The 57005-nt window shown below is 38.1% G+C and overlaps 5 protein-coding genes across 5 annotated transcripts; 1 reads left to right on the top strand and 4 right to left on the bottom strand.

Annotated features, from left to right (window-relative positions):
- Positions 1–15026: 15026 nt before the first annotated feature.
- On the bottom strand, positions 15027–16564 carry LOC5577609 (cuticle protein CP14.6). The gene is made up of 3 exons (XM_001656553.2): positions 16333–16564; positions 15311–15484; positions 15027–15231 (listed from the first exon to the last, which is right to left on the bottom strand). The coding sequence occupies exons 1-3, from the start codon at positions 16464–16466 to the stop codon at positions 15162–15164; spliced, it is 378 nt and encodes a 125-aa protein (XP_001656603.1). The 5' UTR covers positions 16467–16564; the 3' UTR covers positions 15027–15161.
- Positions 16565–24015: 7451 nt separating this feature from the next.
- Positions 24016–25093, top strand: LOC5577608 (endocuticle structural glycoprotein SgAbd-3). Its single transcript, XM_001656552.2, has 3 exons — positions 24016–24602; positions 24671–24770; positions 24834–25093. Exons 1-3 carry the CDS (start codon positions 24463–24465, stop codon positions 24999–25001), a joined length of 408 nt encoding a protein of 135 aa, XP_001656602.1. The 5' UTR covers positions 24016–24462; the 3' UTR covers positions 25002–25093.
- Positions 25094–26215: 1122 nt separating this feature from the next.
- On the bottom strand, positions 26216–26866 carry LOC5577607 (cuticle protein CP14.6). Its single transcript, XM_001656551.2, has 3 exons — positions 26651–26866; positions 26422–26592; positions 26216–26357 (listed from the first exon to the last, which is right to left on the bottom strand). Exons 1-3 carry the CDS (start codon positions 26785–26787, stop codon positions 26291–26293), a joined length of 375 nt encoding a protein of 124 aa, XP_001656601.2. The 5' UTR covers positions 26788–26866; the 3' UTR covers positions 26216–26290.
- Positions 26867–36707: 9841 nt separating this feature from the next.
- LOC5577606 (endocuticle structural glycoprotein ABD-4) lies at positions 36708–44583 on the bottom strand. Its single transcript, XM_001656550.2, has 3 exons — positions 44437–44583; positions 38401–38522; positions 36708–37343 (listed from the first exon to the last, which is right to left on the bottom strand). The coding sequence occupies exons 1-3, from the start codon at positions 44443–44445 to the stop codon at positions 37073–37075; spliced, it is 402 nt and encodes a 133-aa protein (XP_001656600.1). The 5' UTR covers positions 44446–44583; the 3' UTR covers positions 36708–37072.
- A 5512-nt stretch (positions 44584–50095) lies between these two features.
- Positions 50096–50750, bottom strand: LOC5577605 (cuticle protein CP14.6). The gene is made up of 3 exons (XM_001656549.2): positions 50532–50750; positions 50305–50475; positions 50096–50240 (listed from the first exon to the last, which is right to left on the bottom strand). The coding sequence occupies exons 1-3, from the start codon at positions 50666–50668 to the stop codon at positions 50174–50176; spliced, it is 375 nt and encodes a 124-aa protein (XP_001656599.2). The 5' UTR covers positions 50669–50750; the 3' UTR covers positions 50096–50173.
- Positions 50751–57005: the final 6255 nt, after the last annotated feature.

The following is a 57005-nucleotide window of genomic DNA, read 5'->3' as shown; positions in this document are numbered from 1 at the left end:
AAACGGAAGTGTTAGCCTGAAATCTTCACAAAGCTTTGCACATCTCTCATCGTCGCTCTTATCAGTCTCGTGAGCTACCCGAAAGCGCTATTATCGTCCATGATTTTCCATGATACTATCGTATGCCGCCTTGAAATCTATGAAAAGGTGATGCGTTGGGACCTGGCATTCACGAGCATTTGCCGTACAGTAAAGATTAGATCCGTTGTTGATCGGCCGTCAACGAAGCCGGTTTGATAACTCCCCACGAACTCGTTTACTACAGTTGACAGACGACGGAAGATGATCTGTGATAATACTTTGTAGGCCGCATTCGGAATGTTGATCGCTCGAAAGTTCTCACAATCTAACCTGTCGCCTTTCTTGTAGATGGGGCATATTACCCCTTCCTTCCACTCCTCCGGTAGCTGTTCTGTTTCCCAGATTGTGCCTATCAGCCGGTGCAGACAAATGGCCAGCTTCTCCGTGCCCTTTATGAGTTTAGCTCCGATACAATCCTTACCAGCAGCTTTATTGTTCTTGAGCTGGTGAATTGCATCCTTATCCTCCATCATAGTGGGGGCTGGTTGGTTTCCATCTCTCAGCTGCATTGTTGACGGCTGCCTTTACTGTTTTCCGTGATATGTTGGCTTTTCAGTCTTGACAAAATTAAAAACTGTTATTTTATTTTGTCCAACGTTTCGGTCCGTTTGGGACCTTCCTCAGGGACTCAATTGTTATAGTTCGTTCGTCCAGTGTGGTTCGGTAGAAAATAATATAACAGTTTTTAATTTTGTCAAGACTGAAAAGCCAATATATCACCAACAATGAACTATCAACGATTTACTGTTTTCCAGCAGTCTTCAAGAGGGGTTTCATCCAGCTCACCCTTTTCCGGTAATGCAGCCTCGAGGTGCTGCGCGTATGCCGCTGCGACATCCGGTTGCCTGAGCCGCTCTAGGTCATACCGGGGCGGCCGTCGGTACCGTACGTTGTTGACGATGGAGAGGTTTTGGCGCAGTTTAACCATCACCAGATAGTGGTCAGAGTCGATATTAGCACCACGCCTGACGTCGATATTATCGAAGAAGTGCCGTCCATCAATCAGAACGTGGTCGATTTGTGATTCTGTCTGATGTGTATCGGTATGGAAGGCTGTGCTGGAAGTAGGTGCTACAACGGCCATATTCTTGCAGGCGACGAAATCAATTAGTTGTAAGCCGTTTTCGTTCGTCGGATCGAGGTTAGTGTCATAACCCGTTTGATGAAGATGGTTGGAACATTTATCTTCCTAGCGGTGGGGTGGAAAGAGTGGTAATTCAAGAGTCGTTCTGACGATATGGGCTTTGAGTACCACCGAGTTGATATAGTTATGATCAATGTTGCGGATGAGTAGCATATCCAGACACGGGAGAGTACCATTTTGCTCTTGTTCAACAGTATATTGAAAACTGCCAACGTTTACTCAATTTGGTCTAAGGATAGTAGCAGAACGAGATCATCCACGTATTTTTGTGAACTGGGACTGGGAATTTCAGTCTCTTAGTGACAGTCCTCAGGAGTATCTCCATGACCAGCTCCGCCAGGATTGGTGAGAGTGGATTGCCCATAGCTGTACCAAATGTTTGTTCATAGTATTCGCCTTGAAACCGAACTTGTATGGCAATTTATTTGCTTACTTGTATGACAATTTATTTGCTTAATTTGTCACAAAATTCAAACTTCATGTGTCAAACTATACTTTTCAACAAAGTTCATAATTCTTCCGCTGGTAAAATGTTATTTTCTGGTAGTTCTGAAAAGTATTGTTTTATACCATATAAGAGAAACGAAGAATTTTATATGGAGACTGCAAGCATGTTGAAAAAATCGATTTCAACTGAATTTAATGGTAAAATTTGCAATCATATTATATATAAATGGAAAGTTCAAGTCCTATTTTGCATGATTGGTGGATTAAATCACAAAACAGATTGATAAATTATACTTTAAATTTCATGTTAACATTAATAAAATCTGTGTTTCATATAACTTTGGCGACCTGTAGCCAAAAATTGTGACGCGCTGGAACATTCTGAGAACGGCTTCAAATTCAGCAACCCCAAATCTACTAACACATAATTTGATCCTTGAGACACGCAAAAATGTAATTTTTGTTACGGTGTGTTATCATAAAGGATTTAATTCTCAAAAAGGCATACAACCTCTTTATCTTATCTAAAATCATAATGAAAAATATATTATATACTAAAGGCTCAAACGGCATTGAACCATAGCAGAGCCAAAATCTTCAATGAGAACCAGGAATCAGAATCTACTTGAAATCGTATAAGACGGGATGGACCTGGGAAAATTTTTCTTCAGACCAATCCTGAAACAAAAAAGAAAGAGAAAAATCGTATCATTCATAATATGAAGCATCATTTAAAAATCTATAAAGTGATTTCAAAGATGGAAGAAATCTACTACCTAAAATTTTTCGTACAGATGAAGGAAAATTATAATTATTTTCTTTAAGGTTAAGATACACCGAGGCCAAACCTCAAAGTTTCAAGAGCACAAATCTAGAGCACCAGACAGCGATTTGAGCTGAAAACTTAATCGAAAGTGTGTCACCAATCGATTAAGTTTTCAGCTTGAACGGCAGTTTAGTACTCTAGATTTGTGCTTTTGAAAATTTGAGCTTTGGCTTCGATGCATCTTCACCATAAATCGCTAATAAATTTATTTTTTGGGATAATATACCGAGTGCAATAGAAAACTATATGATCAATATCTTCATCAGTTTTACCACAATAACATAAATTAGAATCATTTACATTTACCCCTCTACCGGCAGCTTCATTTGCGAAGACAATAAACAAAGTTCTGAAATCGCTCAATTTTTAACGTATTTTTAACACATGAAAAATACACTCAATCATGCATAGCCCTACTATGCATATCATACAGGAACGCCTGTAATGTTTATGTTTTCACATTCTTGAGATCATAATTGATCCATGAAAAGGTAAAGGAATGACAATCAAGGCATTTTATTTTTCGATTTATGGCCTATGGGCGGTACCACTGTGCATAGTAGGGCTATGAATGATTGAGTGTATTTTTCATGTGTTAAAAATACGTTAATAATAAGGCGATTTCGATATTGTCTTCGCAAACCAGAATCAAACGATTTTTCAGTCAGTATAGATTACATAACATTAGTACAGATGTATATTTATCACTTCCGATACATTTTAGAGTGTTATTTGAGATCTAGGTGTCAGTATTGATGTGAGTGATGAGGATAGAAATATGCTCACTTCGTAACTACATCACTTCATTTGAAGTACGTTTTTAAATATGTTCTTAATCATATTTAATCAAACTTCTGCCATCAAATGATCATGTTTGAGTAGGAAAATTAACCGGTGAAGTTTCTAGCTGCAAATATTTGCTAATAAGTTAGCAGCGTGCCTTCAAAGTTGTTGGTTTTACTAATGAAGGCAATAGTAAAAATATTCATGGAATTTATTACACACCAGTATATTTGTAGCTTACTGGAATGAACATACGAAATAATTAAATTTTCGCAACTCATACTTCAATCCGATATGAATGCACTTGCAACATTGTATATTGATTTAATTAGAAGTTTTAGTAAGGGCGCTTAGACAATAAAATCCTATTAAATTTGCATTGGTACAAAAGCCATTCTAATATATACGACATGACTTCCTAAAGTGTGGGAGGAACGACATGAAATTGTTCATGTATTTAGTTTGAGCATCAAAACAAGATATTCAACAACATTTGGGCAACACGTGGGTTGCCAGGACAAAGACCTCGGCAAGCTTGGTTAAGCAACGGCCTGCCTTTTGAGGTTGGGTGGGTCAAGGACCTCTTTTCTTGGCTAGCGCGATCTGGAGCACCTCTCTGGTCTCAAGGTCGGCTGGAGTACTATATTAGGCTAATCAGACCTCGGATATTGGGATGGGTGTAAATGAAAGCTTTGGTGATTTATAATGTAGCCTGTATATTGCCCTCAATGTACATATCTGTGTGGGTGGGTGTGCAGTGTAGTGTCGTTATATCTAATTACCTAACCGGCTGGTATATTCAGGGATCTCTGCAGGGATGGTGGCACGGTATACTACGGAGCAGGTTCGACGGAGCTGACAGCGTGGAAAAGCTGAACGGGGTGCTGGGAATGGACGCTCGTTGGCTTCGGCTCCTAAGAACGACCTGTCCTGGAGGTTAGCGTCCTTCAAAACCGGGTCGTCGGCCACGGAGTTCTGCGTTCTCAGTCAAATGGTCTTGGAGCAGGCTTCGTTCTGCTACCAATCTGGGTTCAAATGCCCTAGTGGGCTCTGAGGGACTCAATCCGGAAGAAGTTTCCAGGATTAAACTCCACGGGTCCTAAATTCACGAATATAACCTTTTAGGATCTAACAATTTTTCTGCAGTCACAGGCATACCTGATTCACTTCTTCGTTCCTCACTTCTATTTCTTAACTCTCTTAACTTCCACTTTCTTAACTCTTTTAACTTGGGGACGGACCTGTTGTAGTGGTTAGAACACTCGCCTCTCACGCCGAGGACCTGGGATCGAATCCCATCCCCGACATAGTCACTTATGACGTAAAAATTTATAGTGACGACTTCCTTCGGAAGGGAAGTAAAGCCGTTGGTCCCGAGATGAACTAGCCCAGGGCTAAAAATCTCGTTAATAAAGTCAAACCAAACCAACTTCTTGTTAATTTTCTTTTAAATTTCAACGTCCACTTCGAATTGGATCCTTATAGGAAATAGGCCGAATCTATCCTTCTCCGATGCCTAAACCCTCTATCGTTGGGTAGTCTTTTTCTTTACTTTTCCTCCACTGAACTCTAACTGTTATAATTTTATTTATGGCTAATTTTATTGTAGTGTAGTGTACTTAACTATTATATCAGGTGTAGGGGTGTTTTATGGCATGCAATAGAATTTAAATTTAAATTTCACGGAGACATATAAATAATAATTATAGAAAAAACAAAAACTTACCAACTAACAGCCTTATTGTTACAAACGGTAACACATTCCAGTAGCTATTCCGCTACCGGTGGATATACCGCTAAAAATATAAAACTGTGAGAAAAAAATATTAAGAAGCAACAATATATAAATAAATAATTTATTAGTTATTACTTAGATGTAAGTATTTAAAACGTTTGGTGAATTATATTAAGTGACATGTTCGTTATTTGGTTTTGGTAGAGATTTGATGTGAAATTGGCATTATCAATTAATAAGTATTTCAAGTATTTATTTGGTTTGTACGTTTTCGGCACTTAGAAAAGTGTTTACTTGCTTTTTAGATCCACCTATCAAAATTAGGCTTATGTGCATGTGAAGCAACTCTGTGCGGGGAATCTTCTCAAGTTGGACCATTATAATCCTCATATATATATATATATATATATATATATATATATATATATATATATATATATATATATATATATATATATATATATATATATATATATATATATATATATATATATATATATATATATATATATATATATATATATATATATATATATATATATATATATATATATATATATATATATATATATATATATAATATATATATATATATATATATATATATATATATATATATATATATATATATATATATATATATATATATATATATATATATATATATATATATATATATATATATATATATATATATATATATATATATATATATATATATATATATATATATATATATATATATATATATATATTGCTTTCAATGTATAGATTTCATTATACTTATCAATAAAATATTAAATACTATTGTTGATCTTGGACACGGAAGGAGAGATAATTGCAAAGTCGGTTTTATGCACATATAATAATTCAAATTACAGAGCATTCGCAATAAGAACTCCGCATCCTAATAATAATTTTTGAAGTGATATCAATAACGACATCAACCTCGATGGAGTTTTAACGGTCAAATATAGTTAATTTGAAGGCGATGGCTACGTCAGCACAGCGGACATTGGAAACCAACCAGCATCCACGATGGGGTAAGTTAAGGATGCCATTTTACAGCTCAAGAACAACAAGGTCGCTGGCAAGGATGGTATAGATAGCCGTGTAGTGTCGGTAGTGGTTGTCTCAACTGGCTAAGAATAACACTACGGATTGCCTGATCCTGTAGTAAAAATCTACTAATCAGGTAACCCCAATCCCAAGGTGTGATGCGACCCGTGCTGATGGATGAATGGTTGAGGGGGTTTAAAATATGCTCAATCGCTAACGGAGCCTGGAGAGCACCAGGGCGAACTCTCCAGTATGTAGCTCTTACTGCATTAGGGCGGGGCAATGATGCAGCGGACCGTCTTTCCCCAGCGACTCGTGGGACCAAAAAATGAGTGCAAATAATCAAACCAAAATAAAAGGTGTCGACTGCCTCCCTCAGTTCGAAAAAGGTGACGACTGCCTCTCCCAGTCGGACGAAACGGAAACAGAGAATGCTTTTGGTAAGCTTGGACTGACCGAAGATGAGCTTCTCAGTAGTTCGCATGAAAACATGGAAACCGACCTCCCTCTGACACTCCCGAACGACCCAGGACTCCATCCTTCGGTTGAACCAATGGACGACGAAGAGGATGGAATTACAGTCACAATAAACTTGTCAGGATCGCAGCCATCAATCACAGGATCGAACGTCACCTCGGGTCCTATTGATGGGAAGACCGATCAACATCCAACAGATGACGCGAACAAACAAAAACCTACTGGCACCAAAAAGATCACTCGGAGCCAAAGGAAGCAGCTAAAAGCACTCCGACAAAGTGGCTTAAGCCGCCCTGAGGCCCTATCCAGAATCACGGGGGGTGAGACTATGGTGTCAACTCCTTCGAAACGCACTCGGCAGGACCTTGACAAGTCTACAAATGCTGAAGAAGAACATAAGCAGAAACGGATGAAACAACACCTGAATCCGAGAAAGCGCGTTGGGCAACAGGAAACCAACAGCTCAACAGCCTCGACGATCAACAAACCCCCACCAGAAGATAAAAAACAGACTAGTCTAAGTTACGGTGAAATTACCAGTCGCAGGAGAGTCGGAATAATCCCAAAAGACTTCCCCACGACCCAACTTTCAACGACTCAGCTGGACGTTCTCCAGGAGGCACTGCTGCTTCGGGTTGAACAACAACGGAACGCGACAATGAAGCCCAAGTTCTCTAACCTTATCTACAAGTCTGGCCATATGGTTCTTATTTGTAAGGATCAGGAGACTGCGGAATGGGTAAAGGAGATAACACCTGCATTAAATCCCCTGGAAGGCGTTGAGGTGGTTGCAATGGATGAGGATAAGATTCAACGTCCAGAACTGATTCGAGCCTTCTTCCCTCAAAGCGCACAATACACCGATGATCGTATCAAAGCTCTCATCGAGAGTCAGAACGATCTGATAACCAACAACTGGCGTGTCATGCAACGGCTCACTCCTAACAACAAGCATGTGGTGTGGGTCTTTAATGTAGATGGACCGTCCATGGAAAAACTCATTCAATCCAAGTTCATCCTCAACTTCCGCTTTGGAGAAATACAGTTGAGGAAAGTAAAGAGCACAACCCCAAACTCCAATGACAATCCAACTGGACAGCCGACCCAAGAGAAATCTGAGGAGGCCTCTAGTAGCATCCCACAACCAACTCCCACCATACAGGCTAGCTTGTCTTCCTCTGATGGAAAAGATGCATATTTGACCTCACTTCCTGGCCCAAGCGGTGTCACCTCAATGGCTCCCAATAAGGGCAGTGGAAATGTCAAAAGTGTAAAATTGACCACAGGGGATAAGCCAGCAGGCCTAGGTAAGGGAAAGGACAAAAACCAAAATCTAAGACATCCCCCAAAATCAAAAGTTGATGATCCGCAACATCCAAAGAAGGACGGCAAACGTCCGGAAAATGCGGAACGCCTCAGCAATGATTAAAATCCTCCAAGTGAATCTCCATCATGCTCAGTGCGCAACAGATGTGCTTTGCAGGAGATTCACAAAAGAACACCTTTCCGTGGCACTGATTCAAGAGCCATGGGTCAACAAAACTCGAATACAAGGTATTCAACTAAACTCGTGTAGGTTGGTATATGATGACAGCCAGCTCTCTCCCAGAGCAGCTATTCTAATACGTAATGATACTAAATGTTTTCCAATTACAGAATTCATCAAAAGGGACATCGTAGCGGTCAGGATGGAGGTTTCTACTGCTAGGGGCAGTACTGAGATCATTATGGTTTCGGCGTATTTCCCTGGCGACGCAGAAGACATTCCTCCTCCAGAGATGGCTGCTCTTGTCTCTTACAGTCAAAAACACAACATCCCCTTCGTCATCGGTTGTGACGCCAATGCTCATCACCTTGTATGGGGAAGTACAAACACAAATATCAGAGGTGAGCATCTTTTGCAGTTTCTTTCCTCCAAAAATATTGACATATGCAATGTCGGTGATAAGCCTACATTTGAAAACATCTTACGACAAGAAGTCCTTGATCTGACTTTATGCAGTCAATCCATCTCGGATAAAATAAAAAACTGGCATGTTTCTAATGAAATATCTATGTCAGACCATAAACATATAGTCTTCGAGTGGGAAGGGGGTCTAATGATTCAAAAGTCGTTTAAAGATCCCAAGAAAACTGATTGGGAAACCTACTCAGCTATTCTCCGTTCTGAAGACTATATAATAGAGCCGAATATTCAGACTATTATACAGTTAGAAGCAGCTTCGGATTCTATTAAAAACAAAATTCTAAATGCTTATCAAGAGAGCTGTCCGATCAAAACAGTTAGTTCGAACAGAGATGTTCCATGGTGGAACTTCAACCTTGATAAACTCAGGAAAACTGCTCGGAAGGAATTCAACCGAGCCAAACGCACTTCTGATTGGAGTCTATACCGAAAGGCTCTGACAGAGTATAACAAAGAAATGAGACGAGCAAAACGGAAATCATGGGTTCTCATGTGTGAAAGCATTGAGAAAACTCCCGTAGCTGCTCGACTTCATAAAACTCTTTCGAAGGATCACTCCAATGGTTTGGGAAGTCTTCAAAGGACTGACGGTTCACTCACTGTGGAACCTCGTGAAACACTGAGTGAAATGCTAAGAGTTCACTTTCCTGATTCAATCCCACAAACGAGTCTAAATGCTGAAGGTGCCAGACTTGACGTCTCAGTTCCACACGGGTTCCTATCAGGGGACTCAGGAGCAAAAAGGGACGCAATAAAGGTTGCCAAAGAAGCTTTTACTCGCGATAGGGTTGTTAGGGCAGTGAGATCTTTCGAGCCATTCAAATCTGCTGGCATGGATGGAATCTTCCCAGCGCTTATCCAAAAAGAGGAAGAGACACTGATTCCACACAAGGTAGAGATTTTTAAGGCAAGTTTAGTTCTGGGACACATTCCAAATGATTGGCGTCAAGTTCGAGTTGTCTTTATTCCAAAAGCAGGAAAAAAGGACAAAACCAACCCTAAAGCATTCCGACCGATAAGCCTATCCTCGGTAATGCTTAAAATCATGGAGAAGGTATTATGCGAGTATATAGATTCTAAATTTATGAAAACTATGCCTCTTTCTAAATCCCAATTTGCTTATCAAAGCGGAAAATCAACGGTCTCAGCACTGCACACGCTAGTGAACAAGATCGAGAAAACTTTTAATGCAAAAGAAATCGCTCTTATAGCATTTCTTGATATTGAGGGCGCGTTCGATAACGCTTCTTATTCGTCTATAGGTTCGGCAATGTTGAGGAGAAACTTCGACCCATGCATTGCAACCTGGGTACATGCTATGCTAGCAAATCGACAGATCTCATCTGAGCTGAGTGATTCGCGCATTACTGTAATGGCTACAAGGGGATGCCCTCAAGGGGGAGTACTATCTCCCTTATTGTGGTCATTAGTGGTGGACGAACTGCTAGATAGCTTAGAAAGAAGGGGTTTTGAAGTTGTTGGATACGCAGATGACGTAGTCATTATTGTACGAGGCAAATTTGACAGCGTTATTTCATCAAGGATGCAAATTGCTCTCAATCACACACTCTCCTGGTGTCAAAAAGAGAAACTAGGAATAAACCCTTCAAAAACAACAATTGTACCGTTCACAAAAAGACGAAAGGTACAACTCCACCCTCTTTTCTTGAACCAAATACAATTAGTTTACTCAAATGAGGTCAAGTATCTTGGCATCACACTTGACGCAAAACTAAATTGGAACACCCATCTTCAAACAATCATAAATAAAGGTCTCAATTCACTCTGGGTTTGCTCAAAGACCTGTGGTAAAACATGGGGTCTAAAACCCAGTATGATCATGTGGATCTATAAAACAATCGTTCGGCCTAGAATAACCTATGCGTCCCTTGTTTGGTGGCCTAAGACAAAGGAAGCTACGGCTAGAGCTAAGCTGAACAAAATTCAACGTACTGCCTGTATTGCCATAACCGGTGCAGTTCGTAGTACCCCCTCGTTTGCCCTAGATGCTATACTCAATCTGCCCCGGCTGGATCAATTCATAAAGCTGGATGCTGAGAAAAGTGCTCTTCGGCTAAAACGATCAACAGTCCTACTGTCAGGGGACTTAACAGGTCACCTCAGTATATTAAACGAATTTTCGATAAATCCTATTGTTGAAAAATGTAGTGACTGGATGGAAAAAGTGGTAAACTATGACTCGCCATTCACGGTGGTCTTTCCTTCTCGTGAGGAATGGGAAGGAGGTGGACCCACCATTTCACCGGGATCTATTAAATTCTACACAGATGGTTCAAAAATGAATAATTTGACAGGGTCTGGAGTATACGGACCGAAAACCAAAATCTCTGTCTCTCTTGGACAGTGGCCTACAGTATTTCAAGCAGAAGTCTATGCAATCAAGGAATGTGCGCAGCTGTGTCTGAAAAGAAATTACAGACATGCCACCATATGTATTTTCTCTGATAGTCAAGCAGCGCTTCAATCTTTGAAGGCTTTCACTTGCAACTCAAAACTTGTGTGGGAATGCATTCTTGCACTGAAATCCCTAGCTGAACGCAATCGAGTTAAACTATATTGGATCCCAGGACATACGGGTCTAGAGGGTAACGAAATTGCCGATCAGCTAGCAAGGAATGGATCAACCAATATGTTCATTGGTCCAGAGCCATTCCTTGGCATTTCAAACTCTGCACTAAACACGGAATTGAACAACTGGTTGTTCGGTCAAATTCAATCAAATTGGAATACAGTTTCCAATGCGAATCAGTCCAAAAGGTTCGTAACAATAAACACGACACAAACACAAAAACTTATAGGTCTCAACAAAAGGGATCTCAGAACATACATCGGTCTAATAACTGGTCACTGCCCAAGCAGATACCACTTATACAAGATCGGTGTCGTCCAAAACACAAATTGCCGTTTCTGTGACGAGACGGACGAAACCTCACAACACCTTCTCTGCTCTTGCAGTGCACACATCCATCGTAGGTTCAAAATATTTGGCAAGCACTACTTACAGCCAGCTGATATTTGGAACGCATCCCCCAGGGAGGTGGTTAGCTTTATTAGGCTGATCACGCCAGATTGGGGGAACTACAACACTGCAACCTAGGACTTCTGCCCATCAATGGCAGATGGTTCAAAGTTCAGTCAAATGCGCAAAGTATTCCGGAGGCACATTTGCTACTGGAAAACATTGTGTACATAGAGTAATAGGGTATATCACAATAGTCCTAAAAAATGGACGCAGTGATCCCACACCCGACAGAAGAAGAGAAGAAGGATGGTATCGGATAATCACCCTTAAAGATGGGCCCGGACGGGGCCGCTTGTCTGCTTCGGCTGATAGGCACAATCAGGGAAACAGAGCAGCTCCCGGAGGAGTGGAAGCAAGGCGTTATATGCCCTACCTACAAAAAGGGCGACAAACTGGAGTGTGAAAATTATCGTACAATCACTATCCTAAACGCCGCCTGCAAAGTGAGTATCGAGCAGGTTTCATTGACAGCCGCTCGATAACGGTCCAGATCTTTTCCGTGCGGCAAATCCTTCAGAAATGCTGTGAGTATCAGGTCCTTACGCACCATTTGTTCATCGATTTCAAGGTGACTTACGACAGTATTGACCTATAGAGCTATGGAAAATCATGGACGAGAACAGCTTTCCCGGGAAACTCACAAGATTGATTAGAGCAGCGATGGACGGTGCGCAAAACTGCGTGAAGATCTCGGGTGAACACTCCAGTTCGTTCGAGTCTCGGCGGGGACTGCGACAGGGCGATGGGCTTTCGTTCCTGTTGTTCAATATTGCGCTTGAAGGTGTCATGCGGAGAGCCGGACTTATCAGTCGAGGCACGATCCGGACAATTTGTTTGCTTCGCGGACGACATGGATATCATTGGGAGAAAATTCGAAACGGTGGCAGATTTGTTCACCCGCCTTAAACGCGAAGTAATAAGTGTCGGGCTAATGGTGAATGCGTCGAAAACAAAGTACAAGTTGGTAGGCGGAACTGAGCGTGACAGAGCCCGCCTAGGAAGTAGTGTCACGATAGAAGGGGATACCTTCGATGTGGTAGACGAGTTCGTCTACCTTGGATCCTTGCTGACGGCTGACAACAATTTAGTCGTGAAATACGGAGGCGCATCATCAGTGTAAATCGTGCCTACTATGGACTCCAGAAGAAACTGCGGTAAAGAAAGATTCACCCCCGCACGAAACGCACGATGTACAAAACGCTCATAAGACCGGAAGTCCTCTACAGGCAAAAGACGTGGACTTTGCTCGAAGAGGACTTGCAAGTTTTTGAACGCCGAGTGCTAGTGGCGGCGAAAGATGAACCACAAGCTCGCTCAACTCTACGGCGAACCATGGATCGTGACGGTAGCTAAAGCATGAAGGATACGCTGGGCAGAGCATGTTGCAAGAATGCCGGACAACAGCCCTGTAAAGATGGTGTTCGCCACGAATCCGATCGGAACAAAAAGGCGTGGGGCGCAGCGAGCTAGGTGGATTGACCAGGTGCACCAGGACCTGGAGAGCGTGGGTCGCAGTCGAGGATGGAGAGAAGCGGCCATGAACCGGGTGAATTGACGAAATATTATTGACGAGGACTGATAAATGTAAAACCACATAAATAAATAAAAATAATGGCAATGATATTGAAATCAATGACTGCATGATCGAATTGAGAAGTATTTTTTGGTATTCTTCAAATTCCTCTCTAATAAGAAGAAGGTAACAGAAGAAAATCATGTTTAAAGCGAAAAATAGAGCTTTAAAAGATTAAACAATACAAATAATGAATGAAAATTTTGTTTAAATTTCATTTTCCATATCTAAACTATCATAAAACATTATATGGCGATTTTCGCAATTGGGCCATACTGTATATCAGTGCGATAAGCACGAAAATACTCTGTGCCCTATAAATCCGACAAAATGTCAAACCCGGTGAGTTTCTCTACCGGAAATCGAACAAACGACCCTGGAAGCTTTCTTACGCGCTATATAATTTATTTTAAATTTTCATACAAAAAATCTTACCATGGGGGGAGGGGGGGTTGAAAAAGCCCGAAAATTTTTTTATGGACCGCCCCTTAACAGGGAACTTATTTAGGATATGGAATACCTTCGTACATTTTTACTGAAGGATTTCAATCCAATCACATGCCGTAAAACTTTTATAATTAAGGAAATTTTAAAAATCGTCAACGACCACCTATAATTGAAAATGTGAACAAAGTTTATCCCCCAAGACTAAGAAAAATATGTGCGCATCAAAGTCTGCTTGATATTCGGCGTAGAAAACTATCCTCTGATTGTGGTGTTTTCACTGCACTGTGGTAAACAGCTGTTATTATTGTTAGGTCAAAATGATTTGTGCTTATATGTTTGGGCTGTATTTTGATAGTGCCAATGAATTTTATAAGGAATTTTTATATTTCATAATGCATATTAAATTATAACGTTGAAGTATTGTATTTTGACCACTATATCACAGTGAGGCGTTAGTTGTGAGCAGGGTTGTTATTAGTCGCCGGATTCGACAGACTATCAGTGACGGTGACGAAAAATAAAAAGTTTTCGTCACTACCTCAGCTCAGCGCGGTGACGGGAAAAGTGACGAAAAATATTACTCTTGGGCTTTTTGCGGCTTTGTTTCGTCGTGGTCTCCTTGCCAGTCATTGAAGACAAAGAAAATGACGATCTTTTACGCACTGAATATTTTTCTCAATTTTTCGTCATCGGTCAGTGACGAAACCGATGGTTACCAACCCTGGTTGTGAGACGAAAATTTGTTGCGACCACAATGAATATGGATACGACTAAAAGAGGCATCGGTAAGTAATACTTCCATTGCATTATTTCCAATAAACGAATAAGACTTATCAAAATCTTATTGCACAATGCGAAAGCCTTTTGGGAAAAAATTGATTGGTATGATTCTACCCCATTACCCCGAATCCCATTACCCCGGATGGCATTAACCCGAACGCCATTACCCAGAATTTTAAAACCCCGAATGACCCATCACCCCGAATGACATTATCCCGAATTCTAATATCTTGGGGAAATGGCATCAATATCATCATGTCAATTCTCTTATAAGCAGGTGAAATCAACTCACCTGTAAAAAATCTGATCTGCTACGGCAAATGCAATGTAATATGTTGTTAACAAAATGTTAATGAAATCTTAGATTTGTGTTACCAAATTAGGATGATAGTGTTGTCTAATAACACAGAACACCTAGATATAAGAAATAATGAATGTAATGTTTGGAATGATACTAATAAAAAAAACATTATGTCAAGATAATTGCAAATTCGGGAAAATAGCATTTGGGGTGATGGAATGCGAGGTAATGGTTCATTCGGGGTGATGGCATTCGGGGTAACGGGGTAGAATCTCATCTTGGAAATAACAATGTTGACCTCGCCCCACAACGCAGGATAACTTATTAGCTACCCTGAGCCCCATTGAAAGCCCCCAATACGGCCTTTGAGCGAAAGTTTAAATTTATTTTTATTTCCATAATGTACATGAAAGATATCTAATAGTTTGAGTATTATTGCATCCTAAACCTAAGCTGTCTGTCAAAGATTGGAGAACTGCTCAAATCGGTCAACACCAGTCTATGGAGCAGATGGTGCCACTGGGAGATGAGCGGCTTGTGGCTGGAATCCGTTCTCATCGGCGACATAGCTGTAATGGATAGCAGTTTTAGAATGAGAATAAAATATTAATTTATGCTCGTATTAAAAATAAGCAAGTAGATTCTTACGTAAGTGACAGAATCTGTCCGTCAGGAGCCGTGTAGCTGAATGATCCGGTTTGTACACTAACTTTTACATCTTCCTCGCCGCCGATCGGGTTACCCGATGCATCTGTCTTGGGAGCTTTCACTTGCTTGATGGTTCCTTTATCGTCAACCTTGATTCCGTTATCAGTCTCAAAGCTGAAATTAAGCACAGCGTTAAGTTCCGCTATGAAGCAATTACATTTATTTCACTCAGGTTACACAAATTTTACGAGTTGAATATTTTTTTTAAACCAAAGAGGTTAGTTCAAACACAAATAAGCAGATTTTTCAGCATTATGCGCTAAAACTACGCAGTTGGATTTGCGAAAAGTATCAGCTCGGCAAAATTTTATTGACTCAGTAGAAAACAATAGTGTGTAGATTTGGGCGTTACATAATTCATAAAAGATTGAAAACTCAATCTTCTATATCTTTCTTGAAATCATATGGATTAAAATAGTGTTCTGTGAATTTTTAGGCATTTTCGGTGGTGATTTAAAGAATGCAAAAGATGATGTAGTTTGAAATGGGAAATACTGTGGAAAATTTTGAAATATGTTCCAAACACATTAGAAAAGAAATGAAAGTATAAACTTGTCATCTCATAGTGAAAACTATTTCTCCAAAACATAATCAAAAAAGTTGCTAAAGAAATAAATCCTTTTCGAGCTAGTTTTGTTTGAGGTTTTGGCAGAAATTTGCAGGACTTTAAGACCATACGCAGCTAAATAAGAGCAGCAACTTTATACCCTTTATATTTTCACTATGAGATAAAAAGTTTGTGCTGAAATTTCAATACTAACGAATTTGAAACATAATTAAAAAATTGTACATAGTAATTTCCAAACAAACCTATATCTCTGGGCCATCATCAAATCGCCTCCGAAAATGCTGAGCGTTTCACAAATAACTATAGATGTCGAAAGTAAGATATGGGAGATAAGGTTTGCAAACTTTTTCGAATCGTCCTAGTATAGACACACTAGCTTGCATATAAAACTTACGCGTAGTTGAAGGTTCCATCAGGTTGAACATCCGAAGTTTGGCTCACGATCTGGGCAGTGGCATCCTTCGATGCTTGTGGTGCAGCGTGCACAAAGGCCAACAGTAGGGCAACAGAAGCGATGAAAAGTTTCATGTTTTTGGATGATGATCACTTTGTTCGGACTACAATCGCGACTCACTATTGCTTGCACAATTCGAAAGGTTTGTTCACTCTGATGCCTTCCAAACGAACTGAATTGGTTTTATATGTCTGGTCGGTGTCATTGTGTTAAATTTTTCGAGGATTTTTTAATTGTGAGCATCTGTGTGATAAGGTAAGGTGAGATGATTGAAGTAATTAGCACAAGAGTGTCGGGATTTTATCAGGTTTTGCACCGGAAACGGTAGGAGGGTCGTCGTCATAGTCTTTTTCTGAACCGTTGTGGGGCTTCACAAGGATCGACAATAGAGTGTCACCTAACCATACAAATGCAACAGAACAAATGGTGAAAAAAGTGATCAAACTAGTGCAAAATTGATATCATTGCTAATTAATACGTTGGGGTTTCTGAAATAAGCAGAGTATTTCTATTCGGTGTTTCTGTTCCAATCTTCAATTTCGTTTCAAAATTTGCGCTCAACCATTAGTCTGAGACGATGATGGATGGGACAGAGCTCAGAGAGTTCTATTGATCGGATAATGAACACCTGAAACCAGTGATTGTACAGAGGCTCCCAAAGCGTTCCAGGGGTCCCCGAAAGTTCAGTGATTTCCAAAGCAATCTCACGTGTTTGAAGATTTCTCAAAGGTTTTAAATAAGTTTTCTGAGGTACTCTTCTACCTCTGCTGTTTTCGGGTGTTAGGTATCAACTGGACTAGAGCCTGTTTTACAACTTTCTCATAAGCGCTTTCATAGTTATTAACTGAGAAAGCTTCCATTATATATGGCCAATTAGTGAATGTGTAATCAAAAGTATGGCATGCATGAAGATACTCGATGTCCAGAGAAGTTAAGGAAAATTTATCTTTTAAAAAATAGTCAAGACCGGCGTTATTTGAACTCTTGACACTTGACTTGGTCTTGTTGAACAGCTGCTCTTTTATCACGACGGATATTTGGGCCCCTCTCAGCGGTAGTCAGGAGAAAAACCCGAAAGAGATTTCTAGGATTAATCTAGGTTCAAGGAAAGATCTCTCTCTAATCAATTTAACACCAACATATCCAAGTTGTCTCAGTGGTTCACAGGTTCCTAGATATTTTCAAAGGTTTACAATGAGTTCCTTAGGGAGTTTATAAGTCACTACAATTTTTTTATTAAATTTAGGGGAGGGATTATTAGAGTATGCTTAAAACTACAAATTGAACTTTAACACTTCACTTTTGCAATAAAATATAGAATACAAAAATCACTTGTAAGGCGAGCAAATACCTTTAAACTCTAATATGTCAAGATAAGCAACACAAGGTATTTGCTCGCCTTACAAGTGATTTTAGTATTTTATTTTTTTTGCAAAAGTGAAGTGTTAAAGTTCAATTTGTAGTTTTAGAGTTTATAAGGTATTCTCCAGAAATTCATCTAAAGAATTCTCCAGATATGTTACCCTTCATGCTCAAAACACAAGAAGACGGATTTGGTACGAAAGCTGAATTATTTCACAATACAAACTGAAAAACAATGAAAAGATTGAGCCTCCGAATGTTTAGTTTTGTACAACAACTCAGTGATCAAGCAATAAGTGGTTATTCCTGGGTTATTTTAAAATACATAAAGGTCTAGAATGGTCAGACGTCCAATTTTTTCTAAAAGAGTTACAGTGCCCATTCGATGACATGGCTTGTTTTGGAAACCTTACCGTTCGATTCTGGCCAAATTTGTTTATGTTTCAAAGTTTTTCTTGCAATCAAGTCCTGGTAGAAAGGAAGAAATTTCTCAAATCGGCCTTTTTATACAAACGTACCAACTGCTCACGTAAAAAAAAAAAAAACAAAAAAGGTTGGACATAAAAAAGAAGGTTGGAGTTCCTCGAGGAATTCCATCAGGATTTCTTCTAGGTGTATCATTCTAGGTGTATCCTCTAGGGATTCTATCAGGATTTCCTAAAGGGATTCCATCAGGAATTCGTCCAATGATTCCATCGAGAGTTCCTTCCAGAATATTTGTAGGAATTCCTCCAAAGACTCCATCAAGAGTTCCTTCAGGGATTCGATCATGAGTTTCTCTAGGGATTCTGTCAGGAGTACCTTTAGGGCTTCGATTAGAGTTCTTTTTGTGATGTCATCAAGAGTTCCTTCAGGGATTCCATCAGGAGTTCTTTCAGAGATTCCATCTGGAAATACTCCAATTATTCTATCAAGAGTTCCTCCATAGATTATATCAGGAATGCCATCAGGATTCCTTCTTGGGATATCATAAGAAGTCCTTCTAGGGATTCTTTCAGGAGTTTCATCAGGAATTCCTCCAGGTGATATAATAGGAGGGTTTCAAAGATCCATCAGGATTTTTTATGGATCGCATGGGGAATTCCTCCAGGGATTCCATCAGGAATCTTATCAGTAATTTATTCAATAATTTCAACAGGAGTTCTTAAAGAGAATCCATTAGATGTTCCTCTAGAGATTTCATCAGAAGTTTCTTCAGAGATTCCACCTGGAACTCATCCAGGGTTTACATCAGGAGTTGTTCTGGGGATTGCATCAGGAGTTCTTTTAGGGATTTCATCAGGAGTTCCTTCAGGGATTTCATTTTCTTTAGATATTGCACCTGGAATTCATACAAGGCTTTTATCAAAAGTTTCTGTGGGGATTCCATCAGGAGTCTCCTGAGTCTTTTAACAGGAATTCTTGTTCGGATTCCATCAGGATTCAGTTAAGAATTTCTACAGGGATAACAACGGAAGCTCTTCTAATTTAATAGTTCCTCCAGGGATTCGATCAGGAGTTCTATCAGAAATTCCACTTGGAATTCCTACAGGGTTTCTTTCAGAAGTTTATCTAGGGATTCCATCACGATTTCCTTCGGAGGTTGCACCTGGAATTCCTCTAAAGATTATATCAGGGGTTCCTCAAGGAATTCCATCAGGATTTCTTCTTGGGATATTTTAAGGAGTTCATCCAGGCATGTTATCAGGAATGTCTTCAGGGATTACATAAGGAGTTCCTATAGGGACCCGTCAGGAGTTCCTTCAGAGATTCCATTAGGTGTTCCTCCAGGGATATAATCAGGAGTTCTTTTAGGGATTATACCAGGACTTCCTCTAGGGTTTACATTAGGAATTCCTTCAGAGATTTAACTTGGATTTCTTACAAGGATTCTTCCATGTATTCCATTAGCAATATTTCTTCCATGAACTTCTTCCATGCATTCCATTAAAAATATTTCTAAAATTTCATTATAAAATCCACCTGGGCTTCCATCATGAACACCTTCTGGGATTCCATCAGGAATTCTTCCAAAGATTTCCTCTAGGATTATTCTGGGTTCCATCAGGCTACTTATTATGGATTCGTTCCGAAATTTATTAAGGGATTTTTATAGAATTTTCTTCCAGGGGTTTTTCTAAGGAATTCTTTTCTTCAGATAGTTCCTCCAGGAACTCTTCAAGGGAGTCCACCCGGAATTCCCTCCCGAAATTTATCAGGGGATGTCACACGAAATTCCTCAAAGAATAATTTCTTAATGAATTCCTCCCGTAATAGCTCTACGGATTCTCGAGTATTATCAGGAATTCCTCCAGGGAATCTCCGGAATTACTCAAGAAATTCCTTCCGGAATTTCTCAAAAGATTCCTCGCGTAATACATCAAGAGATTCCTCCCGGAATTCCTTTCCTTCCCTTTGCTGAAATTCTCATATGGATTCCATGAGATTTACCGGGAATTCAAAAAAACCTCCAGAGGTTCTTCTAAAATTTTCTGGAAAAAATCCCCCAAGGATTCCACCAAGATGAACTCTAAGGGTTTCATTACGAATTTCCTATGGAAATTGACCGCAATTTCCTATAAAAATTCCGCCAATAACTCCAGAGGATTAAATAAACCATTTCTCTGAATGCCTCCAGGTTGATTCCCTAATTTTTTTTTTGCTGGAAAAATCCATGGATCAATTTCTTGAGAAATCCTTGGAGGAACCACTAAAGGAATCACTGGAAAAATTCCCAGAGAACTCCCTGGAGAAATTCCTTAATATATATTTGGAAGAGCATCTAAAGTAATCATTTAAGGAGCTCCTAAAGGATTGTCTAAGTAAATTCCTAGTAGATATCTTTCAAGAAATTCTAGAAGGAATTAATAGATAAATTCTTTTTGGAATCCTCGGAGAAATTTCTGGTAGATTCTTGAACTAATTCCTGCAGAAATCCCAGGACGAATGCCTCGTAGGGTCCCTTCAGATATACAAAGAAAAAACTGTGAAGGAAACAATGCTGGTATTTTGAAATTTATTTATTAAACATTTCTTAGAAGAATAACAGAGAAACCTCTCGTGAGGAAACCTCTCAAAAAATTGCAAGTGGAATATCTAAACAAATTTCTGGCGATAATGCGTGTAGGAAGTTTTGATTACTTCTTTTGCAGTATTCTCGTGAAATCCTGGTGAAATTTTTGGAGGAATTCTTGGCGAAATTCCTGGAGGGATGCCTTGATGAATTCTTGAAGAAATTCTGATTCTATTGTAAATGTTCCTGGAGTAAACCTCTGCATGTATTTCTGTAGGCATTTCTGGAGAAATTTCTAGCGAAAATTGGTGAAAAGTTTTCTGGAGTAATTAATGGTGGAATTACTAGCAAAATCACTGGAAGATTTTTGATAGGAGAAATTTCACGTGGAAATTCATGGTGGAAGTTTTGATAGAAATTCTGTATTAATGAATTGGAAGGGATTTCTTGAGCAATCTCTTTAAGAATTTCTAGAGGAATTCCTGATGGAATCATAGGATAAAAGCCCTGATAGAATCTGTTTAGAAATTGCTGGAGTAATTTTCAAATAAATCTTTGGAGGATTTTTGGTGGAAGTATTGAAACAAGTGTGGTATGGTTCGCTGAAGAAATCCTTCGAGAACTTTTGTATAAATCCCGAGAGGAATCTGTAGAAATATTACTAGAAAGAATGAAATGAAAAATTGTCTAGTGGAAGTTTTGAAGCACCTCTTTGTTGAATTTAAGGAGGAACCCTAGGAGGGAGTCCTGAAAAAAGTACTGGTTAAATCCTTGGGGGAATTTGTGGTGATGAATTTCTTGAGAAATATTTAAAATTATTTATAATGTGATTCCTGGGTAATGCGTAATGGAACCTTGGATCTAACTTCAAGAATTCCTGAAGGAATCTATGAATAAATGTTATAGCCTAGGAAAAAGCCCCGAAGTTTACTGAAGAAATTACTTGAGGATTTTTTGGATTGATCCTTCAAGGAATCAGGAGGAAATCCTGAATAATTTGTAGAGGAACATTTGCAGGTGTCTCTGGAAGAATGCGACCTGAAAGTATACCTAAAGGATTTTCTTCTGATTGAATCTGTGGATAAATTTCTAGAGAAATTAAGACAATTGTGCTTCTTAGATTTTCATGGATTCAAAGAGTCTCCTCCATGTTTCTTCTTTGAATTTTGAAAACTACAAAAGTTTTTCAAAAGTCTTACAAATATTCTTAAATGGATTTCAATAAGAATACAAACATTTCCAAGCAGTTTAAAAAATTAGGAGCCAAATGTCTCCTTGAGTCCTCCGAAATAAAAATCGTGGGAAATGTTTGAACCATTTCCCTTGGCTACCGGCCAGTTTTGCTTTTGACAGTTCAGTGGTTCCCTTGTAAACCCCTTGTGAACTTCTGTGAATCTCTGTAAACTATTTGAACGGGTGTTGAATACCAACCCTTGCAAATGTTTTTTTTCTCCTTCCATCTCTAGGGTCTTCTGACCTCATTCCGCAGTTTGCATAAATATTAGGAAATCTCAGTAAACTCGGCAGCACTTGAGACAATAAATTCAGGATTTCAGGAATTGCTGTAACGCACAACAGTTACCGTAATTTTGGGTAATATTGATTATTTTTTACTGTTTTTCATGTCTAATTTCAATGATATTGCCAATGCCGAACAACTGAAAGCATATACCGAAAGTTTCATACAGAAGTGATTTAAGTACTGAAAATCGCCTCTAAAAGAAAAAATCAAGAGAACCTATTTTGGGGTGATATTGATCACTTGTCAAAACGATTATTGTTAAGTTTGAAAACAACTTTATTGTATTAATTTGGGCTCCGTGAATCCATATATGCTTACAAAATTCTTAACAATGCAAGATATACGGAAATAATAAACAATTAAATTCCAAGAATACCGCAAAAAACGCCTAAATGTAGGCAATTTACGAAGGAATCTTCTGATATTTATCAAAAATTCAATGATTTCAACAAAATGAGAAAATTGGTATGAATTTCAATGATAATGATAAAATCCGTTTTGGGGATACATTCCAAGTATCCTCACAAACTTTCAGGTTGACACCATGGCCAAATCCTTGTTTAGGACTAGAAGTTTATTGATGTCTACTTATATCACACCGAACCCGATAATGGAATTTTAAATTAATTTCATAGAAATTAACATTATTTAACTCAAAAAACATCACGACATACAATTTGACAGTTGTTAAGACAAACAACGTTAATTTACTATAGGTTGAATTGATTTTCGTGCTCTTAAGAAATAAAATCGTGTGACACAATGATCAATTTCACCCTACCGATCAATTTCACCCGATTTTACGATATATCAATAACGCATCGCATCTCTCAATAGGGATAGAAACGTTTTCAAAAGGTGGAAGCAGCACTACAAAGAACATCTGAACGACACTGAGGGCATAAGTATGGAATTTTATAGCAGTAAGCAAAAGGACAACGGTGTACCGGGAAATCAAAGTACGAAAAGAACACCAATTAAGTTGTAGAAAATGTAATATGGTGATAATATTTTACCAGTTAAACTAAGCTTATTAAATATCTTGAAAAATTACATAACTTGAGTTGGCTTTGAACTCGGACAGTTATTTTCACCTGCTCGGGCGCTTGCAGCAGACCGCACCGACCAATGTCAGCAAGGTGCGTTATTGATGCAAATTAGACAAATCGCTTCGTTCATTTTTCAACGGCTAACACACGACTCCTCGCTTCAAAGAATTTGTCACCGCCGAAACGTCTCATAAGACTAATGGGATGCACACACGCCCCATAATGAGCGATTGCTGCACCATTATCCTCCACAATAGACAGATTGATATCGGGCCGAAACAATTATATTTTGTTATAGGGTAGATGTACCGGCATTTGCCATGGACCTATGCACGTGTTCACTATTTGACGTTTTCAGCAGTGCCGTGTTATTTATGTGACCATGGAAACTTGTGGATTCGGCACCGTTCAAATGTCAAATTAGTAAATTCGTGCATTGATCCATAGTACCAGTATTTGCCATCCCAGATACAAGAACATGTAACATTTTAAAGAACGAAAGTTATTATTATTATGCCGAACTTCCAAATGCGAAATGACCAACCCTCGGCGAATACCGGTACACCTACCCTAGCACCGGGTTCCAGACACTACGGCTGGAAGAGGGCAAATCTTTTGTTCTGTTGCGCAAAGAGATTCACGAGCCGATCTCGTTAGAAAGGTATAGACCGAGGTTTAAGTATAGAACAGAAACAGAACAAAGTTTTTGAGACCCTAGCAGGGTTGGGTCTTGCCGCTCTAATTGGGTGGGAGAGTTTCGGAACAACATGTTTACTTATTGCACTGTGCATTGGAAGCAGAGCGGCGCCGCGGTCGGAGTTTTGCCGCTGATTGGAGTTTTCCGTGCACGATGGATGATGAAAATCCCAGAGATCAGACAATCGTACTCACAGCCAGCATTCACGAACAAGTTGCCATTTGGCCGGTGGATTCTTGAAGTTGGGTTGTGGTGAGGTTTCCGACTCTAAGGGCAGTGGCTGATGGGGAGAACACCCTTTTTCTGTTTCTGCACTTTTTTTTTAGTTTGGCGTTTTACTGCTATATAAATGCAGTTTACTAGGCCATTTTTGGATGCAGTGCTGTATCACATTCGCAGTGTTCTGGTGGGAAGTTTAGAGCCGGTGAATCAAGTGAATTAATTCATAATGATACTCAAAGGACTAACGTTTTTGGTCGTGATACTAGTTGTGAGTGGTCAGCAGAAAAATCAGGGACCAAAATTTAAGGACATCCCTATTGTGTCTCACGAAAATGTGCTGGAGGTTGATGGGAAGTTTCGATACAGGTATAGTGCAGATTTTGTACTTGAATACGTGGTTGAAATGAGAATATTTACGTGATTTCACTTTCCAGCTATGAAGGCGGTGATGGCACTCGAGCAGTTCAGGATGGACAGCAGATTTTCGTGAACAATCAAGCCGGTACAGCTTCGCAAGGGCAGTACACCTATCAGGTTCGTGTTTAGTTGGTTACTTCTTAGAAGATGTTTAATCCCGATGATTTTTTTTACGCACAGGGCGATGATGGCAAAACCTACAGCGTGTCCTACACTGCCGATGAGAATGGATATCGTCCCTCGGCTGAACATCTTCCAACTCCTCCGCCAGTTCCGGCACCGATTGCACGAGCCTTGGCATTTCTCGCAACTTTGCCGCCTCAGAAAGAGAATAACAGGAAGTTTTGAGTACTATAGGTGTAGTGTTAGATTTTTATTTATGAAAGTGTTGCTGCATCGATTGAAAAACCATGCCAAGATGGTTTCGAAGCTACGAGTGATGAAACAAATAAAAAGTTTTAAAATTTAGGCAACTTTTGTCAAGATTATTTCAGCATGAAATCACTTGGCGTATATCACGTATAAGAGTCGCTGGTGAGAATGTTATAAACTTAACAGGTAATCGTGAAGTTACATACCAGGATCGCGAGTGCGTTTAAATTTCCTTCTCCTCACGTTTTAAGGTCGTCTCAAGAGTTTAAGATCAACGTCTATAATCACGGATTCAAATTTAGGTATTGCATTGCCCCTTGCTTCAACAATGGAATTTGTAAAAGTCTCGAGAGCATTGTCAACATTAAGTTTTGTTTGCAAAGAAATGTTAACATCAAGATTACTATCGATGTATGTTTCATATGTATTCCAGTCGGCCCGTAAATAATTGAAAGTGGAGCTGATATCATTGAGAATCGCTTCATGGGATATTTGAAATGTAACAGGGATATGATCAGAATCAAAATCAGCATGAGTAATCAGTTGGCTACAAAGATGACTAGAGTCCGTTAAGATCAAATCATTCGTAGATGGATTTCTAGAAGAGGAAAAACATGTAGGGCTATCAGGGTATTGAATTAAGAAATATCCCGAAGAGCACTCGTCAAATAAAATTCTGCCGTTGGAATTACTTTGCGAGTCACTGAGCGATTTTTGGCATTAAAGTAACCAATGCCAAAAAAAAAATGACGAGTCAACTTCCGCAAGTCATTTTGAAGCAAATTAACCTTCTGCCCAGGTAATTGAAAAGGCAAATAGGCAGCTATGAAAGCATATTTACCAAGCTGTGTTTCAATAGAAACACCCAAAGTATCAAAAACTTTAGCTTCAAATTACGAGAAAAGTTTATGTGTTATACGCCTATAAACGATGATTGAAACTCCCCCACATGCCCCATCAAGTCGATCATTACGATAAACAGCAAAGTTTTGATCTCTTTTGAGTTTGGATCCAGGTTTCAAATAAGTTTCATTTATAAATCATAATGTCTTTGAAACAGGAGCTCAAAACGAATTTTTGTAGAACAAATGTAGTTAAATTAAGTGTAGAGCACTGGATAAAGAACAAGGTTAAGATGCAGATCATTGACCAGGTTCGGATTATTTAACACAAACCGAAAAGAACTTAAATACATCGGCCATACTAAACATACATTTATTTACGATTATTTACAGCACTGTTGAAGTGCATTAAATAGAGTCATCCTACGCGACTGGCGCTACTGGAAGATGAGCTCCCTGCGGTTGGAAGCCATTTTCATCGGCAATATATCTGTAGCAAAGAAAACCGCAAACATTTCAATTAAACGAACAAATGTACATTTGGAGAACCTTACTTGATCGTTATAATTTGTCCATCAGGAGCTGTATACTGGAACGATCCCGTCTGAACCGATACGGGGATCACATCTTCACCGATAGCTCGACCTGTTGCATCTGTTTTAGGGACTTTTACTTGCCGAATGGTACCTTGGTCTTCAACTTTGATTCCATTTCCCGTCTCGAAGCTGAAATAAATGTTTAATTCTTAAATATATTCACAAAATCATTTATTACCAAACTTACGCATAATTGAAGCTTCCATCCGGTTGGATATCTGAGTTCTGGCTTACGATTTGACTTTCAGCATCCTTCTGATTTAGAGGCGGTGCAGCGCTGGCAAGGGTCACCAAAAGGGCAAGAGCTCCAACGAACAGTTTCATGGTTTTCAGGTTATCTTCAATTCCAATAGGATCTCAGTGTGCCAAATAAACGAAAGATGAATGCAGTCTGATGCCACGGGATAGAATTTGGTCAGCTTATATATGAAATTTCCTTGTCGGAAATTTATTCCCAAGAATATCACCCCCATAAGGATAAAAAGAAATCGGTTTTTGATGCTCAAGGAATGAGGAAAAAGAAAGACGATGACCGCCAAAGTATTCAGTCGCGACTTATGTGCAAACCGGTATGGATTAGCTGACGATGTTTGTTTAAATTTTGGCACATGTCATTATACTCATATTTAACAGTTTGGATGCTTTTGTGCAGTCAGCGGTGGTGGCGCCTACAGTTTATCGAGAGTGAAATTCTGTTGATGAAGGTTGTGCAAAGAAATTAACAGGTCGTGGACGAGTAATTAATTGAACGTTTCCAATCTTAAAGAGTGCACATCATTTATATTGTCTATGTATAGATTTGAGTTAACCTTTACATGTTAAACAATAAAGGTAAATGAACAAGTCACCCTCGATCATATTTGTTTAATTTTGTAAAAAGAACAATTGTGTCTTCAATCAGTTATCACGATTCCGGGATTATCTATTATCATTTATTAATGAATTGTAACTGTCAATATAGAAATGGGAAGAGTTCTTGTTTTTTTATTTGTTTCTTCGATTTTGGAGCAGAAAAAAACTATTAGGGTGATGTGCTAGTATCCATCGTATTAAGCATTGATCACTGAGAACTGCAATTTGCCCAGTATTGCAGTGAATGATGCTGATACAAACCGATGCCAAACAATTCTTTCTCAAAGCGGCTTTAGCATTGTACATTAAGATTTTGATAAATCTTGATCTCTTTTTGAAAAAAAAGCAAAGAAAATGCATCTTGCCGTATTCTCAATCCATCGTATCGTTTTCATTTCTGTCGCAAACAGTTTCCAGATTCGTCGCTCAGCTAACGGCTCACTGTGATATAGTCAGTGGTCGAAACACAACATATCAACGCTATAATAAAACGTTTTACTAGAATATATTGATCTTCGGGCATCTCCCTCGATTTCTTCAACATGATGGAACATACTAATTTCCTTTAAAATTCATTGTTCGCCATCAATATTCAGCTCAAACATATTAACACAATTCCTTTTGACCTAACAATTATGCCACTTGCTCACAGTGCAGTGAAAACAACACAATCGAAGGAACCGTATTTTTTTCGTCGAGCGTCGCGCTCAAGCTGTTTTCCTCACAACGAACTTTGTTTACATTCTCAGTTTGACGCGGTCGTTGAGGAAATTTCATAAAATTTCGTGAATTATAGAACGTTTACGGTGTGTGATTGGAATGAAATCCTTCAGTTAAGAAGTACGAAGGATTTCCATAGTGAAAAAAGGTGCCCGGCGAAATAAGGCGGGAAGAAACTTGTATCATAAAGTGGTGTGACTGATGTCGATCATTAAGCATTTCTCTCGAATCGTGTTCGGCCATGCGATTTCGGTGAAAAAGTGCAAAGTGGATAATTGAACTGAAGTTATTAAACGAAATACAGTAGTTTTATTGCATTCTTGGTGTACAAGTGTACAAACCATAACAGCTTTCACAAAATTACACTTGGAAAATGAATGCATGTTGCAGGTAAGGTGTAATATCCGCCGCAGTGGAACATTTTAAGTTTGATACGACGAATAATAGCGCTAACGACAAAGTAGAACGAATCCCTAGCTCTTCTACCAGGGGAGTAGAAACTTACATCAACTACAAAGGGTCCGCAAAAAAGTCGGAAGTGCAACTTTGACTCTGTCGTTTTCGAAGCGATTTTCAAAAAATATTCAGCAATGGAACCGGACCAGTCTTGGGAACTGTGACCACAATTCATCACAGTTCATCGATTCTGCCATTCCACCAAAACACAAAGCAGCAGCAGCATCAATACCATCAGGCGTTGCGCTGCCAACGGTTCACACACTTCTTGACTGTTTTTGTCTCTCCACTATGACCATTTTCGGGCAGCCATTCCAAGCTGAATGATTGAAAAAAGTGTTAAATCATTCAATCGCTAATATTTCGCTTGTGTTTTCAACTAATTGAAATCTATTAGCTCTAACAGAAAGACAATAATCATTCCGTTACGATACATATAAACAAGTTCAATTTCATACTGCCTTTATCGAGCAAAAATACAAAACCCCGAAAACCGCAAAAATCGTGTCACCACTGTGCTCGAGTCATTTCGCATTCGGGGTTGAAAAACGTTAGGAAGAAGAAGATTACATTTTTGAAGAGCCGTGACATTTTTTTGTTTTGAACCGTCATGGGTTGCTTTGGATGTTGATGGTCGTGTAGAAAGATGTAAATGTAGAGGCGGTAAATGTTTGCTCCAGTACTTTTCTCATCCCTGAACCGGACACTATTCAAGATTGATGTTCATTTTTAGGTTTTTGAAACAGATGCGTTTACCCAAACTTATTAAGCAAAAAAACACTTCCTAGTTTTATATTGAAAAACATTTTTTTCACAAATTCATCAATAGAACAAAATTTAAGGTAAAACAGTTTGGAATCAACTTCTAGGATTGCACTAAACGCATGAGTAGGGGCACAAGTCGGCCATTGTACCGGTCATCTTTGAATTCCGAGATGTTTCACCTTAAAATGGGGACATATATATTTTTTCGAGATTAATTTGCTTGTTTGGGGACATTTATATATTTTTTCGAGATTAATTTGCTTGTTTGAGTGTAGTGAACATGTTTGAGCAGAAACAGATTTTTTTTATTACACTCAACATTTCTTGTACTTAAAATATTACGAACACCCCTGTTTGTGTTGACCCGTTTGCATAGAATATTGGATATTATTTGAGTAGCTCCTAGTTGAAAATGTTTTTTTTTGTAATGGCACAGTGCTTATGAAAAGATGCAAATAACATCATGATGCCAAATTGTTGGTTTTTTGTGTTAGCTTAAGACAAAGTTTAAGGAACAATTTGCTCAAGGTTGTCCCGAATTTCGCTATAGGCAGGTTTAGATTCCATATGGATTTTCATTTGTTACAGTTTTTGAAAGCTTAAGGACATCACCGGAAGGACATCACACGAATATAAGATTCAACAACCTAAAAGTTCTCAAAGCCAAAGAAAATCACCAATTCGCTAGCTTTGATCTGCATCTTCTATTTCAAAACATCCAAAGATCGATCTTTGATCAGCTTATAAACATACTTACAAGCTCATGACGTGCAATCGTGCGCTCTGAAATGTTTGTAGAGATATTGACTATAATATGTTTCATATTTTTATTTTATGGATCAAAAATAAATTACTCACATAGCTCAAGATGACGATAATTAACAGACAAATGGTCAAATTTTTCATGGCACACTTTATCATTTTTATCGTTTAAGAAAAATCATAAATATACCCAGTTTCAGTAAACACTTACATCTAAATTACACGATATCAACTTAAGAAACTGCTCTTAAACTGTATTGCATGGCTACTATGATAACTTATTTAAACAGGTTTTTAAAGTTTTTGTTCCATTACTTGTTATTTCTATAGGTCGATTGTCCGTACAGATCGACTTATGGAATGTTAGCTGTATTTGAGTAATATAATTATTGTAGAAAATGAAAAATATATTAAAAATACCAAAATATACCTTATTAAATGTTTAATCCATTCTATTTAGTATTGATCTTAGTAGCCCTTTGTGCTCTTATAGTACTATAATTGAAGTTTTTGTGTTTTTACTTAATTTTTATGCGTCGTATTATTAAATGTTTCCACCAATGTTTGTTTGTTATATGTTTATCGACAAAAATATTAAATGACAGTGTTCTTAAAAAACTGTCAAACTCGATCGAAATAACACGTTTTTTTCATTAATTTTGTTTTATTATGTCAATAGATAACTGCGTCAAAGTTAGTGGTTTGCGTGGTTTGATTTTTAATTACTATGATCTCTATGGCCTTTTACATAAATTACTTTTGTGCAGTCCTACTTTTTTCCCTAATATTCAGGAATAATGGATCTGGATCGCAGCAAGCCGTGCGCCGGTGTGGCTGCATTTTGAATTTTGCGTCACGTTTACCTCGCTCTGCTTTTTTTTTCTCGATTCGGCTTGTAAAAACTAGATTCGGCGGATGGTGCTATGCCACGTGCAAATGTTCTGTGGAAACATATTTTTCAAAGTGCTAAAAGTGTTTTTTTTGGGAGATGATTTGATGGCGTTTTGCTCGAAAGTGCTCTGTGATATATCCAGCAATTTAATTCGTTTCACGCGACTCGATTTTTTTTTCTATCTCCTGTTTGTGTTAAGTGTGATGATTGAAAATATGGAATGTGAAAAGCGACGGATTGCAAAGGAGTTTCGAAAAAGGAATTTGGTGAGTTTGTTCTGATCAGCAGCGCATAATCACAATGCGTAAATATTAACCATTTGATGGCCAGAACGTCTACTGAACGTATCCTTTGGCACTACCCTTTCCATCAACATTCCACAACATCCCGTAACATCTATGAGAGGTCGTAGAGTTCTCTGCATCTTTCTTAAGTAGGTGTTCAATCAATCATCCTTACCCATTCCCCAGCTTTCGCAAGGACGTGACCAGGACAGGTCTCGATTATTGGAGGATGCGTCAATCTTGTCTAAGAGTTAGAGGTTAGTCCCAAATCTCTGACTTTGGTAACGGACGGGAACGAATTTGTGTGAAATGGTTAATGCTAATGCTAATGCTAAGTCAAGTCTAGTACACGACACTGAAGATGGCCTTACAGTCGAAATACGCGTATCTTTCAAAAGATACAAACTCTAGTGGAATTAAATAGTACTAAATTCGGTTTTTCATCAACTTATGATTTTGTTAATTTTCGCAATTGTCTGATATACGAAGACAGAATTTTTCTATTCTGATTTTTCAGGTATACATTAGTCGCTATCCCTTTATCCTCAAAATTCTTTTAAATCTTGTTTGCTACTTTTGTTTCAGTTTGTTGTCTAATTCTCGTCACCACTGTAAAGCATGAGTAAAACACTTTTTCTTTTTTTTTAATTTGAACCAAATCTACTTTATAATGAATCAAGGACTGTGATGACAATTTCCAACAATTTCACAACTTACTACAGCTAAGTCGGGTCAGAACTTCACGTGAAGTTTGTGCGATGGGATTACAGTCAACTCTCCACCTCTCGATGATTTATATCTCGATATCTCTCCATATGCAGATGATTTCTTCGGTCCTTTCAATCTTCATACGCTTCCACTATTCACATGTCGATATCCTTGTTCTCTCGATATGTTCTAGTTCATTTTCGTTCGCCATTTTCTCGATATGCCGTTTCGATATGCCTATTATCGAAGGTGACTAGACCACCGTTCATCGACTTTGAAATAGTTTGAGAGTATGACCAGGTCCGTCCCACTCGGGCTCAGATTGGGTACCACTTCTAGTACTGCATTTGGTCCCTCGTTAGTGCAAAAGGTACCCAAGTTTGACAGATCGCAGTACACTTTGAACGGCATTCTAGATTACCTATTGAGCCATTAAATTTTGGGCAACTGCAAGGGACATGGGGGTCTTTAATTTGTCTTTGGTACGACATTGGGGTTATTTAATATTTTCCTGACAACGAAGTTGTTTTCCAATGTTTATATTAGAAGAGTTTGTTATTAGAGAAATGAGATTTCCTGGGAAATGATGTTCTGTTTTTCGTGATTCCCGTATTTCCCGCGAATTTTGTATTTTCCGGTTAGTTCTATTTTAAGAAAGAATTGACCATCTATTTTCAATAAAAAATCATCGCATAGTTTACTTTTTATATTATTCTATCCAATGACCTCACCAGATCACTAGTTACATTTCGATATTCATTTGCTGTTTCTCTTAATCAAATATTTGTTGATTAAATGGATATCACTCTAGCTATATGTTTTTCCAAAAAAGAGTAGTTGCCTGTTCAGAAGTTAAATAAGCACTGCTGAAGAATTTGTGACTGGATATAAATCAATAAATAATTACTGAGGCGTCCTATTTGAAAACGGTCTTCGACAAAGTTGTAGCTGATGAATGTATCTCACAGTATCAACGTAGCTCTAATCCCCAAGAGCACTAGGGCAAACACTATGACCGATTGAATGAATTGGTTGCTTTTCTCACAGTAATTCCCATATAAACTTCAAAGGGATTGTGCAGCCTCAGTTTTCATCCAAATGAGCTCAAATTTTGGGAGGACACTCAGGATTTGTTCTAGAATCGAATGAGCGGTGTGGAGCAAAAACGATTTTTTGAACCACTCTAATATCTATATTTTCACGTTTTTTAGCATTTCCCGGGATTTCCCAGGAATTGGCAAATTTATTTCCCGTTTCCCGGGAAAATTGGAAACTCTATTTGTTATACAGTCTAATCTCCATAAATTGATTTTGAAGTTACCATCGAGTTGGGAAGGTATCGAGTTGTACAGCGCTAAAAACAGTGCAAATGCGATCCAAGGGGCCATGCCATCAAGGTAGCCATGAAAACCAACTTTTATGGATACACAATAGACCTGTTCATATTTTAAAAAATGTCTAGAAATCTACCGGTCAAGCAGTATTCGGAATTCTCATGCCAAGAACAATGTCTGGTGAAATTTTCAGCTTATTTGATAAAGATTTCAGTATGCTTCAAGTTGAAAATGTGTTTTTGGCCTTATTTCAAGGTTTAAAAAATCATAACCAACATATGGAAAAACAAAACCACTTGCTATTACCATCATTTGAAAGCTGATTCTGTTCTGTTAAAGTTTTTCGAACACGCTAAAAAGATTAAATTGAGTTTTAACATTGTTTGATCCAAATTTGTACTCCACAGTATCCAGAAATTACAGTTTTTTCAATATACATGGTATATAAAACACCCATTGGCATTATTTTTTCAGGCCCTAGTCAACGGGAATCAAACATACATAATACATTTATGAATTCATTGACCATCAACAGATTACATGTTGCTTGAGGCTATAAATTACAATAAATGCCCAAAGATCGAGCACCGCATCGCAACCTTATGATAGTTAAATCATGCATGACACATGTACCGTAAACGAATGAATTGAACAAGTTAGCATTGCTTTTTCTTTCCGAGTGATGATTGTTTTGATCGCATTTCACTGATCATTTAGAACGATTTGAAAACAATCATCATCATCGACTGAAAAAAAGGCAGTGCTAACGTTTTCATTTTTTGTATTCTTTGAAGCTCACGGTGGTGCTCTTGGCTCACCCACAGTGGATTTACAAATGTGCTTTATAATAACATATTTTTTTTACAATTTATTTTCGTAAGATAAATGGTAACTTTGAACGGGATTGACTTTCAGATATGCATTGTCATCATGTCTGGAAATAAAAATCCGAAATTTTCATGCAGGCACGCTGTTCAGTAAAAACACTTCCCGAAAAAAGAGATTTTCAAGAACCTCGAAAATCTCTTTTTTCGGGAAGTGTTTTTTCGGGAAGTGTTTTTTAAAAGAGATTTTCAAGAACCTCGAGATGGGGCCCAGATAGCCGTAGCGGTAAACGCGCAGCTATTCAGCAAGACCAAGCTGAGGGTCGTGGGTTCGAATCCCACCAGTCGAGGATCTTTTCGGGTTGGAAATTTTCTCGACTTCCCAGGGCATAGAGTATCTTCGTACCTGCCACACGATATACGCATGCAAAAATGGTCATTGGCATAGTAAGCTCTCAGTTAATAACTGTGGAAGTGCTCATAAGAACACTAAGCTGAGAAGCAGGCTCTGTCCCAGTGGGGACGTAATGCCAGAAAGAAGAAGAAGAACCTCGAGATACAAACCTCTACCAAACGATGTTAAAACTTGCTCCAATCATAAAATCGTGTTCAGCAAAAGTTCGTAGAATTGAATAAACTACTATGTAGAGGTATTTCCGATAAATTTTGATATTTCGTTCGGTAGTTATGATTTTTTAAAGCTTGAAAATAGCCCACATAATTGATTTGAAGCACAACTAAATTTACTGTAAATTGAGTGAAATTTTGGCTAGAAGTTCATTTTACAATGAAAAATCAAAGTATAGGTTGACTGTGGAGTTTCCAGACATTTTTGAAAATATGAATAGGTCTAATACACAATATCGAGAAAGGGAGAGTTTACTATATATAGGGTAAACAGGTATAATACGCCCCCCCCCCCTCTTAGGCAAAAATGCTCTATCGCAGTGGCAAACTCATTACTTTCATAGTTTTTGGTGTCAAAGTGTTATTTACTTAGTTGGTCATGCTCTGCATGCAACTGTCTCTTGCCAGGTCGCTTCTAAAAAGATTACAAGACGTTTTCTGTAAACGGCCCAAATCTTGACGTTTCAAATCAAACCGTGCAATATGCCCCTCCCGTAGAAAAAGTTCCACAGCATTGTAGAAATGTTTCCAAGAAGAATTCCACCACTTGATAAGCTTAAATGGGTCCATTAACAGTCGTCTTCCGTTTAAAGTTTTTGTAATAAGTAAAATAGTAAAGGATGGGTTTTATTTACAACAAGGCTTGCCTATCGCTGATTTTCGATATTTTTGATATTTAAATTCATTGTTTATACTTCCCAAAGATGTTATATGCGCTACATATTTTTTTTTTGCGGATATTTAAGATATGTAATCATATTTACGTGTTAAACAAGCCTCAATCCCTTGAAAATGAAGTGGGGCGTATTGCTCGCTTGGGGCGCATTATACCAATTTACCCCATAGAAGAAAAACAAAGAATTAGGAATTGACACATATATTGAGCTGTTCGGTAACCCAATCCGCATGGTTATTCAATTAATTAACTCATTACGCGTGGTAAAGATGGACAAATTATGGGTGAAATTATGAAAAAAATAAATCCACGTGCTCGGCTGGAATTTGAACCCAGGACTCCTGTATGCTAGACGAGCGCTATATCAACTAAGCTACCGAGCCTCTTGGTGACCCAATAACTGAGTTGGTTACAAGTTTCAGAATTCAAATCCCTACAAACCCCGCGGACCCCTTTCATAACCCATATCCATCCATCTCATGTTCCTACACACGCGGAACGAGCGAGTGCGATTTATTTTAGTGTTGAAACTGTTTGCCTACCGTACCTACATCGCTTCCACAACAACTGTATTGTGGAAGAGTAAAGATGTGGGGTTTAGGGTTTATTCATAAATCATAACGCCAAAAAAGGTCATTTTTGACACCAACCCACCCCCTCGTAACGCTTCTTGTATGAATACTCTACAAATTTTGTATGAACTGTAACACCTCGAGGACACCTACCCACCCCTTAGAGCGTTATGAAATTTGTGAATGGGCCCTTAGTGCTTTACGTAGAAAAAAAAAATGCAAGCAGATCAGCCAAGTAGATGAGCCAACTCATTCATGATTTTTGGCATGAGCTACACTGCCGTAAATCGCATGTCAGTACCATCTGCATTTTCGTCAAAATTGAGTTGAGTTCAGTTTTCAACATACCTTCCAATGCTTTTTCAGCTGCACTAATGAGATAACATGATTTGTTCGGGAAAATCAGGAATAAACAGCAAGTCAAATTGTTCCATTATGAAAAGTTATCGCATATCTGACCCACTACAGCTTTGCGCACCGTGTAACACAAAAATGAACCGTTTTTTGATTATCATCATATTTTTCTCGGAAATGAAACGTAGTGAAACTACGTTCTTTTTACAGATGGGACTGACTTGCAATTCAAGGCAGTACAAATTAAGAGTGTAACGAGATGTGGAGAGTCGACTGTAATGGCAAAAGGTAGTCCTGAAGACATTCTTATATGTAACAAGTCCATCACTGGTGAAGGGTAATATATCACTGGAACACACTGACCTTGTTGACCGCCACTCCCTCTCACCCATTCCAATAAAATCAACAACTGAGGGAATGTTTTTCACATGCGATTTTATTAACGCCTTTGAACTTTGTTAACATAGCAGTAGGTACTCTTGCTTCAAACAATTGATAAACTCGATGGATGGTAGAAGCACTTGAACACGAAATTCCATTTTTCTCTAATCAACTTCAACGGCACTAGATCTATGCCTTAAGCAAATGTACAAAAATAAAGCTATCGAAATAAAGGCGCTACATGGGCTGCCCTTATCCCTTTGCACATTTCACAACGGAAACAAACGTAACATAAGAGACTTATCAAATTGAGTATTGGTCGCGTGCTGCACTTTCCGGTGGAAATCCTCCAGCAACATCAGCAGCACTAGTAGTTGTCATCCGGCAGTCAGAGTGAAAGTTTTAACGCCGTCGAGTCACCGGTGGTAGACTGGCCAGATAGTCCAAGGCCTTCTGAATCTGCGGAGGGATCGGTGGTGGAGTTGGCAGATGATCTCCCTGCGGTTGGAATCCACCCTCATCGTCGGCAGAGTAGTTCAGCGTGATCACTTGTCCATCTGGGGCGGTGTAGGTGATTGAACCCTGCGCTATAATGACATCGCTGGTGTCCGGACTGCTGGCACGTTTGAGAGTTCCCTGCTCCTGACCGCGAATTCCGTTGGCCGTTTCGTAGCTGGGGGAATGGAAACATGTTTGAACGGGGTCAGTTGGCGTTTGGTAAGGGTATGCGATATGGATTTTATGTTTTTGACGATATGAATTAAATTAAGATGAAGATGAAAGAATCGAAGCCAAGCTTCAAATTTTCAATAGCACAAATCTCGACAACCAAACACCCGTTTGAGCTGAAAACTTAATTGATTGGTCACCATCAGCTAGTGACCAATCGATTAAGTTTTCAGCAAATAGATATTTGGTTCTCCAGATTTGTGCTCTTGAAAATTTGAGGTTTGACTTCGGTTCATCTTCACCTTAAGGTGAAACAGTTTGGAATCACCTTCAAAGTTTGCACTAACACTTCAAAGGCACTAATCTCGCGAAGAAAGCATCCCACAACAGTGTACTTTTTATTTTGGCTTTGTGCACTAGCAGTAAGCTTAAAATAAGAAGATCAGGAACGTTTGTCAACTATTTCTCCAGTTTTGTGCCTTTGAAAACGTGAGTAGGGGGAGAAGTCGGCCATTGTGCCGGCCATCTTTGGATTCCGAGATGTTTCACCTTAAAGGGATTTCGATAATTATTTTTTAATTGAATTCCTCGGAGATTTGTTTCGAACGGCAATTGAGGGGATCATTCTGAATATCACACACCCTTAGCACTTGACAACTAATTATTGCATTTTGTTTCGTCGGTTAAGATTGGATAATTATTCCGTCGGGCAGGCACCCGTTGGCATGGTTCAATTCAAAGACAATAGATAATTGAATGGTGTTTCCCGTGATGCGATTAAAAGGGCAGATAGTATAATTGGATGTTGCATATTTGGCGGGGAGGGTGTGTGAGCAGTATTTACCGAGTGTGAGATGAGTGAAAACGATGGCGATAATGATATAACAACATTGTGGATGATGCGCTGAAAATTTTCACACTGATTAGAGAGAGACGGATAACACGGTTGTTTGTTAATAGAACAGTAGACAAGCGATGATTTATTGACCCCGACCTTTGATCAGTAAGCTACACTTATGATTGAGGGCTAATATGATTAGTAGCAATTAAAATGGTCGTACCTGTACTGATAAGAACCATCTGGATCAATGTTGCTATCTTGAGAGACGATTTCGGCTTCAGCCTCTGTTCGCTGTGGTGCTGCTAGTGCGATGGCCAGACACGCCGTTAGTAATAGTAATTCCTGTAATAATATAAATACGATTTTGATATTGAGGTGTATTATAAAATATGTTTGTGTACGAAAAAAGAGGATAGCAAAAGAGAATGGTAGCAACTGGAGTTAAATGTTACATACCAATATAATATATTATGTTACGAATAAACTGAAGATGTCAACCACACAGCACAATTATTATGCCGGTAACATAAGGTAAACCTGATTAAATGAAATGAAATGGTAATGATCTTTTTGAACATTTTAATGAAATCGCCAAAACTCCACCTTAGGTATTTTAACTACAAAATAAGACGCTTTGAATATTTTCAGATTTTTTTTGTTGTAGGACCTTCCAATCAGATGGATTCTACCGTTTGAGCGAAAGATTTTATTTTACACTAAATTCAGGGTGGCTACTCGTTTACAGAAATGAAATTCGCTGATATTTCCGAAGTATTTCCAGGCTCTACAAAATAATTCCAGGTTCAAGAAAAACGTATTCCAGATGAATGAAATGTTAATTACAAAAAATTAGACTCGACAGTGTGTCAAGCTTCCAATTTTTTTTGTACGCTATTTCCAGATGGAACAACATCAAAGCTTAAATGTTATCCAGCTGTATTGTATTTGATAATTAGATTTCAAAATCATATATCGTTTGTAAGTGCTCTGATCATCATTGTGAACTGAACGGAGCATTTAAGTTCATAAGTATGCTTCATCCTTAAAGTTTATCGATTACTGCGTACTCGTGTGAAAACAGTACATGCTGTATTGATTGTAGGCCAGCGTTCAGTGAAAAAATCTTAAATGGTATCCATGGGCCATTTGGAAACGTAAGTCACCGCAATGGGCGAAAAACGGAAAAAAATTGACTAATGTTAGTGACAATGGTTTACAATAAAAAAAATCGTTTACCGCTGTTTTCTAAATTGTATTCATAAAGCAAACGAGCCAAGCGATTTAAAATACGTCAATGAATTGATATTGAATTGTGGTAATGTTACAAAAGTGAATTGCTGCAATAGTTGAATAGGTATATTCCCATCTTAGTAAACACAAATAAACCATCAACCTCTTGAGACCATGTGATTTATTAATTTTTGTTCGGATAATAGAGCCACGGATTTTCAAGATCCTGGTTTATCGAACACTTGTATGATCGAGATTTCTCTTCGTCGATTTTCTCTGTAGATTTGTGTACGAAAATCAATCGATTTTCAGAACATTTTGTAATGCTGCATGACGAAGAACAATGTGTACTTTCAGGTTAAACAAAAAAAGCTGTCTAAAACAGTCATCGGGCTGAGTAATAAATGAAAAACAAAATCGACGAAGAGTAATCGCTCATTGCAGATACGCCCTCATGATACTGAACGTAAGATATTTACATTTCGTTTCGTCCCGTATACCCGAGCAAAGTAAGCCGAGTCAATCCGTAGCAGCTGTCAAATCAACTTTGTTATCATTAATTGAGTCGCTTAAGAGTACGGATTTGTTAGCAATAGAATCTAGAAACGCGCGTTGCATGCTTTTTTCATCATATAAAATATGCACGTACGTAGCCTCCTCTTTTGTACGTATAAGGCCTTTTTGCGGCATTTTATACGTGAACCTTTGCCCATATAACCATCGCATAATGCAAAAGGCAATTTTGTCATACGTACATTTTGGTTGTATGGGATATAATTGATTGTTTGCATTTCATTCGTAAACGTTAAAATTTATAAATAGCTGGGCGGATAGCGAGCGAGTATCTTAAAATTAAGAACTTAAGATACCTTTCGCATGACCAAAGTTACAAAACAGAGATTAAACCATAAAGAGACCAAACTTAATAAAAAAAGAAAGAAACGAAACTTAACATATATATGAGATATTGATTACTCATGAAATCTGACCAACGATTTCTCTGAGAATATATCTTCTATTTTTTTTAATTCCTCGTGACATTACGACAAATAATTCTGCTCGTATTTCTATATGCATTTTTCAATGATATCATCCTTATTTGCAGCCCGAAGCTGGTTCATCTCTTAATTTTCTTCAGGAGTCATTTAGTGATTATTTCCCATGGAATCTCGTCGAGAATTTCCCGAAAGACTTTATCAACGTATTATATTTTGGTTTTCTCAAGAATAAAACCTGGTTTCTGCCAAATATAACCACTAAAATTAACTCAGAAATAATCAAACATTCCTTTAAAGACCCTTTTGAAAACAAAAAAATCACGAAAGCCCTAAATTCTCTAGGATTTAATCCGGTGATTCTTACATGTTTTTTTTCTAGGGCTTTCTCCACGACCTTCGTTTAAAATTTTCACTTAAATTCAACCAGAAATGTCTCCGAAGAGTTAATATAACATTTTAACTAGCAATTTCTCTAAGGATATCTCTAGGAATTTCTCAGAGATTTCTTCAGGAATTCCTACGGTAATTCTCCAAGATTTCTCAAGGAAGTATAGGAAGGTTTGTGCAAATATTCATCCTGGATTTTTTCCAGGCATTTTTCCATGGAATGTGAATGAAATTTATCAGAAATTTGAGAAAATATTGAAAAATTCGTCAGATATTTCTAAAGTAAAGTTCAAAGTAACCTCTGATGAGACTTGTGTAAATTCTGAAGTTACTCAAGAACTTGAAGAACTCATATACGTTTAAGGAACTTTTAGAAATGTTTCAAGTAAAACTGTTAGGATGATTGAAAAAAACGAATCAATCGATGCAGGATTTTTTGAATGAATTCCTTGAAAAACATCGGACGGAATGCCTTGAAAAATAATGAAATGATTGAAGGATTTTATTAAGAAAAAATGCTGCAGTTTCAACTATTGAAAAAAGACACCGACACGTTAATGCTTCCAGTGGACGATTTGCCCTTTGAAGGAAGCACCACACTAGACAACGGACTAGCATGCAACGCCCAGTGGCACAGTCGAAATACTTTCCTGATGAAAAGTTTTCTGGACTGAAGCGGGAATCGAACCCACACTCCTTGACACGATGCGGCTATGTTCCTAATAGTTTTTCACGAATAACCGCTCGAGGATTTCTTAGAAAAATTTAAATAAAATTATATAAAACAGAAAATTTTTCGGGTTTTTTGAAAAAAAAATTCCTTGGACATTTTTTTTTCAAAAAATTAGAATGAATATCTCCTAGAATAACAACTGGTAAAATTAGGTTGAAGGATTTAGGAAAAAAAACCAAAGCGAGAAATCACTAGGATGATTACTGAAGCTTTGCCTCTAGAAATCTGAGATGAAATTCTTGTAACAGTAACAGTCTTTGAAGGTTTGTTTTTCTGGAGCTTGTAGAACTTTGCGTCGGAATTCACTGTCAGCACGATAAGGAAAATAGAGACCTTAGAGATGATTTTGGTTAAATTCATGATTGGGAAGTTGATAACATTTCATATCCGAAAAGATGTTCACATTTTCACAGCTCAAGGAACGATTGGATAGCGGTGTAGCTGAAATTGTTCAAAGGATTTTGACGCGATAATAGTCATGATCTTCTACCATATTCTACCATGAATTAATATCTCAAGAAATTTTCCTAATTGTTATCGAAAATTCCTGAGAAATCCATGTATTTTCCAAGTTCAATAAAATTCCCTGATAGTTCCAGGTATGCCCTGTTTTCTCAAGTAGTATTGTTTAATAAATTGTTCTTCATGTTATGATCAAATCATATGTTTATGAGTGTAAAAATCATGAAACTGTTATCATCAATCATGAAGCACATCAAGTAATTAAATACCGTGTCGAAAATAAATTGGAATCTTTCGAGTTGCTTGTTCTCCAAGCTTAATGTATCTTTTTGTACTGAAGTACGGTTTAGTCAATACAGTCAATACATGAAAAAAAAAATCTGATTCCAAAATCATGATTTACAAGTCATGAAATTCTGACCTGATCGTTTTCTATGGTTTAGTTGCATATCTGAGCAAAATTTTGAAAAAAAAATCGTAGGGCCCGTTTTGATGTCACACTGTTTTAATGGTACAAGTCCACAATTTAAAAGGATTTTGTTTGATATTCAGAATCTGGAAGACGTAACAGCTACAGGAGGAGTGAAAGCAAGGCGTTATATGCCACATGTACAAAAAAGGTGACAAACTGGAGTATGAAAACTATCGTGCAATCACTATCCTAAACGCCACCTACAATGTGCTATTCCATATTACCTTCCGTCGTAAATCACCTACATATAGCAAACAAATTCGTGGGAAGTTATCAAGCAGGTTCCATCGACGGCCACTCGATAGCGTACCAGATCTTTTCCGTGCGACAATCCTCCAGAAATGCCGTGTCCTGCGTCAGGTCCCTACGCACCATCTGTTCATCGATTTTAAGGCGGCATGCGACAGTATTGACCTGTAGAGCAGTGTTTTCCAAACTTTTTTGACTTTCGCCCCTTGAGACAATTTTTTTCCATTTTTTTAAATTTAATTCAATATGATAAAAATGTTAATCATGTGCGATTTTGAAGAATATATGCCAAAAAAATGAGTCATGCAATATCTCTCACATATATCGATTTTAACTTTATCTGGTTTGGGTGGGTCACCATCAAATTTTATGTATGATTTTTGGAGTTTTTGGTGAAGTGGTTTAAATTGGATTTACTAAAAGCATTGCAATATACGAAATTGGGATAAATGAATGGTCACTGAATATTACAATTATCCTGATTTTTGCTGATTTTTGACAACCTTGGAACACACAGATAAATACTATACAAAAGATGATAGAACATGATTTCAATTAATACAATATTTAATAACTATTTCAATACTTAAGCTATTGATTGATCATCTTTTTATCATTGAAAAACGGCCATAGTTAGGTCTCCTATTCTGACTGTAACTTTTTTTTTAAATGTTTCTGATTTTAAACCATTTGTAATGCTATTTAATCAAGATTTCTTTTATGAAAACGCTTTGTCATAAAGAAATAGTCGTTCAAAGTCGTGGGAAAGGAACGGTTAGGGATGAGACAGAATATCTGTTCTTTTGCTTGGAAAAGTGTTTAACGACATCAACCAAAAGCCCCCTAATTGTGGCCCGTATAAAGTGCACAAGCCTTAATATTTAAAACAACTGCTAGGTTTTAGGTTCTAAATTAAAAAAAAAACAATGAAGAAAGCTTTTAAAATAATTATACAATACATGCTTTCTTTAATTCATCATACATTCAAACAATATTACGTGCAGTCAGTGGCAAAAATTATTTACTCAACAAGGTCCTAAGATTTTTGATAGAATATTGTTTTTATTTGATAGAACGACAGATCATGTTCTTGCTACTGCTTTAACAATTTTTTCCGCTCAACTACCAGGTTAATTATAATAAAAAAATAAAGCTTAAAAAAATGCGATTAAATTTCAGCCTTGGCACTGTTAATCATCTTTGACGTTCGCTTCGTTTTGCTTTTCCACTGGGGTTGTGCCTATCTGTTATTTGGAAAGGTGCACGTTCAATGTAATTTAACCTAAATCTTCAACTTCGTGGGGTGTGGCATAAGCTCAAAAATCAAATAAATTTGTTTTTTGGACTTCAACCAATACAAAACATTATAAAATTGAGTAAAAGTGTGTTTCCTATTGTAAACTTTCACACAATGTACTGCACCCCTTTACGCTTGTCAGTTGCATGTTTGCTGCATTTCCTATTCATACGGGATAGTTATGCGTTTATGTGCAGTATAATCATGTTTAAGATTATTTGCTTCTAGTTATCCAAATAAGCTGAAATTTTAATGACAATCTACAAACAATCTTAAGTTTGCTCTGCAGTAAACTTGTATTACAAACTACCGTAGTATCCTTTTGCTTCTCGCCCTAGTTCCGTTTAGGCCGTTCGTTTATTTTTTTTTGTGAGAACATATCCCGGTATCTGTTTCACTTTCACTTTTGATACACTATCCTTACTTACAATTTTCATTTTGGTTTAGTACTGTTCGAACGCTGCTTCCGAAAAAAACAAGCACACTCCACACTTATCGCCGGATAGAACACTTGAGCCAGCACTCTTCCCAATACCAGATGATAGTGAAATCTACGGTGAGAATAGAACTTTGCCGACTGTATTTATAGACGTTTGAATAAACTTCTCCGGTAGCAACCCCGCGCTCCCATCTTGATAGAGTAATGAAGCGCCACCGCAAACCGAAGTGCTGGTACCCACTTCCCATTCTGCCACCTGCCGTCGCACTTCCGATCGAAAGTAGCCACGCGACTTGTGAGGTGGATTGTTTCGTCTTCTCGCGAGACTCGTTCTCGAAGCAGACCCCAACAGAATTCAGCAGACCAAGCACTGTTAAACGGGGTAACATTGATTGAATGACCCTTATTAAAAATTTCGCTACTACATTTTCAATAATTCTATCTTATTTTCTTGAGCATATAAAAACTAAGGTTGAGTTGTATTCATGAGGAAATTTTTCAAATGTTCGAAACAATGATATCCATGATCATTGATTTTTGCCTCACATAAATTTCGTAAATGATCATTTTTGTTTTCTGGCTTTGCTAGAGAAGACTTGAAAAAATGATAAAATTTGGAACAAAATCATTTTTTTCAACATGCCTAAAAATTTCAGAAAATAAAATACAGTATATTGTAATGAGTGATGAGTGCCAGTTCTTGTTTAGAATATATAAAACTTGCAACAATTGCATCATCAAATGAAATGTTTAGGAAATATCCATGGACCTGTTTAAAGTTGCCCCTCATAACGGTTACAGACAGTTGGCGCAAAGTTGTAGCTCAGCAACGTGACGGCGAAAACAATTCCCATCCATCAAGTAATATAATATACAAATGTAACCATTTTAAGCCAATTTTCCATACATCACCACCACATCATCATTGCAGTGTCAGTAGTGGTGGCGAATCTGCGCGGCCCAATTGAATGGCGATGGGGCCCTACTTAGTGCGGGTGATTTAACGGCTGGTTTACTAAGGCTACTAAGAGACAGGTGAAGAGATGAGATAGTGCCTGAGTTGTAGTTGATGACGGGCGGTGTGTCAATTGTTTGGGTTTACTGGATTGTCCTCCTGCTGAGCTGTCGGACACTGTTTGTAAAACTGAAGCTTAACGTGAATATTCTTAGATAGAATGGGCTAAGCTTTTCAGAAGAGATGGGCCACCTTGTATATGCACACTCCCTTCGGTAAAGTTGTGCCTCCAGTTGTTACCTATGCAAACAAAAATACATATAAACAATGCAGTTTTCCTATATCCTTAAAAAACAGATATCCATGATATTGAAAAAAATGGTCTGATACTATAGGCATTACAATTTTGATTCTTAATATCACTATGTTCGATAACGACACACGACCAATCATGTTCTATAAGCTTATCTGGTTGGTAAATGGCTGGGTATGGCGTACCATTGGTACTTCGCGTACCTACAGGAATAAAATAGACCCCTTTATTGGTGTGGTCCATGGCCTCTTACCCAGCAACTCCTATCTCTACCTCCTCCGGGTACGAGTAACCTTAGGGAAGATCGGGTAAACAACCTCGGTGGGAACTCTGGTCGTATGCTGACAGGGAAGGGGGGTTTGCTTTTGCTTTTGCTTCTGCAAACCTGGAACGTCTGTACTCCATGTTAGGAGCAGCTCACAACAGCGTCTGTTCCCCATGTCAGAGGCAGCTGATCATCGTCCGAGTGCCAGAGAAGGACTCTAAGCTAAACTGCGCAGCATGGTCCTCCGGAAATCTAGGGCGTTGGTATCAGGCCCTGCAAGTCAGCCGTAAAAAAAAATCAAGACACGAATAATCAACAAGAGAATGCGAACCCGGACAATCGGCAAAGACCACAGCGACGTTAAGAGACTAGCGATTGGAAGCTCGGTACGTGGAACTGCAAATCTCTCAACTTCATCGGGAGCACACGCATACTCGCCGACGTGCTGAATAACTGCGGATTCGGCATCGTAGCGTTGCAGGAAGTGTGTTGGAAGGGATCAATGGTGCCAATGTTTAGAGGTAATCATACCATCAACAAGAGCTGCGGCAACATACACGAGCTGGGAACAACTTCTATAGTGTTGGGTAATATGCAGAGGCGCGTGATCGGGTGGTGGCCGATCAATGAGAGAGTGTACAAGTTGAGGCTCAAAGCCCGGTTCTTCAACTTCAGCATAATAAACGTCCACAGCCCTCACTCGCAAAGCACTGATGATGATAAAGACGCTTTTTACGCGCAGCTCGAACGCGAGTACGACAGCTGTCCAAGCCACGACGTCAAAATCATCATAGAAGATCTAAACGCTCAGGTTGGACAGGAAGAGGAGTTCGAACCGACTATTGGAAAGTTCAGCGCCCACCGGCTAACGAACGAAAACGGCTTACGACTTCCAGCACAGCCTTCCATACCGGTACATCTGGATATCACCACAGCAGACAGAATCACAAATCAACCACGTTCTGATTGATGGACGGCACTTCTCCGACATTATCGACGTCAGGACCTATCGTGGCGCTAACATCGACCCTGACCACTATCTGGTGATGGTAACTGCGCCCAAAACTCTCCGTCGTTAACAACATACGGTACCGACGGCCACCCTGGTACAATCTGGAGCGACTCAAGCAACCGATGTCACAGCGGCATACGCGCAGCACCTGAAGAGGGTGAGCTAGATGAGGGGCTTGAGGACTGCTGGAGAACATTGAAGGCAGCCATCAACAATGCAGCTGAGAGCAACGTCGGGTACTTGGGACGGAGTTGACAGAACAATTGGTTTTGACGAGGAATGTAGGCAGATTCTGGAGGAAAAGAATGCAGCGCGGGCGGTCATGCTGCAGCAAGGGACCCTGCAGAAAGTGGAGCGTTGTAGACGGAAACGGCAACAGCAGACCCGCCTCTTTCGGGTGAAAAAACGCCGCCTAGAGGAGACGGAGTGCGAAGAGATGGAACAGCTATGCCGCAACGGCTTCGTGCCGCGAGCCGAGATGTGCAGGGATAAGGATGAGAGCATTTTGATGGACGAGCGTGAGATGATCGAAAGGTGGAAGCAGCACTTCGACGAACATCTGAATGGCGCTGAGAGCACAGGCAATAAAGGCCGGGACAACGGAGGAAATGCCTTCTTTGGTACTGCGGAGGATGGAAACCAACCAAGGTGGTTGACGATTTCGTCTACCTTGGATCCTTGTTGGCGGCTGACAATTACGTTAGCCGTGAAATACGGAGGCGCATCATCAGTGGAAGTCGGGCCTATTATGGCCTCCACAGGAAGCTGCTGTCAAAAATGATTCACACCCGCACCAAATGTATCATGTACAAAACGCTTATAAGACCGGGCATGAAACGTGAACGATTTACACTTGGAGTCTTCGAATGTCGGGTGCTTAGGATGATCTTTGACGGTGTGCAAAAAAACGGTGTGCGGCGGCGAAGGATGAGCCACGAGCTCGCCCAACTCTACGGCGAACCCAGTATCCAGAAGGTGGCCAAAGCAGGAAGGATACGATGGGCAGGGCATGTTGCAAGAATGCCGGACAGCAACCCTGCAAAAATGGTGTTCGCTACGGATCAGGTTGGTACAAGAAGACGTGGAGCGCAGCGAGCTAGGTGGGCGGATCAAGTGCGTATCGCGCGTGGGGCAGAACCGAGGATGGAGAGATGCGGCTACGAACCGAGTATTGTGGCGTGAAATTGATGATTCAGTGTTATCTGTTTAGATGTAAACTAAATAAATGAAATGGATTGAAATGGACTATTGTCACTCGGAACCTAAAAAAGGCAAAAAAAACTGCTAGTGACGAGAAGCAGTTTAAGACAAAATGGCGTTCTTCCCTTGACCAAGTTCTGACCGCAGCACCCTTTAGTTCTATCTTGTGATCCACATGAGATAGGTCATCCCAGAGGCAATCCATTTGGTTCAAAATTAAGTCTTCAGGTGGCACTAGTGAGCACATTAAATTAATCATATGAAAAAAACTATCTTGTGAAACACATGAGATAGAAAGTTCGAGTCTTCTACAAAGTTGTTTAGAATGCTCCCTCCCATAAACCCGTACGTTACTGGTGGAAGACCCCTATCTTCCGAATACAATTTTGGATCATCGTGGGCAACTGCTTCGTATCCTTGGCCTGCCAATTGTCGTCTGGATTAGTAGCTGTTATTTCCTCGAATGTGGGTCTTCGAGAGCGGAAAGTAACTTTTGTCGTCCAGCACCAACGACGTCATCCGCCGGCATTGCGATTTCACGGTCGCTATCTGCTCGTCCGTATACTTGGGGAACCGAGCCTTCTTCCGACACATGATGTCCTCTATCTTGATGGTTCGGTGAATCAGGGTATGGGAGCAGTGATATTTCCGACCAGCGTTACGAAAATTCGTTCCGTCCTTGTTCTCGAACAGATTTTTCAACTCTTCTTTCTTCTTGTTGTCATTATCTTCGCCCGACGGCCGCTACCGACCAGGATTTTTTAAAATGTACTTACGGGTACGTTACTGTTTCGAAAGAGGTCTACTGTAAACTTTTCCACGATGACCAAGCGTTTTGTGAAAAGTATATCAATGCTCTCCGCTTATTCAAGATAGTTAGTTTTTTTTATTATAAAATTATATATGGTCCTTTTTGAGTATAATTTGAATATGATTACAAAGATAAGTGAGATAACATCAATTATGATTCCAGAATAGTTTTGATGTTACGACGTAAGATTTTTTTTCAACTCAAGAGGGACAAAAACTGCTAATTATTTCTGTAAACTGAATATATTTCAGCCAAATTTTTTTAGTGCCTACGAATATGATTTTTAGAATAGATTCAACAACAAAAATGAACGTTATTGTTAGAATGATTGGATTTTATAGCAAAAATCATTGAAAAACTAGTATTTCACCTAATATTACTTAATTTTATAAATTTCCGACTATACTCAAATGTATGCTGATACATCTAAAAGACACAATAAAGGGCTTGAACATCAAATAGAGCATTAAATTTAAGTTTTGGATGTTGTATTTTGATAGGTGTACGAAGGACATGCTGGGCAGAGAATGTCGTAGGATATCTCACAACAACCATGGTGTTCGCTTCAAATCCGATTAGAATAGGTGGAGCGTGCACCAGTACCTGAATGCGTGGGTCACATCTGAGGATGAAGGGAGGCAGATATGAACCGAATGAATAGTTGGCGAAATTTGATCAAGATAACTAATCTATCTATCTTCTATCTTCTTCTTTATATATAACAATGAAATTTTGTTTGTATATGTCACGAAATGGATCAGGAACATATCGACGGATTTTCATGACTCTTTCACAGTCCTCATTGTGAAGGAATGCGACGTGTTCGTGCGTAGAAAAAGTTTAGGAGAATCTCCGGAATAGTTGAAAAAACTAGAAAAAACTAATCTGTCATTTTGTATGGGAGATCGCATGGCATTTTTCAACAGCCTACTTGATGGCAAGACGAAGTTTGCCGGGATACAAATAATTATCGTTATCACAAGCTCCAGTCAATTACAAATTAGCATATTAACATGTTAGTCGTTAAGGGTTGCGAATGATGGGTAGTATAAAAGTTTTGGCTTTTCTCTCATTAACTTAACTAAACGAAAATACGTCGGCCTAAACAAACATTTATTTACAATTATTTACAGCACTCTAAAAATGATTTTGGCATCAGCTTGAATCAGCTTACGCAACTGGCGCTACTGGAAGATGAGCTCCTTGCGGTTGGAAACCATTCTCATCGGCAATGTATCTGTAACAAAGTAAACCGCAAACATTTCAATTAAGCGAACAATGGTACATTTGGAGAACTTTACTTGATCGTTAGAATCTGTCCATCAGGAGCTGTGTACTGGAACGATCCAGTTTGTACCGATACGGGAACCACATCTTCACCGATAGCTCGACCTGTTGCATCTGTTTTGGGGACTTTCACTTGTCGGATGGTTCCTTGGTCTTCAACCTTGATTCCATTTCCCGTCTCGAAGCTGAAATAAATTTTTATTTTAAAATATGTGCATACATTTTTAGTTACCATACTTACGCATAGTTGAAGCTTCCATCCGGTTGGATATCTGAGTTTTGGCTCACGATTTGGCTGTCAGCATCCTTCTGATTCAGGGGTGGTGCAGCGCTGGCGAGTGTCACCAAAAGGGCAAGAGCTCCAATGAACAGTTTCATGGTTCTTCAGATATCTTAAATTCCACTAGGATCTCAGTGTGTCAAATATTCGAAAGATGAATGCAGTCTGATGCTTCAGGATAAAATTTGGCAAGCTTATATATGAAATTTCCTTGTCGGAAATTGATTCCCAAGAATATCACCCACATAGAGATAAAAAATCGGTTTCGGATGCTCAAGGTATGAGGAAAAAGAAAGACGATGACCGCCAAAATATTCAGTCGCGTGCATCACAAACCGGTGACGATGTTTGTTTAAATTTTGGCGCATGTCAATAATCGTATTTAGCAGTTTGGGTGCTTTGTGCAGTCACGGCTGGTGGTGGCGCCTATAGTTCATAGAGAGTGAAATTCTGTTGATGAAGGTTGTGCAAAGAAATTAACGGGTCGTGGACGAGTAGTTAACTGAACATTTCCAATTTTAAAGAGTGCACATCACTTATCTTGTCTTTGTTAAGATTTAAGTTCACCTTTATACTGTTAACCACGGCATACAAAATTAACGAAAATTAGCACGGAATTCTTGTAGGTCGAAAATTAGTGCTTTTCTTTTAACAGTTTTCGGAATATACCACCTTCTTAATATTGTACACCGTGACTGTTAACAATGAAGTCAAACTAACAAGTCATATTTGACATTATTTTTTTCAATCAGTTGAGATTGAAATTCCCAGGATACTTTTTTTTAAATTGATTTTAACATTTAATGTTAAAAAAAGAAAAGTCTCTCTGAAGGAAGTCAATTTGAAAGCGTTATCTAAAAGGCACAGAAAATCTTCATGCATTCAAAACGTTGAAACCGATGAAAAAACCTTAAATCTAAAGGATCAAGCGGTATGTAACCTTGAAAAAGCTAAAACGAGTTTGAGAATTATATCTTGACGCTATGATATTACAGTATGTAATGAAGAATATTTCTGTGTGGTGCATTGAGATGTAATCAGAATTCTTCTATATCTAGTTAACCTTAAGTTAACTTTAAATCGATTTGTCGAATATGTTGAGGAGTACTTATTTTCATATGATGGAAAACCTGTTAGTAGATGTTGCTTGCATTTTTCTACGAATGCAAAACTAATAATTTGAAGACTATTATAGTGCATGGAATTAAAATTCTGACTTCAGTAAAGGTAGGCGAAAAGCACTATTTTTCAACCTACAAGAATTCTGTGCCTTTTTTGGAATTTCAAACAAAGTTGGCCCAAATCGTATGAATGAGTCGAAATCTAGTGCTGGGTCGAAAATTGCTGCTATTCCCCTACTACATAGCGCTCAGAATTGACCTCGACCTGTAGCGAGTTCAAATTTTGCTCAACTTCTTTATTTCTTTGTTGAGCCTCTGCCATCATGAGTAGAGTTTACAATTCTCTCGGGATAAAATTGTTATTCTCAAAAAAAAAAAAAAAAAATTACTATTTTGTTCCTTATCCGAAATAAGGATACACGTGTTTTTAGATTTTTTGATTAGGGTGACCATTTCCGAAATAAGGTGACCAGAATTGCGATTTTGCTTAATTTTAATTTGAAAAAAATTATAACTTTTGAACCATTCGATCGTTTTTCAATCTTTTTGGACGAAATGGAAGCTAAAAATTTTAACTTTGAGAAAAAATATAAAATTTCACAAAAATTGTTGTTTTACATGAAAAAATCAATAATTTCCGTTTTTTGTGTTTTTAAGGCCTCAGGACCAAAGGGTCTATTGCTGTTCTATTTTTTTTCTTGAAAGTTCAGTTAATTTTACGTTTACTGTCATATTTTCAGCGATGTATGTTATTTAGTTTTTGAGATATATTTTTTTGAAAATAAAAATTTAGTCATTTTTCATCGGCACACACTGTAGGTCTCAGCGCATTATTTTTTTTATATTTAAAAAAACCATAACTTCTGAACAGCTCAGCCGATTTTTAATCTTTTTTATGGATTGAAAGCTTAAGATTTCAACTTTTCAAGCAAAATTGAAAAACCTGAAAAAAAAAATTTTTCTTTAATTTGTATAAAATTTTATTTATTTTAATGTAAAAAAATAGTTTTTTTCCAAAATTTCATATTTTTTCTGAAAAGCTGAAATCTTAAGCTTTCATTTCATAAAAAAATATTGGGAATCGATTAAGCTGTTCAAAAGTAATGATTTTTTTAAAAATAAAAAAAAATTAATGCGCTGAGACCTACAGTGTGTGCCGATGAAAATTGACTATATTTTTATTTTCAAAAAAATATATCTCAAAAACTAAAAAAACATACATCGCTGAAAATTTGACAGTAAACGTAAAATTAACTGAAATTTCAAGAAAAATGAGAACAGCAATAGCCCCTATGGTCCCGAGGCCTTCAAAACACGAAAAAACGGAAATTATTGATTTATTTCCATGTAAAAAAAAAAAAACAATTTTTGTGAAATTTTATATGTTTCCTGAAAAGTCAAAATCTTTAGCTTTCATTTCGTCCAAAACGATTGAAAATCGGTCGAACGGTTCAAAAGTTATTCTTCTTCTTCTTTCTGGCGTTACGTCCCCACTGGGACAGAGCCTGCTTCTCAGCTTAGTGTTCTTATGAGCACTTCCACAGTTATTAACTGAGAGCTTACTATGCCAATGACCATTTTTGCATGCGTATATCGTGTGGCAGGTACGAAGATACTTTATGCCCTGGGAAGTCGAGAAAATTTCCAACCCGAAAAGATCCTCGACCGGTGGGATTCGAACCCACGACCCTCAGCTTGGTCATGCTGAATAGCTGCGCGTTTACCGCTACGGCTATCTGGGCCCCTTCCAAGTTATAATTGTTTTTAAATAAAAATTAAGCGAAATCCCGATTTTTCTGGTCACCCTATTTCGGAAATGGTCACCCTAATCAAAAAATCTTAAAACACGTGTTTCCTTATTTCGGATAAGGAACAAAATAGCAAATTGTCACGGAATTCGGTGACCCACTAGATCGTTTTTTCAAGGAATGGCTGTATATATTTTATTAATGAAGTTGTGGAAATACAGATTTATTTAATATATTTGAGTTGAAGACATTTGTGTAGAGCTGGTAGCAGGCCTTTTTCTAGAGACTTGGTGTTGATTTTCATGCAAATCTCCAAAAGGTCTCATTTCCAATAGAACGTCTCTAAGGTAAGGTACCGCGGGGCAAGTGAGAATACGGGGTAAGTGGGGCGTTTCGTCATAGCTCAACTAGGAAAAGTTTTTCATGGGGGTATTCTTTTAGAAAGTTGAAGATACAATGACAAGGAATGTATTTAGTACTAAACATATTGTTATTTTTATTACCATGTGGTTCATGTAACAGTTGTCAGTTCAGCGCCATTTTCAACTTGCATGACAAATTGTGACACGTTCCACGTCTTGCATTGACTCGCAAAAAATAAATGTGTTTTAAATCGAATTTCCATCAGTATGCTATAATTTTGAATATTATTACAAGCTGCTAACGATAAACCAGTATTTTGTTTTCATTTCATATGAAATTTTCGATGGTCTATCTTACCCCAGAATATATTTGTACCTGGGGTAAGTGGGACCTATCAAAACAAAAACCAGAATCAAAAGTTTTCGTACACGTATCATACATTCTCCTAGAGAGTAGCACTAAAACATTCAAACAAATGATTTTTTATCAAAAAAGATCAACCTCAAATTACGTAATTGCATAGGAGGGAGAAAAAAAGTGTTATTTTTCTTTATTTTTAATTTTTTTTTATTTTTGAAATACGACTTCAAAATTGAACAAACATAAGCTGAAATTTGAATTGCATCATGAGAACGATTACTTTTCTATTTTATTTGAACTTTATTTGTTATTTCTACCAAATTAAGTAGAGATGGAAAACAATTCCACCCCATAAGGTGGTTTTCTGCCATGCATATAAATAATAACAAAACATATTTATAATTTCGTCAATTATTGATTGTTTATGTTCTACATTTTAATTAACAACTTATAAATGATATATTTTGAACATGTTTAATTCCTCTTTACGCTTTTATTGAGGAATTTTCAGTTAATATTAAATGTGAGGTGACAAACTATTAAATAAAGGGTTTCTTCCTAAAACGTTACGTATTTTATGGTTGATCCCTTATGTACATCAAATATGTACTTAAATTAATAATCTATGAATTATCAATCCTATTATTGTAATGGTTGACTTACTGATGTGGATTGACGCATGAAACTGGATGTGTCCCACTTGCCCCGCTTAGCGAGGCAAGTGGGACCATTGGCTCATTCTAAAACTTTCTTCCAAGGTTTTCACAATTTTGAAATTATTCGATTAGTTTCATGCACACACCAGCAAGTATGTTGCCAAAACGTGATTGTGTTGTTGGATTTGAAAAATATTGACATTTGAAAATTTGATTGAACAATTTGTTTGAACTATCGTTTTTTTCGTTCCCACTTGCCCCGCGGTACCTTATCTATTTTAATCAAAATGGTCTTTGAAGTCTCATTGTTCCTTATTCTGATTGCAGTGAATCCTGATGCAAGATTCAAAGACAATAACGTGGCTATTCAGCAGGTTCTCCGAGAATGTTTTCTCACGTGTCTCGAGGAAAAACTTCAATAAATCATTCAAATATTTATCCGGAGATTTCATCAGGAATGCTTTCAGGGACTCATACGAGGATCTCTCTAGAAATTCTTCTAGAGACTCTCCTACCAATTCTCCCAAAAAATCTTCCAGTGATTTTTCAATAGATGTTCAGAGGATTTTATTCATAATTTTCTCTAGGAAACTTCCTCCAGTAATTTCCTCAGGGATAACTTCATTTTTTTATTTTTCCAAAAAGTAAAGTTTCTCTAAGTATTTTTTTACTAATACTTCAACTAAATTCTCCAGTTGTTACTGTACGAGATCTCACAAAGATTTTTGAAGATGTTCTAAATGCAAATCTTGCAGGATATACTAAGGAAATCGATGGAAGAATCACCGGATTAAACCCTGTAGAACTTAGGATTTTCTTGAAGAAAAGCTTAAACATTTTTTTAAGCATCTCTTAGGTAATTTCAATGGATATCCTTGAAAAAAAAAATCTAGTTTACACTCTTGACATTTCGTAAACGAGATTATTGGGAAAATTCCTTAGCAAAATACTTGGAGCCATTCCACAGGAAATAATCATTTGAAGAACTTCTGGAGAAATCTTCTGAATAATCTATGATTCTTTAGGAAAATACTAAAATTCTCACGAAATTCACAACGAAAATCACGAAGAAATATATATATTGTAATACGAGCAGTAACATTGTCGTTATGTCTAGGAATAACCAAAAAGAGAAATGTTTGGCTTATGATGAAAAATCAAACTCTTATCTTCTCGTTCCTAGAAGGTATCATTTTGTATTCATGCTATCTATTTGGTCAATTTTTGATCTCTTTTTTTATTCTTATCTGGTCTCTTTTTGTTTTATTTTTTTTTTCAATCTCTAAAGTTCCTTGCAGTGTGATCGATAGACTCATTTCGAAATAAATATTTAAAAATTAGGCCCTGTTACTTAATCTGCAGATATTAAAATTGATTTCGCTGAGAAAGCTTTCTTTAGAGTTGGAAAAGTCACGTTAGTAGATTATTAGGAATTGAAGCAAAATGAAGACACTTTACTTATTTATCCAAATCATTTTTTAATCTTCCTTAATATTCTTGTTTCTCGTGAAATAATAAAAAATCCATTCTGAATGTTCTTTTTGGTAAATATATAGAGATAGACAGATACCTTTATATAGGATGGCTCATCTCTTTTATTGTTTAAGTAATTTCATTTGAGTTGATTTGCAATTATTTCACCATTATTTCGGATTTATGGAAACACCTTATTCTTTCAAATCACATGATGCGACTCCAAAAAGTATGTACTATTGCATTGACTCTAATTATTCGTAAAAGTTTAACTGTAAATATGTTTTTCGAAATTTGGGGGAGAGGACTGAAATGTAGGGGCCCGGGGGCCATGGACCCTCGCCCCCTCATAATTGCGGCCCTGCTCCCATCCCTTATTCATTTGGATCGAAGTGCAATTCTTACCAGTTCCGTTCAATCACGGAGATTCTACGGAACAACTGTTACGCTGAATGTTCACTCTTTAATCCGCCCTACAACAACGAGCTATACCGTGGTGAATCAAAATCCGGACGGTACCGATATCCGGACACTCTGATTATATTAACTAGTTAGAGCTGGAATTAAGTAATAATCTGTTTGGTTTTTATTCATACCTTTTTTTTATTACCATTTCTGATTATTTTACATTCATTTCTAATCTAGTAACCATTGTAAAATAATTATTAAAAATAGAAACAAATAATTTGCTCATGTTGGACGTCATTTCGTCGC

This window comes from Aedes aegypti, chromosome 2 (genome assembly GCF_002204515.2).
Source record: "Aedes aegypti strain LVP_AGWG chromosome 2, AaegL5.0 Primary Assembly, whole genome shotgun sequence".
NCBI lineage: Eukaryota > Metazoa > Arthropoda > Insecta > Diptera > Culicidae > Aedes > Aedes aegypti.
Note: the sequence above shows the minus strand (reverse complement) of the source record. Positions and strands in the feature narration are given on the sequence as shown.

What these genes read in the sequence shown, in the direction of transcription:
- LOC5577607 (XM_001656551.2), bottom strand. Translation starts at nt 26,787, where the DNA reads ATGAAACTGTTCGTTGGAGCTCTTGCCCTTTTGGTGACCCTTGCCAGC. An exon ending in GATGGAAGCTTCAATTATGC is followed by an intron (nt 26,593 to 26,650) that starts GTAAGTTTGGTA and finishes CATTTATTTCAG; the next exon opens with CTTCGAGACGGGAAATGGAA. An exon ending in GGACAAATTATAACGATCAA is followed by an intron (nt 26,358 to 26,421) that starts GTAAGGTTCTCC and finishes TCTTTGCTACAG; the next exon opens with ATATATTGCCGATGAAAATG.
- LOC5577606 (XM_001656550.2), bottom strand. An exon ending in GATGGTTCTTATCAGTACAG is followed by an intron (nt 37,344 to 38,400) that starts GTACGACCATTT and finishes CCATTCCCCCAG; the next exon opens with CTACGAAACGGCCAACGGAA.
- LOC5577605 (XM_001656549.2), bottom strand. Translation starts at nt 50,668, where the DNA reads ATGAAACTGTTCATTGGAGCTCTTGCCCTTTTGGTGACACTCGCCAGC. An exon ending in GATGGAAGCTTCAACTATGC is followed by an intron (nt 50,476 to 50,531) that starts GTAAGTATGGTA and finishes AATTTATTTCAG; the next exon opens with CTTCGAGACGGGAAATGGAA. An exon ending in GGACAGATTCTAACGATCAA is followed by an intron (nt 50,241 to 50,304) that starts GTAAAGTTCTCC and finishes ACTTTGTTACAG; the next exon opens with ATACATTGCCGATGAGAATG.
- LOC5577609 (XM_001656553.2), bottom strand. Translation starts at nt 16,466, where the DNA reads ATGAAACTTTTCATCGCTTCTGTTGCCCTACTGTTGGCCTTTGTGCAC. An exon ending in GATGGAACCTTCAACTACGC is followed by an intron (nt 15,485 to 16,332) that starts GTAAGTTTTATA and finishes GCTTAATTTCAG; the next exon opens with CTTTGAGACTGATAACGGAA. An exon ending in GGACAGATTCTGTCACTTAC is followed by an intron (nt 15,232 to 15,310) that starts GTAAGAATCTAC and finishes TATCCATTACAG; the next exon opens with CTATGTCGCCGATGAGAACG.
- LOC5577608 (XM_001656552.2), top strand. Translation starts at nt 24,463, where the DNA reads ATGATACTCAAAGGACTAACGTTTTTGGTCGTGATACTAGTTGTGAGT. An exon ending in GATGGGAAGTTTCGATACAG is followed by an intron (nt 24,603 to 24,670) that starts GTATAGTGCAGA and finishes TTCACTTTCCAG; the next exon opens with CTATGAAGGCGGTGATGGCA. An exon ending in AAGGGCAGTACACCTATCAG is followed by an intron (nt 24,771 to 24,833) that starts GTTCGTGTTTAG and finishes TTTTACGCACAG; the next exon opens with GGCGATGATGGCAAAACCTA.